A 72089-nucleotide genomic window follows, 5' to 3' on the forward strand; every position below is an offset into this window, starting at 1 on the left:
AACAAAGTTGCTATCTGCAATCTTTGTAAAGCACAAGTGATGCGAGGAGGCGTAAAACAACAGTCTTTCAACACTACAAATCTGATTACACATCTTAAGAGCCGTCATCCTGAGCAGCACCAAGACTTTTTAAAAAGTAAGGCGGAAAAAATGCCGGCAAAAACCCATCAGCAGCCTCTACTTCAGTCCTTTGACAAAGCTAGAAAATACAGCAGCGACCACCCAAAGGTAAAAGATCTTAACGACAAAATAATTGAATTTATTGCTCTTGATAACCAGCCGTTTAGCGTGGTGGAAGATGTTGGCTTCAGGAGGCTAATGATGCACCTAGAGCCGCGGTATGCTATGCCTAGCCGGCGCTATTTTTCTGACGTGGCCTTACCTGAACTCCAGAGTGTTGTCGCCAGTCAAATTGAAAAGCTCCTTGCCGGCGCGTGTCACATTAGCTTCACCACGGACATTTGGACATCAAGCGTGAGTCCTGTAAGCATGTTGAGCCTCACTGCCCAGTGGATAGATGAAGATTTCACCCTTAAAAAAGCTGTCCTACACTCACAGGAATGCTCCGGTTCTCACACAGCAGCTGCAATTGCGTCCGCATTTGAAAGTATGTTTGGGAAATGGAAAATAGAAAGAGAACGAGTGCATGTCGTGCTACGTGACAATGCCCGTAACATGGCTAAAGCTATGATGGAGTTTGGTGTGACAAGTCTACCATGCATGGCACACTCACTGCAACTGGCGGTGAATGACGGTGTCCTGTCTCAGCGCAGCGTGGCGGATGTTGTGGCAGTGGGAAGGAGAATAATTGGACATTTCAAACACTCCCAGCTGGCATACAGTCGACTGGCGGATGTACAGAAAGAGCTCGGAATGTCGGTAAAACGACTTCAACAAGATATCGCTACCAGATGGAATTCGACGTTTTATATGATGCGAAGCTTGGTCGAGCAGAAAAGGGCACTAGGTGCTTATGCCGCTGATTTCGAGCTTCCTGCAACTTTGACGGCAAATCAGTGGGGAATTATAGAAAATATGATCACACTTCTCGCCCCCTTTGAGCAGCTGACCAGAGATATAAGTTCTGCAGAGGCTTCTGCTGCTGATGTGATCCCCGCGGTTGTGGCACTGACACGACTGCTTGACTGACACGGACAGAGGAGTGCAGACTACCAAAACTACCCTGCTGGAAGCAGTCAATCATCGCTTCAACGGTGTGCATTGTGAGGCACTTTATTCTGTTGCAACCATGCTTGATGCACGCTACAAAGACCGGTACTTTGACGAGGAAAAAAAGAGGAGTGCTCGCGACCTGTTGCTCAAAGTTTTGGATGACATGACTGGCAGTGCAGATGCCAGCACAGAGGATCCCCCAGAGAAGAGGACCCGAACAGGATCACTGCTGGATATGTATGACGAAATTCTGGAGGAAAATGCCATGATTGAGGAGCAAGACAAGACCGCGTCAGCATCACAGGTGGGCGTAAAACATGCACAATTGTAGGTTATTATTTTAAAAAATATATATTTCACTTTTGAACCGAAAGCATCCTAATTAATGATGCGACTTTCGCTATTATTATTCTGCAATGTCATAACATAGATAATCGCCTATTTATTATCATAATTCGCTATGTTTACGGTAGTAATAATAAACGTGCAACTAATAAATCATTTGATTTCTGGAAAAAAACGTTAGAGCTCTGTTAATGCCTAAAGCATAAAGTAAATATATATATATATATATATATCCGTAAGTAATATTTTGGTATTCTGTTACTTCATAGGTCATCTCATACCTGGCCGAACCCACAATTCCCAGGAACCACAGTCCATTGGAGTACTGGAAGTGCAACCAGGCCCGTTTCCCTGCCCTCGCTCTTGCTGCACGCAAGTACCTGTGTGCACCTTGCACAAGCGTTGACAGTGAACGGCTATTTAGCGTTGCCTCTGATGTGATGGATGAAAAGAGAAATCGAATGGACGGTGAAAAGGCAGAGATGCTCATTTTTCTTAAGAAAAACCTACCTCTGGTATTAAAAAAATAGCTGAACAGAAGCCTACCGGTCAGCCGAAGTTGTCACCCTAGTTAGTTGGACTGAAAAGGTTTGCACCACTCAAGTTCAAGTAAAGGATAAGATGTCCTTGTATTTTTATTTTATTTTTTGTGGCTCACAAGATAATATGTGGAGCTTGGTTTTAAGTTTGATTATACTTTAAAGTGGGTCCTCAGGACTGAAGTCGAGGTCTGGACTACAGCTGCTTGTTTTGTGCACATGAAGTGTTTTCTGTAAGTTTCAGTACAATGTCATGTTAACCACTATGTTGGGGGAGCATTTGGTAGACCTGTTCCAGTAGGAAAAGAAATATTTGAAAATGTATTTGTATTTATTTTAATCTTAAGGACTGAAGTTTCAAAGTCTAAACTTAAAAATAAAATGTTGCACTGGCATATCATTTATTCTCCAAGTGAAATAATTGACCTGTTTTTCAGGTGTGAATGTCTGTCTACATTTGTAAAATAATACATTTATGGTAGAATCAGTACAGAAGAGATACATGGATTTCTCTTCAGTAAAATTAAAGTTTTAATATATCAGGCGAAAAATTTGTATATATATCGGTATCGGTATCGGCATCGGCCAAAATTATTTTGAAAATATCGGCATATCGAATATCGGCCAAAATCCAATATCGTGCATCCCTATTGTTTTCTGAATATGTAGTTGTTGTGGCGTTTGTATGTGTTTTCTGAATTTGGAGGTGTTTTCTGAATATGTAGTTGTTGTGGCGGCGTTTGCATGTGTTTTCTGAATTTGGAGGTGTTTTCTGAATATGTAGTTGTTGTGGCGGCGTTTGCATGTGTTTTCTGAATTTGGAGGTGTTTTCTGAAAATGTAGTTGTTGTGGCGTTTGTACATGTTGTGACCCTTCTCGGCCACCGTACATTTCTCTATTCAAATTTAACTAAGTATTCTGATTAATTTATTTATTTATTTATAAGAATCACAATTCATATATATATATATATGTGTGTGTGTGTGTGTGTTAGAATATTAAATTACATTTATGCATTTAGCAGACACTTTTATCCAAAGCGACTTACAGTGCATCAAATTCTACATATCATGTGTTCCCGGGGAATCGAGCCCCCAACCAATTGAGCTACAGGAACACAAGAGCAGGCTTAGATGTTTCACAAGTGGGTCATAATCTGTTGAGCTGGACTAACTTTTAGAAGCATTTTTTTATTATTACCCTCAAAATTCAATGATACGTACATCTTCATAACTGTGAAATAAATGACACTAAACCCTAGATTAGGTAGCTAATGATACCTTCAGCCTTAGAAAGAATCCTTCCTTGAAAGAGTTTTTTTGAAGCCACCAACAGGATTTTCTTTTTGTTTTCTCTCTAATCTTATCTTAGGTATTTTACTATTCCAAGGTAATTCTCTCTTTAAATGGTATATTACATATATTGGATACAGAATATTGTTTAATTTGGTATAAATTCATATTTCAGAATACATTTCTGTTTACTGTTTTAATTAAACAATTGAAGTGACCCACACAGAACGTGATTTTAGGCAGAGGGACCACCACCAACCCACCCAACATCATGGCTATATCGTTTTAATGAAGGATGCCTTTGTGTAGGTTTTGATTTTGAGGATTACAAAACAATATGTCACATGACTTAAACCCTAGGTGTTTTTGAGTTGTGTTAGTAATAGGAAGCAGATAGAGGGTGGCAGCATTGAGCAATCTTTCAGGACTGTAATGAAGACCAGTCTAAAAGCTTTCTTTCCTAGCAACAGATGATATTACAGTGGAAGCTGAAATTAACTGAAATGATTGGTTCTCTTCATAGGGATTTTTTTGAGATTTCTCAGACCTGTTCTGACTCAAAAAGTATTTGATTATGTCCTATACTATTTTCCTATTAAAAAGAAACAGATTGTTTACAGTAAATAGATACTGATAAAGTCATTACTTGCATTTCTATGGTGTTATTTTACAGTGTTCAGCACATTGCTTTAGCATAGGCCTATTTGCTTGCTCATAAAACAAAAGTTGTCTGTAGATTTGTGCAGAGGTGTAAAATACTTGAGTAATTTCAACTCAACTTCAACTCAACAGAACTGCTTGTGATTCCAGCAAATCCATAGTTTCATCACAATTTCACCATCAAGTTAGGCACATCAACCATAACTCCTTCAAAAACAGCTAGCCTTGGAGTTATGATTGATGATCAGCTGACTTTCTCAGACCACATTGCTAAAACTGTCCGATCCTGCAGATTTGCTTTATTCAGCATCAAGAAGATCAAGCCCTTTCTTTCGGAACATGCTGCACAACTCCTTGTTCAAGCTCTTGTTCTGTCCAGGCTGGACTATTGCAATGCCCTCTTGGCAGGTCTTCCAGCCAATTCTATCAAACCTTTACAATTAATTCAGAACGCGGCAGCAAGATTAACTTTTAATGAGTCAAAAAGAATACATGTCACACCTCTGTTTATCAATTTGCACTGGCTTCCAATAGCTGCTCGCATAAAATTCAGTTCATTGATGTTTTCCTACAAAACTACCACTGGCTCTGCACCCATTCACCTAAATTCGTTACTTCAGACTCATGTGCCTCTAGAAGCTTGCATTCTTCAAGTGAATGTCGCTTGATTGTAACATCCCAAAGAAGCACAAAGTCACTTTTACGGACTTTTAAATTAAATGTTCTTCCCTTCTGGTGGAATGAACTCCCCAACTCAATCAGAGCAGCTGAGTCCTTAGCCATCTTCAAAAATCTGCTTAAAACACATCTCTTCCATCTTTATTTGACCCTCTAACTTTAACACTCACTATTCTAATTCTATTCTTTAAAAAATCTAACTACCTTTCTAATCTTTTTGTATTCTATTTTCTTTTCATTTATTATGCAATTATATATGCATGTGTGTGTGTATGTGTATAGACCTTTAACTAGCTTGCTCTATTCTTTTTTTATTTTTATTTTTTATTCTTTTTTTAATTTGTATTTTTTATTCTATCTGTTTTCTTTTTATTTATTATATTAGTTAAAATCCCATGCTACGTGTACTGTGTTAACCTAACTGAGACTTGTTATAGCACTTCTATATCATTGCTCTTTTTGTTGTTTTTGATTGCTTCCACTGTCTTCATCTGTAAGTCTCTTTGGATAAAAGGGTCTGCTAAATGAATAAATGTAATGTAATTGTACTTAAGTATTATTTTCGGGGATTTGTACTTTACTCAAGTACAATTTAACCTGACTACTTGTACTTTTTTTTGATTACATTTCTGAAGAAAAAAAGTACTTTTTACTCCTTACAATTTTATTTCATCTTTAAAAGTATATTATATTTTTATTTTATCTTATGCACATTAAATATGGTAAACAGAAGCTCAAACGTGTGTGCCTGACGTGAAAACTAATGATCATTGTTTTCATGCATCAAACACACATTTCTACTTCAGTTATGACTTTCATCAGGTAAATGTGTGGCTTCAAAAGTTCACCACCAAATCTGAGGAAGCATATTGAGCAAAGTATTGTTTTCCCGCCCAAAAAAGTTTATTGATTAATTGTTCTGTTTTGATAGAGCCATTAGCTATGTAATATATTAGCTGAATGCACAAAATTGAGTGCAAATAAAATCAGTGATGAGAATGTAAATACAGTTAATATTTTTGTGGGATTTGTTTTTTTAATCAAATGTTACAAATCTCAAAAAAAAAAAGTATTTAAATAAAGATTCTATGCTAAATTAATTGTAATTCATGTTTAATTATGTTCTTACCAGGTGGTGGATAAGTTATATTTACAATATGTCATTATATGAATCATTTAGTAGGAATTAGGACTGTCAGTGAATATATATTTTTTTAATCTTAATAATTACATGCATAGATTAAATATTATTTAAGACAGTGATGTTGAATAGACAACACAAATAAAGTGGCCTTTAAAAACATTAACGTTTTATGTTTTAAGTCAATGACTCTCATTAATTCAATGCATTCTTGTATTCTGTCTGGAATATATTTCTATCCTCTCCATCACATCTTGCTCTTTAAAGGGATAGTTTACCCAATATTGAAAATTCTCTCACCATTTACTGAACCTCTGTCATCCCAGATGTTTAAAACTTTCTTTCTTCACATGAACACAAGCAAAGATTTTTAGTCCATATAATGCAAGGAGACAGGAGCACTTCAGAAACCACACAAAGTGACCATGACGCTCAAGATTAAAATATTGGTATTTGTATTTTTCTTACATATGCATTTACATATATCATTTCACTTAAGAAGACATTGATTCATTAACGGGTTGTATGAGTTACTGTCATATTCTCTTTGTTTTTTAAGTGTCATTTTTGGATGTCCCATACACTTGCATTACATAAAGAGATTTATTTTTTTATAAAACTCTTAGTTTGTGTTCATCTGACAAATGAAAGTCAGCTTTCTTTCTTTTTTGTGTTCTGCTGTTTCATTTTAATTGTTGTTGTTGAACTAAATATACATGTTTGACCTGTGCCAATGCATTTTTTTCGTTCTCTCCCTTTAATCATTCTTCTGTATGTCTGTCAGAAAAAAGTACATCTAATTTTTTAATAATTGAGTACAATTTAAAGTTGTACTTTTTTACTTTTGTTCAAGTATGTTTTTGACCAGATACTTGTACTTTTAATTGAGTAAAATGTTTGAGTACTTTTTACACCTCTGTACTTGTGTAGCACTTTTTCACATCCTTCAGTGTCCTGAAAGATCCTGTTTTGTAAGTGAAGAAATAAACTGAAGTTGTCATTTGGCTCAGTTTTATCTCAATTCATGAGATTTTGCTCTGTGGGCTAAAAAAAGTGATTTAAACATTGGCAGGATCTAGTTTAAACAGTGAATGTCTTTTTCTTTATTCCTTTAAACCTGTTTTTGATGAGTACTATGGTTGAATTTTAATAAAAAGGCAGACATCTATTCAAATGTTAAAACAATCAGGAAGAATATATTTTCAGTGTAAGAAATGAAAGCATTCATGAACAGGGTTGTAACAACAGATTTAGCTCTCCATATTTTCACGTTTGGATGGTTTCCCTAAGCAGTCAATAGTTTAAATTAAATAATCCAGCTTTTACAGCCTAATAAATCAACTATATCACAATTAGTAAAAAGTGTTTTTAATTGGTTTTGCTTCACTATATAATGATTCAGCGGGATTTGTAAACCACTCTTCTGCAATGGAGATAAATACTTTCACTACTCTTAAAACTCCCCAATCTATCTCTCAGTTAGTCAAGTCAAGTCAATACATCCCTATAAAAAAATAATCCCTTGCAGTAACTATGTTTTTATTTCTATTATTATTACCTGGTTTTACTACAAATCTTATGGTTAAACTAATGTTCCTGTAGTGGTAACCATGGTAAATGTGTGGTTACTGCAGTTATACTATAAATACTAGTTGTATCCTGTAATAAAACCATGATAATTTTTTATTAAAGGCAGCCAGTGACAGACTGTTCTACCCCAAATGTAAAACTTTAGTACATTGTTAGCACACTAATACAATCCACGTCAACTTTTAACAACCAATTTAAATCAATTTAATTAGACAAACTTGACTCATTATAATAAATATTACATGTACACTATATTGTTCAAAAGTTTGGGTTCAATAAGACTTATGCTAACAAAGTCTGCACTTATTTTATAAAAATAATAGTTTAAAATGGTAACTTGTAAAATATTATTGCAATTAAAAATAGGATATCTATTTTAATAATATAGAAAAAAAATACGTTAATTATTCCTGTCATGGTAAAGCTGACTTTTCAGAATCATTACTTCAGTCTTCAGTGTTACATGATCCTTCAGAAATCATTCTAATATACTGATTTACTGCTCAAGAAATTATTATTATTATCAGTCGAAAAAGGTTGTGCGGACGAATATATTTGTGGAAACTGTGATACATTTTTTCTTTTTTCTTAAAGTTAAAAGGGACTTAATTTATACGAAAAAATCATTTTAATGCATCCTTTCTGAATGACAGCAGCCCTATTCAAGCACTGTAAGCATAGAGTCAGCAGCAAACGCTCTCGGTGATTGATTGGTTCTGTCTTACAGTATTTGCTTATATATACCTTATATATTTATTTTACTGTCTATGATATATACAGCTGTATTGGACAAGCAGACGTAAAAGGTTCTGTCCTTCACAATTATTCCCCAACATAGTCTGTTTTCCACTTATTTAGTGCTTATTTAATGCACTAAATTTCTTGCTCATTTCAGTGAAGAAATCGAGTTATATAAAATATGTTAATAGTAAAACACATCTTAATACCAGGTGTAAACATGACCAGTGCAGAAAGACCTGAAAGACATCTTTCTTTTTTAATATAAATACAACATTTTCCAAAAAATTCACAGCACAGCACACTGAATGTATATTGAAAGGTTTGATCACAAATATGGCAGTATCGTCATACAGATACTCTCCTTAATGAACTAAATTTGGAACAGTACTGTAATTAGCACACTGTAAAAAGTGCTACACCCACACAGTAGGTTTTATATATTTTAAATAGTTGTAATCTAGTTTATTTTATTTGTTTTATACTAAAAAGTATAAATATACTTCCTCTTTACTTAAAATATATCACTTTTTACATAACAATATATTTTAAGTAAAACAATAGCAATTTATTTGGGTAGCTTTTTGTATGAGTTTGTTGTGTACAAGAAATGTTATAAAAGTGAGTTGAAATACACAATTTATTTGAGCAGCTGTCGATGTGGCATGTGTGTTCATCAAACTTAAATATTTGAAATAAAAAACACATAAAAATTAAGTTGGATTTATCCCTTTTTCACTGGCGGGGACTTTCCAAGGCAGATGCTTCCTCGGCACTTCAACTGTTTGAAAGCTGCAGCTGATCTAAATTTCACAGACTGATTAACACGGTAAGATGTGCAAGTTTTGGCAATTTATTGGTGATGTAAAGTCACGCAAAATCGTTCACTCAACTAGGAAGCTAAAGTAAGGTTTGCAAATTGTACTGTATAGCTAGCTATCCTGCACACATGGCAAGCTAAGTTGGCTACACAGTGCTAAGCAGTGAAGTCTTGTATGCAACGATCAGAAGACAACATCAGTTAAGCTGTGTTGTTAATATGAAATTAAACAAGTGCTTTAGTAATGCCTATTATGTCTTAAGACTACTTTGGCTTTAATTTTACCAATAATATCACTTTTAATCGTTAGTTAGCACTAACTTACCCTGTTAACTGCCATTCACATTTTTGAACATAGACTTGAAAGTGCATGATCCAAACCTATAATTCACGACTGAAAACATTTTGTAACATGATTTTGATGTACAATTTTCATGGTAGATAAATTTAAAATGGGTTTCAAAGGATGAATTTTGAGATTTTATGTTTTCAGGTGATATATAATGTTTTCTAAAGTGTGATGGAGAAAAAGGCAACAAAGAAGACTTTTTATATATATATATATATATATATATATATATATATATATATATATATATATATATATATATATTTCAAAGTGCTGTGTACTGTAAATAAAGGTGACTTGACTTATTCAATTTCATCTTAATAACACAGTCTCCGGTGGGGCATGCAGCTGTCGTGGGGTCCTCGTGTTATCAGCAGCAGAGTTGTAAGTGCATTTGATAGCACTGGCTCAAAACCATAAAACTATTTTTAACCTGTTACTTAAATATTTTACATTTACCACTGGTTTTTAAACTTATTCTAACATGCATATTTTTTCTGTCTTTAGGTAACCAAGCGTTTTTGTTACCTGGGGTCTTCAGATACAGGTAAGAAAAACTTCAGAATAGATACAGTTAAAGCTATAATTATTCCCAGGTAAGTAAAACATAGGTAAAATTGCAAACAATAGTGTTGGCTCCATACAATTACATTTCTGAATTAGGTTTTATGTACCAACCACCAATAGAAGGCAGATATGATCACCTTTCTGCCTCCTACTACTGCACTAATAGAAGCTTGATTCATACTGATAAATACAGCCTACATGGTCAGTTAAATCTCAATTTTGTGAGATGCTGGTGATAGTGTGAGATCTTTTACAGTACAGTGGTAGTGGTGTATATATAGTACAACTTTTTTCATCAATTGCATGGTTGAAATACAGAGGTTCTCTAATTTGTGATACTGTCATCAGGCAGTGAATTTTGATCAGATTTTACTTGTTGACAGGATCCGTCTGGCTATGTGGAGAAAAGGAGAGAAGTGGTACTGAGATGCCTGATTGAGTACATATGGGAGGGAAAGGAAGACCTCATCAGTGTCCACCATGTATGTACTGGGCTTAAAGCTACTTATCTAATTTCTGTCTGTGTGTTATTACTATTGTGATGATATGGGGTAATTACTTTGTTCTTGAAATATATTTAATACAGTAAAGTGATGACCAATAAGGTACAGGCAAGGAAAATTGCATTGTTTTATTGTAATGTATCCTTTGAACCAGAAAAGACAACACTCATGCTACAGTAGATCATGATAGTATAGTACCAACACTCTATGACATTGTCATGGTAGACTTCACTCTGGTCACATGCTCTAGTCAAAGTATCCATCTAGTATGCATCACCTTAAGCAACTAAAAAGTACAACTTTGACTTTGTGTCGTATCTGTCTTCTACCAGTCTGCTATATTCATCTCAATACCTGTTTGTCTGACCAAACTCTTGATTCTTTTTTGTCTCCTCAATAGAGTCATGATGAAACAGAGGTGCACGCTGAGCTTGGCAGTTCCCCACTGAAAATATACATGCGCCATCAGCCAAACACGATTGGGATTATCACAGTAGAAGGACAGCCCATGGTCAGAGGTGTGCCAAACCTGTAGAAAACCCCCTGTTTGGACTTGTCTATGCCCACAACCTCTAATATCACTCAAATCTGGTGTATACTTCTGAGATATATCACAGGCTCTTTGTGGGATTGGACCCTATGCATACTTTTGTATGTTTTGTAGGCACTGTTAAAAGTGACACTAGTTGACATTGAATAAATGTTATTGTCTTTAATCTGTCTTCCCATCTTTTTCTTCTTCAATTGAATGTGTAATTGTTATTGATAAAGTCTGTTTATGTAAAGTGATTTACTGTACTGCTTAGAATATGGACATTTAGATGTATTTTCTGAGGTAATAGCCAGGACTTAATTAAAATGTTTATTCACACTTGATTAGGTTAAATTTAGTATGAGCATAAAGTTCATAAAACCTAACTAAAATGAGTACAGGTTACTTGTAGCAACACATAAATACGTTACATATACCAAGAAAATTAGGTTTATCTAACTGACTAATATAGCACTTATTAGTTAACTCAACTTGATTTTGTTGTGTTTGAATTAAGTAATTTTACAGAGTTTATTATACTTGAAAAAGGCTGCAAGTTGACTCAACTTAAAACATCCAATGCAGCCACTTGCCTCACTTTTTATAAGTTTGATCTAGGTATTACTTTTTACAGTGCACCTTTAATCAGACACTTTCATCTGTGCTGGAGAAGGTTAGACACGAACAGGCTTGAGGCTTGCAGAGAAGACATTTCAAGCACCTTCTTCCTTAGCAACAAATTACATTACAACAGAAACTAAATCTTGATTGGTCAGAATTCTTGAGGAGATTTCGTGACCAGACAAGATCTGACCTCAGTAAATTTGCTTTCTTTTTGACGCTTTTGCAACTTTGCCAACTTTATAACAGTGTTATAATATAATAGTTAATTTATGTTTTAAAATGCAAAACAAAGCCCAAGGATTGCATTAAAGAAAGAAAGAAACCTCTGAAAGTATTAAAACCACCAAAATGATGATACATTGACATTCTAGAACTTATTTTAAATCTGTAAATTTGCGATATTTAGAAATTTTCTTTCCACTGATAAATGTTGTCTTTGTTTCTTGTAGATATTTGTATATAAAGAGTAAAACAATGGAACATTTTCACTAAATGTAATGACATTCTTTACTCTTTCTCTCTCACGCGCACACAAATGCATGTAAATACTTTTAAACATGTAAATACTAAATATAGATTTATGAAATACAGTTCCCAGAACTCTAAGCAGAATACAGTGTAAAGTAATAAAGAGACCTACTTCTGAACAACCAAACAAGTGTGAAATAGAACAGAATCTTGTCTAGATACAGTGATGTCAGAGCAGGGCTCAGATTCTGATTGGATGGTGTGACTGAGAGGCTTCTTCATGGTCAGGAGTCTGTCTCTCTACCTGTTATTCACTTCAGTAAGGATTGATTGATATGGTGTTTGGTGATCATCTCTGAATGAACAATGGAGATGTATGGTGTCCTGCTTCTGCTCGCTGTTATTGTCAGTATTGAGACTCAAGGTAAGTCAGGGAATTGTCTATTAAAATACATCTGCTACTTTATTAAGTTCAGGAAGGTAAACACATATGTTCATGAGGAAAAGTAAATTCCACAGAGCTTGTTTACAGATGTTTTCAGTTAATTACTTTTGTTGATCTTTATTTTTATTGGGATGTATAATATATTTGTATTTATACATAAACACATATCAATAACACTTTATTAGTGTTGAGACAATTAATATGGCTTTTAAAATTCTTTCCAAATACTGTCACTGCACTGATTTCATGTCAGTTGTAGTTCATCTTTTGTTATTCATCCATACTGTTCATCTGTTCTGGCTAATATCATAACATTTGATCTGTTTCAGTTGTGCACAGGGACGTTCAGTTTACTGGATGTTCTGATACAGAGAAAGAGTTTTTGATTGGATTTGATGGAGAGGAACTGTGGCATGCAGACTTCATTAGAAAAGAAGGAGTAGTGACACTGCCTGACTTTGCAGATCCCGTCAGCTTTCCTGGATTTTATGAGGCTGGTCTTTCTAATATAGAGGTCTGCAAACAAAACTTAGCCCAATACATTAAGCTTTCCAAACCCACAGTTGAGCAACTAGGTAAGACATATTGTGTATAATTATTATATTTTCTCATGATGAATATATTAGATGTATAATAATCTTAAATTTACTTGTTTGGAGATTATGCAAAGAAATCAGATGCAGAAATTGCAACCAGTATAATCAAGATTTTGGTTTTCTTATGGTCCAAGATAAAATCTACACATAGGTCCCAAGTGTAAAAGAGCATCTGTTTGTGTGTGTTCACAGCCCCCCCAGATGCTTCCATCTATTCAGAAGATGACGTGGTGCTGGGTGTTGAGAACGCCCTCATCTGTCTTGTGACTGGACTCTTCCCTCCACCTGTCAATGTATCCTGGACTAAAAACAATCAGATTGTGACAGAGGACGTGAGTCTAAGCCAGTACCGCAGGAAAAATGATGGCACCTTCAACATCTTCTCCTCGCTGAGGTTCACACCTGCAGAGGGAGACATTTACAGCTGTACTGTGTACCACAAAGCTCTGGAGAGACGTGGTATAACCAAAACATGGGGTGAGACACTGCTTCATGTATATTCAGTGGATGTAAGGTTTTTTATAAATCCTAATTGTTCCCAAATTCTTTGCTTTAGACCACCTGATTTATTACTAAAGACAACACAGAAACAATTTAGAGTAAACAGGACACTAGGTAGACATGACTCATTTAACACTGTTTAGACATTTATCATAAATACAGTCTCTGAATGACTTAATTGGCCTTATTTAGAAAAAAAATGTTAAAAGCAAAACTTAGAATAAGATACACAGAGGATATTTAATAAAACAAAATTGTATAATCATTATGTTGTTGTTGAAGAATAATTTTGTCACTTTACTGTTAAAATTAAATATATGCCCTTACATCCAGTGACGTATGCATCATGATGTGTTTGTATGTTTCCCACAGAGGTGGATGTTGCTGTACCCGGCATCGGTCCAGCTGTGTTCTGTGGAGTGGGTCTGTCTCTGGGGCTGCTGGGAGTCGCTGCTGGAACCTTCTTCCTCATTAAAGGAAATAACTGCAACTGACAGATCTGTTTTACATGTCAACAAATTCTTGTTTCATAATTCAGATTCTTTGTAGTTATAATTAACATTTCTCCACCAATGAAAATTCTGTAAATGAAACCTTCTGGTACTAAAAATAATAATTTTGTGTACCACTGTACATGACAAACCATGTTCAAGTTTGGCTGGCGTCCTAGTCTAATTATTGCTCTGGCACAACATGATTTTTTTCATTTTTTCAAATATTCATAAGTGATTAAAATTAAATTTTTCTTTTGAAATTTACAGCAAACACACAGTGCAATGCATTTTTTAGAAGTTCGCTAAAACAATCAATCCTTATCTAACTCATTATCACCATCGACAGTTTATGGTTCATCATAAATTAGGAGTCTATGTTTCAAGATAATCAAGTCAGTGAAATCACTAAATAATATTAAAATCTAGATATTTGTTCACAGACATCATTCAAACACTGTACAAACAATATTGTTTTACTGCACATTTATCTATCACATTTCTTTGTTCAAAACATAATCTCACATACTAAACATTATGTCTTAAATACTTACAATGAAAGTTCTTTTGCTAAATTATTTTTAATTACTAATATATATATATATAAGTTTTTTTTTTTTTTTTTTTTTGCCATTTTTGCAGAATTGTTTTTTTGTTTTTGTTTTTGTTTTGCAGAGGGGAACAAGATCAGGAGAGTATTTTGACATCAGTGCTGCTGTGCTACATAAATGATGCCCAAAAGGCTATGTCTATGATGATGATGATAGTTTTGAATAAACCAAAATGCAGATAATACCCAACAAAAACTTGGACACACACACAGACCTTAGAAGCTATATTAGACTTTCAATGCTTTCATATCAGGTGAATTATATATATATATATATATATATATATATATATATATATATATATATATATATATATATATATATATATATATATATATATATATAACCCTTAATGTAGCCTGTGCACATCATTAGATTTAAAGACAAACATCATCTGGAGCATAAAATGTCCTGATATTAAACTATTAGCAAGGACACTTGTCCCTTACATAGACACACCTGCACACAAACACACACATATGCACACACAATTTAAATGGTTTGTTTTTTCTGATATTTTATACTTTGGCAACTAATAAATCCTTCTGACACCCTAAAGTTTCTTTTGTGTTTCACTGTAAAACCCGACAAGTAAACTTAACTCAAACCATTTGAGTAAACAGATTGCCTTGATTTAAACAATGTAAGTTTTAAAATTTGCATTCAAGTAATTAAGAGATTAACTATAGTATAGTTAAGTACATTTGTTGTAACTCAAAAGCCCAGAAGAAATGCCATCAGGTGTTAACCTGTACCTAGGTGTAGGTTGTTATATTTTATATTGGTGATGATAATCATCAATTATTGAACTGCTTGGAGTCTAATCTCTGAAGAAGCAGGTGTTGTGTAATTTGATTGATTATAGCAAAAGTGATTCTAAGAGCCCGTGGTTCTGTAATAATCAGTTAATCTGAATGACTTTTCAAACAGTCACACAAAGACATCAATAATCAGAATATGAACCTCAACAATGGTGACCATAAAAAAAATGCTGCAGAGCATGCTGGGAGCCATGGATGAGTTCTGTACTACAATAGTACCCAGCATGCATTGCAGCATGTTTTTTTCGTCACCATTGTAGAGGTTCATATTCTGATTATTAATGTCTGTGTTTGACCAACTACTGACATAGAATAAAAATGTATGTGTACAAAATGTTTGGAAAGTCACTTTTTATATTAACTGATTATCACAGAACCACTGGCTCCTAGTGTCATTTTTACTAGAACCACTTCTACTAATTACACATCTATTTCATCAGAGATTAGACTCTGTACGGATCAATAATTGTGAATAATAATGAATAATTATCATCACCCATATAAAGTATAACAACCTACACCTAGGTACAGATTAACACCTGATGGCATTTCTTCTGGGCTTTTGAATATGAATATGTTTCAGAAACACACAATTATAACAGCCAGAGAAAAGACTAAGACAGAGGTCAAGGGTCAAGAGCCCAACTAAAGCAAACAGTGATCTCTAACATGGTTACTTCAAATGAAGCAATAAATCAACATCTAAACCTTAGTTCATTCTCAATAAGATCTTCTGTAGACGTCTGACAGAAATAAAGTCAGTCTGGTTATTAATAAGTGGAGCTGGTGATGCTGTTTGTGGGGTTGTTTAATCAGATCTTGAGAGATTTCATGTATTTTATTTCAGTAGATTTCATCTTAGGCTGTGTCTGAAGTCAGTTGTAGTAGTTCTTGTGTTTCTCTTTTCTTCAGTGATTCTGTTTGTTAACAGCAGCTGTTCATCACTAATTCTCAATCAGCACTTAGTTAATCACTTAATTACTTAAATGCAATGTATAGCTTCTTTTCTGAACTCAACTGAATTAAGTTCAGAGTACTCATAACTGTTAGTTTTTTCAACTTAAACGGTTTAAGGCAATCAGTTTCCTCAAACGGTTTGAGTTAACATAACTTAAGGATATCTGTTTACTCAAACCATTTGAGTTAAGTTTACTTGTCGGGTTTTAAAGTCAAGGCAATTGGTTTACTCAAACGATTTGAGTTAAGTTAACTTGTCGGGTTTTACAGTGTTGTTTTTGTCTTCTGACAGGCTGAGACACTATTCACTGTGGTACTATTTTGTGTTAATTTGGTTAGGTGATGTGAATATATTTTATAACATAACATCTGTAAATTACAGTAATTTTACATCATTAATTCATAAACTATAAAAATGATATGAAATGTTTCACACTGCATAACTGTTTGATAATAAATAGCCAGATGATCTTAAAAATAACTAAACTGAACGGCAATATTTTTTATGTGCTTTGATGATTTCACTAAATGTTCTCATTAAGTCAAAATTGTCTTAGGATTTAAAACAACGATTATGTGAAAGGATAAACACATAAATAAATGAATAATACATATCTGGCATGTTTTGAATTAATGACTAGCTGTGTTACAAGTATGATATGTTTCTAGTTTTCAAGATTTTCTATGAAGGTATAATAATATAAACTAAATAAAAAAACATTTTCAATTCTTTTATAATTATTATACAAAAGCTCATATAAAACCAAAGACTGGAAAATTTGAAGCCCTCTTTTAAAAATGTATTTGCCACACAACAGGACTATTTACAGTTTTTCTTGACCGATGTCATTCATTTGTCCCAACTATAGTCCTTATGCTCTTAAATCAATTACCAAAGTTGATGTAACAGCTTTCATTCTTTTTTACATTTTGCTGAACAAAATGAATCAATGTGAATGTGAAACTGCACACTATTTGTGACCTTGTATGTGAAAACCCAGCTAAAGCCATTTTTCTGTAATTTACTGTTTTCTATATAAAATCATCCTTCATAAAGTAAAGGACATTCTCTGAAAATGTAACATTGATATTTTTTATTACTGACTAAGATCATGTCAAAGATTGAAATCATAGTGAAATTAATGGTTGAAATCAAACTTTGATGCTTGCTATCTCATAATTAGATTTTGAAACTTTAGCCTCGATTTCACAGAAAAGGTCACATTTGTTTCTTTTATTTATTTTGTTCAGACTGGAGTCAGCTTCATTTATATAGATGTATTCATAATATTTCCCACTGCCATCCAACTCCAGAAGTGTGTGTGTATATATATATATATATATATATATATATATATATATATATATAACATAATATATATAACATAATCCCAGGGAACACATGTTATATATACAGTCATGCCCAAAAATATGGACACCCTTGGTAAATATGATCAAAGGAGGCTGTGAAAATTAATCTGTTTTGTTAATCGTTTTGATATTGTATTTATAAAATTCACAAAAATGTATCCTTTCATTGGATAATAAGAATTTAAAATGAGGGGAAATATCATTATGAAATTCATGTTTTTCTCAAATACTCGTTGGACACAATTATTGGCACCCCTAGAAATTCTTATGAGTAAAATATCTCTGAAGTATATTCCCATTCATATTCACAATTTTGAGCACTCCAGCATGATTATAAACATGAAATTATCCAGCAATTGCTTTCTGTTTCACAGAAATATACAAAGGAGGGAAAACAAAGCCCAAATGCCCTTAATCATCCATCACAATCAAAAAAACCAAAGAATATATTTCTGATGTGCAGCAAAAGATGATTGAGCTTCACAAATTGGTAAAGTGGCTTTAAGAAAAGAGCTTGAGCAGTGACAATTCTCATTTCCACCATCAAGACAATAATTAAGAATTTCCAATCAACAGAAAATGTTAGAAAACTGCCTGGAAGAGGACCTGTGTCTATATCGTCCTAATGCATGGTGAGGAGGTCAGTTTGAGTGGCTAAAGACTCTCCAAGGATCACAGCTGGAGAATTGCAGAAAATAGTTGAGTTTCTGGTTCAGAAAACATTTAAAAAAATTGTCAAACAGAACCTACAGTACATCACCACATGTTGTTTGGGAGGATTTCAAGAAAACAAACTAAAGCATATTCAGTTATCAGACACGACTGGAACTTCAAATGGGACTGGCTTCTATGATCAGATGAAACTAAAAATGAGCTTTTTAGCAGTAAACACTCAAGATGGGTTTGGTGAACACCCCATGTGTACAATTAAATATACTGCTCTATTTTTGATGTTGTGGGCCTATATTTCTGCTGGAGGTCCTGGACATCTTGTTTAGACACATGGCATCATGGATTCTATTAAATAACAACAGATAAAAAATCAGTAAGTGACTGTCTCTGTTAGAAATCTTATAATGGGCCATGTTTGGATCTTCCAACCGTACAATAATCCACAATCATCAAAAACAACACCGAAATGGATAGAATACAGAAAATGAGAGGAGTGAACTGAAGAGGAGAAGCTGGGAATCTGAAGGGTCTGGAGTGATTCTGGATGAAGGAATGGTCTCTGATCTCTTGTCAGGTGTTCTCTAACCTCATCAGGCATTATAGGAGACAGTTTTGAGCTGTTAAACTGGCAAATGGAGGTTTAAAAAATAATTCAGCAAAAGGGTGCCGTTAATTGTGGCCAATGTGTATTAGAGAAAAACATTTATTTCATAATGATATTTCCCCCATTTTAAATATTTATTATCCAGTGAAAGGATAGATTTTTGTGATTTTTTTTTTTTATAAAAGATCAAAAGGATTAACAATGCAGATTAATTTTCACAGCCTTCTTTGATCATAATTACCAAGGGTGTCCAAATTTTTGCATCATAAAGCAATTGTGTGGCTTATATTTTAACAAACTGGTCTCTTAACACTTTCGCCCTGTGAGAGTCCCTTACTGTGTACTTTACAGACCTGCTTCATCCGGATGGCATTTCTCCTAAAAATGTAATCAAATGTGGCCTGACTGATTTGCCCTGTACTGTATTATTTTTGTTGAATGTCTTTGGTGTTGTTCTGAAGTACAACATTCACAATAACATCGTTTTGTTCAATCAAAAATAACTTTGATAATCCACCTGTAAATTCTGAAAGTGAAAAATGTATTGACAATTACATTTAATTATTATCCATTCTAAGGCTGTCCCATGAAAACAAATGTGCACTTTGATCACAAATAAAGAAGTTCAATGCCTGGAGTGACTTACTGATTTTCCTTCTGAAATGTTTGGACGACTGATCTCTGGCCAGCTGCTCTCATAAAAAGAGTGTCTTTTGTTATTTCCATTAGCTACATTTACACTGGGCTTTGAGAGAGAGAGAGAGAAAACAACAACAACCTATGTTCAGCCAACTCAGTACCTCTCCAACATCTTCAACTTCATCTTAAACTTTTGCAACTCTCTACTGTAGGCCTACCCATCAGAATTTAAAAATAAAGGTAAAATAAATATGCTTTTGTTCCTTTTGTACACAGATAAAAACATAAATATAAATAAAAAAAATTGTATTTTAAGTTCATGCTCACAGTGAAAACAGGAAAATGAAAGCAGTTTTCCACATAGCAACACTTTACATATATGTGAGCAGAAGCTGATTGGGCAGAATATTTAGATGTCTGTCACAAGAACAAGACACTGAGAGAAAGTTCTTCATTCGGCATATTCATAACTGTAAATATGTCACTTCTAAAACTCTTGATTTTTCAGCCCATACTGATGCTGTCTGCATTTACTGGAACAGGCAAGTAAAATGAAACTGAGCGAATTTAATATTGTATTATTTGATATTCTGAATATACTGAATAACTGGATTTTTATTATTGATATTCGTGTTGTTGATATTGTCATGTTGTTAATTCAGTTCATTTGTTTTTAATAATATTTACATTGATATTCCAGAAAGCAATATGAGCAAAGATAACTAGCTAATAGTGGTGTCTCTGGCCGCTTTCACGCTTGGTTCGATTGCTCGATAGCTCGACTACTACTCGCCCTCCCCCGCTCCATCAGATCAGCCATCTACGGCGACAGCGCTTTAGCCCGTAGATATATATACCGTACATATCTACGGTTTAGCCCTGTTGCTAGTGAACAACTACGCGGGAGACCGTTACTCTCCTCACTTTTGTGCTTTGGATCTTCGTACTAAATCACAGAATTTAACCGCTATTGGTGATTCGGTAAAACTGTGTTATGTCAGGCATCTGAATTATAAAAACCTAAATCAGTTTTACAGAATCATCAACAGCGGCTCGGTTCCGTGATTTTGTCTGACCGCGTTCACATCAGAGTAGAACCGAACCGGAGTCCGTATGAAACCAGACCAGACCACGCGTTTCAGGCGGACTCTTCTCTCTGAAGATCTAACACTGTGTTTTTATGTTTCAGCTGATGGATATTATGAGTACATGATGAATGAATGCGTCTACAGCACCAGTGATTACAGTGATATGGTGTTTCTTGCTTCATCTTCCTTCAATCAAGTCGTGTATCTACAGTTCAACAGCTCTGTGGGGAAGTATGTGGGGTACACTGAGCTAGGAGTGAAATATGCAGAGAACTTCAACAAAGATCAGGCCTTCATACAGCAGAAGAAAGCTGCAGTGGACAGATTCTGCAGACATAATGCTCAGATCTGGGACACAGCTGTCCGTGATAAATCAGGTGAGTGCTACAGGACTCTTGTCTCAGTGCTGTTCAGTAATCATCTCGCGTGCATTTAATGTGTGGCTGCCTTCAGTATGACATATGCTTGATATTAATATTAATAATACTAATATATATATATATATATATATATATATATATATATATATATATATATATATATATATATATATATATATATATGCAAACTTAAAATATAAGGAAACCAGAGGCATTTCCTCAGAGGGGGTCAACTGGATGAGAAAATAATCCAAGGTACAAAAATAAAACAACGCACAAAAATAGGCGTACAAAATATATTTTTCTAAAGAAACCCTGTCCAACAGCGACACCAGCAGGTAAAGTTATATCAGGAGTCCGCGTCTCTCTCGCCTCCCCATAGAGTGCACAAGAAGCGAAACTCTGATGTGTTTTGGGGTCACAGCCACTAGGTGGCGCTTCAGAAGCGCGGCCGCCATTTTGCGATGAACATTTCGACTGAATGTGCTCGGTGCACAAGATGGCGCCAGTGAGCTTTTTTTTAATTTTTATTTATTTATTTTTTTATTGAAGATATAAAGATTTACAAACAAACATGGCTGCATAAAGTCAGTTTCTTCATAATAGGATACAGAAAATATATAGCCTGAGGGAGCAGCTCTTAATACAAACAGGAAAATATATAGTCTTAGTAACAAAAATAAAAAGATTTATAAAAATAAAAATAAAAAAAAAATAAAAATAAAAGGAGATTACAATACATACATGACATAAGGGGAGAATTCAGTCATTACTCATCTATCAACCTCAGTTGGGAAGTGTTTTAGGGTATCAAATATTTTTTGTGCTTTAGGACCTTTCAAGATTTTTAAAGATTTCACATATAGTTTAAATTCATTTAAAAAAAACAACAAATTTGGGAGATGATTTCACAATTCTACATTTGTGAATGAAGAATTTAGCTAGACATACGATTGTATTAATACAGAGCTCATCATTCTTGTTTTTCAAAATCAATCCAAACGTTATGTTATCACTAGAGAAAGAGGTTGGGAATGAAGACATCTGTTGCTTAACCCATTTATATATCTCACACCAAAATGTCTGAATCACATTACATGAGAAAAACACATGGTCCGTAGTTTCAACATCATTTTCACAGAATGTACATGTATTATCCTCTATACCAAAGCGAATATTCAGTAAATCTTTAGAGGGGTAAATATTATTCATTACTTTGAAGTGTTTCTTTCACTTTGGGAGGTATAGGGAGAGTTAAATACATTGTTCTTAGTTTAATGATTGAATCTTTATCAAATTTTTGTAGGATGTTATTTTTATTTTGGCTTTCAGGGTAAAGATAATCAATAAAACATTTTCTAACAAAGTGGTTAGTGCATTTTTTATCCAGAATATAGATCCCTTGAATTGATAGTGGGGCCAATTGTGGTTGTATCGTATAATGTGTCAAAATGCTTCTTGTTAGAAGGATAAAAGCTTGGGGTAGTGCTTTATTTAATGTAAAAAAATCAGATTTTGAGGGTTTGAAATTATGTTTGATGCAAAATTGTTCATAATTAAAAAATTGTCCGTTGGTATCCATTAAGTCGGCCATTGACCATATGTTTCTCCCATACCAATCCTCAAAGAACAGAGATCGGTTACGGTGCAAAATATACCTGTTGTTCCAGAGAACAGATGTATGGGGTGAAAAGTTATGTACGTATAACATTTTCCAATACAAGAGTATTTGTTTGTGAAACTCTGACAATGCTATAGGTAATTTATTAACATTAAAGTCCGCTCTAAGAAGAAATTCTAAACCTCCAATTTTCTTGAATAAGGTCTTTGGAATACAATACCAGAATGAGTTGCTGTGTTTGATCCAAGATTTTAACCAATTTATTTTTAAGGTTCCATTAAGGCAGTCAAAATCAATAACTTTTAGTCCTCCATCCTTTGTGTCTTTAACCATATTGCCTTTTTTCATATAATGTGGTCTGTTTCTCCAAATGAAGTTTAGGTTGATTTGGTTGATAGATTTAATCAATTTGTTTGAAATGGCATTAGAATAGGCTGGGTAAATACACCTTGATAAACATTCCATCTTAGTAAGGTAAATTCGACCTAGAATTGATAAGTCCCTCTGTAGCCATCTATTTAATCTTGATTTGCATTCTTTAATTTTATTTTCTACATTCAGAAGTTGGCTTTGTTTTTGGTCCTTGGAAAGGTAAATTCCCAGGTATTTGATTTCTGATTTAATAGGGATATTACAATTTTTTTTCAGTGAAGTGTTGTGTACAGCAAGCAATTCACATTTTTTTAAGTTTAATGTTAGACCTGAAGCTTTCGAGAAGGCGCCAGTGAGCTTTGGCGACGCGAGTGTGTGCAGACTTCCGGTTTTGTGACGCTCGTATTTACTGTAAGGGAAACTTGCATTGGCTAGCTGTAATTCATGTTTTTCAAATTTAACAGCAGATAGTGGTATATCAAAGACATGAAGAAACATAATTCCTACATTTTTGCTTACCTCTGTGTGGAAATGTATCAAGATACAACGCGGAGATTGCTTTATTCTTTCTTCTGTTGATCATGCGGTTCAGCGTCAGGTTAATCACTCCACAGGGATCTTTTTATTCAAACACAAACCACTCAAATATGCAATGCTTTACATTTTCAGAGAGCTGATTTTGTTCTGACTGTTATTTATAAGATACAAGGTTTCTGACTGTCAAACGAGACTCTCAGAGATTTCTGATAAAGCAGGTATGTTTTATTAAATTTATTTGATAACAATTTATAATTGTAACTAAAATTTAACATAATGTAGTTATGATCAGTGGTGGACGAAGTACACAAATCAAGTACTTGAGTAAAAGTACAGATACGTATAGTAAAATATTACTCCAGTAAAAGTAAAAGTACTCCTTTTTCAAATTTACTCAAGTGAAAGTACAAAAGTACTCGATTTTTTATGTACTTAAGTAAAAAAGTACTGAAAGATAGATGTTTGCAATTTTATATAGGCTAACGTTACTTAATTTAATTTTATATTAGCACATATTTTTTTTTATAATCCTACTGCTCAAAATACCTGGGATTTTTTCCAAAATAACCACTATATGGAGTCAAGATATATTTTTGTTGTGTATATGGACTACGTTGACGAGAGTAATGTTCACTGTGAAGCTTACACTGTGATGTACCTGAGAGAAAACGGAGATGACCATCTGATTTTCACCAGTAAGAAAAAAGTATTTTAAAGTTTGTTGTTTTACAGAACATCAGTTATATATGACATCCCTTATGACACAAAAATATATTGCAGTATATTGGAAAATATCATGTAATATATTAGGCATATATTCTTATATATATTTATTTTTTTTCCAATATATTGCAATATGAAAGCGGCAATCATTTGTATATTTTTCAATATATTATATATGTATCATCAATATATTATTAAATGTATTCAAATATATGATATATTAGAAAATAAAAAGGGAAAATAATATATTACAATATATCACAATATATTTTAAGAAATATATTGGTAAATATATTTTCCTTTCATAAGGGATGATAATAAGGCCTGAAGTTAGGAAGAACATTTTAAGGAAAATATAATTATATTTTCATAATGATTTTTTCCTTCTCAAATCTTGTCTGTGGTGTAAAAACACCCATGGCCAAACGGGGTGCATCTCACTTTGATAATTACTGTAGTTCTGAACATCACATCCTTTCTTTTGTCCCTAGATGTAATCTCTCTCTCTCTCTCTTTCTCTCTCTCTCTCAGACATGGGGACTTGTGACTTGGTGACTTGGACTCGAGTCGACTCGAGTCGCTATTTTTAGGACTTGAGACTTGACTCGGACTTGGAAGTTAAAGACTCGGGACTTGACTTGACTTGAGACACGATGACTTGAATGACTTGAGTGTTAATCACATCATGTTTTCAGTTTGAATATAAAATATATAAATTATTTTTTAAAATAAAGTTGATTACTTAGCTGGGGCGCAGGCTGAGAATAGCGTCGGACTGGATCAGGACACTATCATCAGTCATGCCCTCTCTACCTTACACACACCACGTCCACTTAAATCAGATGTCACATCACATCAACATGTCAGCCTGAGAGGTACCGAGGGTCATCGCTTTTGTCTTCAATAGTTCGCGACTAAAAACGCGAGGAAAACGCTAGTCGCGCCGCTTTCTCCTTCTTTCCAAAGCGCTCAGTCAGAAGTGCTCCTGGGGCGTCTGTCGTTGCACGCTCTCTCTCAATGGAGACGCAGAAATTTCAGCAAAGTATAAAAGGATTTGCAGCACTAAAAATCGCTCGCAGTAGCTCTGCTACTAAATTCATTTCAAAATGGCAATCCATATACAGCTATGAACAGCTGTTCCTTCTTCTTAGCTGAGCTTTCAACGCTGACACGGGAAAGGATTAAGCTGATTGGTTAGTTATTGTCACATGACCCGCGGTGCGCTTGCGGCATTATGAAAAGTTTAGATGTTTTTAACTCGATGCGGTGCCTTCCATTATGAGCGCGCATACCGCGCGCCTACATTGGAAATAGCGAACTTGTGCGCGCAAAAGACGTGATGTGAACGGCCCCTAATGATCCGCTAGCAGGCCGTCAAAAAAACGCATTCCAGGGGCGGCGCTAGGGCTGGGCTAAGGGGGCATAAGCCCCGAATATTTTGTTACCTTTTCTTTCTCATAGAGCAAAACAATTAATCAGAAAAACAAATGTAGCTGCCGCAATTACCCAATCATGACAAGTGCACATATATATATATATATATATATATATATATATATATATATATATATATATATATATATATATATATATATATATATATATATATACCCCATCACTATCCTTCTTGCTCAAATAGCCTTTGATGCCTTCAGTGTGAATCTACAATTTTCATAGTCATGAAAATAAAGAAAACTCTTTGAATGAGGTGTGTCCAAACTTTTGGTCTGTACTGTACATAACAAAAAAGTATGAAACAACTGAAAATAAGTCATATTTATATTCTATACTGAGAGAGAGAGAGAGAGAGAGAGAGAGAGAGAGAGAGAGAGTGTGTGTGTGTGTGTGTGAGAGAGAGAGAGAGAGAGAGAGAGAGAGAGAGAGGAGAAATTTGGATGTTGGATGTTTAGCTGTTATTTGTTTTATGGACTCAATGTTGAAAATGTAAAACATTTCATACACTGTTGGCAGAAGTGAAAAATAAATAATTTTAGGAAGTTACAATTTAGTTTGATTCCATGATGTATTTTACTGAACATGAGTATTTACAATGCAAATCCAAATTATTTTAATTTACTGACAGTTACTTATATCTTGTCTTTTAACTTTATTAAGATCAGATTCTGCAGGTAAAATAACAATATTAAGGTGACTTGACTTGGACTTGACTTGACATAGCTTGTGACTTGACTTGACTTGACTTGCCCAAGAAAAAAATACTTGGGACTTACTTGAGACTTGAAGGTTAAGACTTGAGACTTACTTGATACTTGCACATGTGTGACTTGGTCCCATCTCTGCTCTCTCTCTCTCTCTCTCTCTCTCTCTATATATATATATATATATAAGTTGTTGAATAAAAATATTTGGGCATTTTTTTATAAAAATTACCTCAAGTTAACACCAGCAAGCTTGTTAGCTGGACAGTTAGCATCAGCTAACAATATTTACTTATTTTCAGTACGGTTATGAATAAACATTCATGTCTGTATACTCGTCTAGTTAATCCAAACAATATAACGTTACTGTTGATAAACAATATAAAAACAGACGTCACATAGGACATGCTAGCATTTTAATAAAACTGTTAATATTACGGCAGCGGGGAATTTGAACATGCAGGAGTTATTTTATTTAATCTGTGTTAGTTTAATGTTTTTTTTGTTTGTTTGTTTGTTTGTTTGTTTGTTTGTTTTTACCTAAAACGCAGAGACACTGATTGATGTGTCTGCATCGTCTGCACTCGAGCATTTGAGTGGGCTTAAATATATCACTCTTTACAGCGGATTTAGTTCCCAAACAACTGTCAATTTTGACCTAAATATGATTTTCAGTTACAATAATTAATCCTAAATTTCGACATTATAACTTACTTTTAGCAACATCAGACGCACGCGCGCTCACAAGATCTCCCGGTTTGTTACTGACTCGCACTAAACGGTTCATTTGAATCAGTGAGTGGTCGACTCCAGAACAGCTGCAATCGGATCATTCTAATTCGTAAACGAATCGTTTGGTGTGATTCGCGATCCGATTTAAAAGTTTATTTTGAAAAGACTCAGTTCGTTCATGATGAATCAGACGGAGCACGTGATATAGTATAGGGAGTAACGATATGTTTTATGAAATGTAGTGAAGTAAAAAGTACGATTTTATGCTTTGGAATGTAGTGAAGTAAAAGTAAAAGTTACTCAAAATAAAACTACTCCAGTAAAGTACAGATACTTGAAAAATGTACTTAAGTACAGTAACGAAGTAAAGCTACTCCGTTACTGTCCACCACTGGTTATGATAGGTTTGCATTTAGAAGATCAATGTTTGCATTCATGTGTGTTTTTATCAATGTTTATGTTTTGTGAAAGATCTGCAGCATAAATAATTATCTGTCCATAAGCAGTGCATGTATATTTCTTTTGCATTAATTATCAGATAAAAGAAATATTAAAATTAGTCATTTATTAGTTGTATCATTTAACAGCCCGTTAAAAATGTATGATGCAAAGTTGTGTAAAATAATAAAATATTTTGTGAAAATAATGAATGAACAAACTAATGTATGTGCACAATTGAGACATTGATACTTCTGAAGATAAATCGCAGCCCACGTCTCACGAGGTTAATATTTCATTAAAAAAACATCAATGTAATACAAACATTTTCGAGAAATAAGTAATTTGTACATTTACATAAATGGTAAGATACAAATACATTATGTAGCTGTGTATACACACCATGAGTTCAGCTTTCATTTTGTGAACAGTAGGGAACATTAGTGTATTTAATTAATTCACCAGACCCAAACACACACAGTTTCAAATCCACTGGCTCAGTTAAAATTTATAGTATAGTAATAATAGCAGTGTATATCTTATTTGCATTTGAAGTGATAATATAAATCCTGTAACCATATTGAAGGTAATATTTGGATTTCTGACGTTTAGCACAACCGGAAATATCTTTGCACACACTCGCAAGACCGGAAATCTAAGATAGCGGAGACATGCAACTAGCCCTAGCCCAGAAATAGACAGAATAACAACGAAAGAGAGGTGGAAGTGGAACAAAAGAATGCAACCCACTGCAAAAACTATCAGTGTGACAGTAAAAATCTTGCCTTTGATCATTTTCCCAAAGAAACTAATTAAGCTATTAAGAAGGTAATTATTCACAAGTGTAAAATATTGTGAGTTTTGAAGTGGGACGTAGTGCTGTTTCATGCACCTGCTAACCTGAACTAGTAGTGAACTTAAATCCTTTAAGGAAATGCAGGTCCTAGCCATAGAAACCATAATAATTATATGGATATGACACTAATTAATAAACTTATGGAACTTTACACATTTACAGTTACTTTCTATATTAGTATTTACTATTACTCCACTAGGTCTGAAATATATATTGTACGTTTTAATCCCCTGGAGCACAAACATCTTCATCAGTTTGAGAACACGTGCTGCAGTGTTGTGAGTATTTGCAGCAGATGTGTTGTCAAACTGATGAATATGTTTTCTTAATTTGCTGGTGTTTTTTCTATTTGTGCATTTTCTTGAGTTGAAACACATTGAGCTCTCGGCCACCGTTCGAATCGGCCTGAATGAAGACCATGATGATGGAGTTAATTAAAAAGTAATTAAACAATTCAGCCTCTTAGATATGTCACGTCACAGTCACACTTGAAATGTCCTGAAAACATGATGACTGGGTTTTTTATTGAGCAATCAGCTTGGGGAAATTTAAGGTAAAAACCTTTGTGTCTTGGATTAGTGTGTACAGTGCAGCTTGATAACTGCTTAAAAGTTGACTATTAAAAATAAAAGCTGAACATTAGTTCACAAATAAAATATATTGTTTAATAAATGTAAAAATGCATAAAACACTAACTTGATCATGGATACTTGATCTTAATAAATATAACATTATATAGTGTAGAAATACTAAATAAAAAGAGACAAAATACAATTCCAAGTAATGATTATTTAAAGCTGAAAATGAAGTGTGACAGGGACATAGATTTACTATATACATTTTTGGGGGGGACTTTGCCTCCTTATTTTAAAACATCACACACTGCTGAAGGAAACATGTCTATGCTCTGTGTTAGTCTATAAATATTAATTCAAAGTTCATTTTATTAATTTGTTCATATAGTTCATTCAAGTGTTATAGCTTCTTTCATATTAGTATTTGTATTATATGCATTAGAATAGTGTAAGCTCATGTGAGAGGAATTAATTTGATGTTTTTCCTGGTTTAGTTACACCGAAGATTACTCTCAGGTCAGCGAGGGAGGCTGGTGGCAGCCGTCCAGCCATATTGATGTGCAGCGCATATGAGTTCTACCCTAAAAAAATCAAAGTGTCCTGGCTGAGAAACGGTGAAGAGATGACCTCAGACGTGACCTCCACTATGGAGATGGCTAATGGGAACTGGTTCTACCAAATCCACTCTGAGCTGGAGTACACCCCCAAATCTGGAGAGAAGATCTCCTGTATGGTGGAGCACGCCAGCTTCAGTAAACCCATGATCACAGACTGGGGTAAGATGAGACATTTACCCTACAGACTTACCTTTGTGAAGGACTTTGGCATGGTTATGGGATCAAATAGAAAATCTGGAAATTATTTTGATAACACTTTCACAGCTAAACAAATATTGTAAATATTGAGAATGTACATTTTCAATGAATCCCTAACAGAGTATGATATCTGTACCCCACAGACCCCTCTGTCCCTGAAGCTGAGAGGAATAAAATCGCCATCGGGGCGTCTGGTCTGGTGCTGGGAATCATCATCGCAGCTGCTGGACTCATTTACTACAAGAAGAAATCAGCAGGTCAGTTCAGATGAGAGCAAATCCGGCTGATACTTATCCTGGAGTGTCTGTTTACACTCAGTGCAAATAGACTTCCTTGTTGACAGAGGCTATTTACACTAGCTCCACCCACAAACGTGTGATAGGGATATTCAACACTATAAAAGATGGTCAACAGTCGTCAGCTCTAGTGGTGTAGATGGTAAAGCGCGTACCGTTTTCTTTTTGACGCGATCGACTCTTTCAAATACGCTTTTTACAAAACTTATTTTCTCCCTTTTAAAATCTTTTATCACATCAGAAAGGTATTTTTCAATAAAAATTAAGGAAATAATAAAAAAAATTAAAATAATGTATTGGTAGTGTTAGTGTAGGTGTAGGGAGGGCTTTATTGTCCCAATAAGGTGGCATCCATTTAATAATTTGAATTAAAATTATAATTTACACTCATAACTCAAAAAACAAATAATGTTTTATAATGTACTATAATAATGAGGTTCAGATAATTGCCACGATTTGCAATAAGTAGTATAAATAGAAGAAAATCCTTCTAATTTAACAGTGTAAATAGAATCCATTGCTATTTTCACTTAGTGCAAATAGCCACAGGCTACTTATCCATATACATCATGGCTGTACATTCATCTCACTTGTGAAAAATTGTTGTCTTTACTTTCTCAGGGAGGATCCTGGTACCAAACTGACTCCAGTAAGTCTGATGTTACCTGATGCTGACTGGAACAGGACCTGTTTGGATCACTGATGGAATCTCTAACACAACTTTCACATACAGCCTTCTTATACTGAAATTTTAGCTTGTGTTTCACTTTAATAACTGAAGCAATAATGAAAATGAAAAACAAACAGCATCAAACATACATGACTTGTATTTGAGCATCTCTATGTAATGTCAGCAATAAACTAATACATGTTTTTTTTAGAGAATATGTGTAGAAATGATTTAGCTTGAACTCTCTAGAGCTGATCAAGCAAAGTGATGTTATAAAGGTTTTCAATCCATGTTTCTATAGCAGTTATTGCTGAGTCAGGCTGCATTCGCAACACAGATTTTGACAATTCATTTATTTTTAAGTAAATATACATGACAAAAAACATGCTCAAGCTCTAGTTGTATAAAATGTTGAATGATTCAAGTTTCTTTTGCATAGATAAATGCCTATGATGTGTAAAAAAAAAATATTCATAGAACTTTAGCACCACTCCTACTGGCTGTTTTCTTTTCTTTTTTTTTATTGTGCATTTAATTTCAGTTGTGATTCTTCCTTTAAATTATCATACTAATACTACTTTGATGTTACTTTGATGCATTATCATATGTGGAAATTCTTGAACCTGTACATTTTAGCCCTGAATAAATATTTCTTTACAAACGATTATTGTTCAACTTTTCATTTAACCTCACAGTAACTCACATTTGTCTTCCAAATAAGCACTCAAAGTTCACCCTAATTATTTATATTTTTTTAAATGTGTGTGCAACTTTTTTTCAGGCCAGGCAGTATATAATGAAGACATGCCAGATCAAAATGAAAAATATTTTCAAATAATTGGGGTAGACCTACTTTCAACCTTTCTGCTGTTGTCTAAGAAAAGAGGAAATAACGAATAACTACTACCTTAAGGTATGTCTGTGTGCTTGACTGCTATGTAGATTGGGGCTATCCATGGGCTTGGTCTCAACATGCTTACCCTCAAAATAATGTTCATATTTTCTTGAAAGTCACAGATACAAGAAATAAAGTTTATGACATCCTGCCAATAAGCAATATTGGCGATGAGAACGGGTCAAGATCAGACAGCATTTTTTTATTAATGTTTTTCCACACTCAAGTGCTGTTTGTCAATCTCTATAAAGGCAATGAATTGTTTCCAGGCTTGAATAAATCTATATTTTGGTCTATTTTTTCAATTCAGTTCTTGATTATTTTTCCTATGAAACAACTACCTTCAATTTACCTAGAAACCAATGACATAAAAAAAAATGTTTTACTTTTATTGGCTAGTTGAAGTTTTTTATTTATTTATTTATATGCAATTGGCTGCTGCTGGTGGTTTAATAGATTATATTTTATGCAAACGCAATTGCACTTTTGGTTTGATATTTTGAGGTCCTGTTATGGTAATGAAGTATTTTAGTTTTTCATGAACATTTTTCCACTTTGCAGCCCTTAGTTTGTTTATCTTGTTGCCTTTAATAAATGCTTAGGTAAATGCCTTCTGATGCTGCTATTACTGGCTGTGAGTTTGCTGTTATGTTAACTCCTCTAATACAGCTTATTTGCAAAGTCTACATTATAATGTGACAAGATTACAATCCATAATCCACACTGAAATGTCACAAAAACAGTTAAGATCAGACTAAAACTATGAGCAGCCTTATTAATAATAAACTTATATAAAATAATAAACTGTAGCTATTTTGTAATTTTGAGATGAATGGTATTTGGTGCTATGAGTTATACCAATTTAATTTAATTTAATATATCCCTAATTCACATGAGGGATAACATTTTGCTATATTTTATTTTAATAATAAAAAAAGATGTTTAATGGTAGGTGTTTCATTTAAATTAAATTAAATCACTTAAAAAGAACTGGACGTTTTTTAGAACAAGAAAACAGAAAAGACTTCCAGCCTTCACTAACTATAATCTACCTAGAAACTGGTGACATATAAGTTTCCCCCCTCTCATTGGTTTGGTAAATCAGTGGCAGAGCAAATTTCTCCAAACTGTGGCTGAAGTTTCACATGAAAACATTATTAGTTTGTTCTTTAAAACAACAAACTGAAACAGAATTTAATATAATTTAATTATCTCACTAAATTACATACAGGCTGCATTTTATTTTATTTTTTATTTTACTGTGATTTGACAGTACTTTTAATAACACAATATAAAGAGTAATACACTTACCACTCAATATAGTTTTATACCCCCCATTTTAAAAACAACAATTTAAAAACAACAATTCCCAGGCCTAAAAACGTTTTTAAAAAGTTGTGGAATTTTATTTTACAAATCTCTGTTTAATAGAGTGCTGACCCAAGACATCAAATTTAAACGCTGCTGAGTTCTATAGAATGTCTATCGGACTAACCTGCATGTTGAAAAATGACGCCAAAGGTATACCCAGTGCGTCAAAAAAGTGACGCCATATCCCTTGACCATGCGTCAGACATTTGACAAGTAGGGAGTGAGACTGTGTTGCCGGAACAATACTGAAAGCTAAGATGGAGAAACAGATTATCATAGCTGTACAAGGATAGCCATTTTTTAAATGAATCTATTAGCAGAGCTACTGCAAGGGATTTTTAGTGCTGGAAATCCATTTATTCTTTGCTGAAACTTCTGCGTCTTCACGGAGAGCGGGTCATGGTTGCCTAGCAACAGCAGACGTCACTGGAGCGCAAGTGCAGCTACAGAGTGCTTTGGAAATAAGGAGAGCGGCGCGCCTAGCGTTTTCCACACGTTTTCAGTTGCGACATCATGCAAATGTGGTTTTGTTTTGAAGGAGACATTTTTTATTTTATTTTTTTGCTGGACTCGGTCGAGACCAACTAGAAGACTTGGCTAGTCCAAAGGCCAAGTCCGAGACAAGTACGAGTGCAAATGCAACGAGTCCGAGACAAGTCCGAGACGACAGAAAAATGTCTCAAGTCCGGACTCGAGTCCAAGACCGGACTCGAGTACTACAGCCCTATCTGTTAGTTCGACTTTAGATTTCTGCAAATCCACAATTTCTGCGTTGACAAAAAGGAGGGGTGATTTCAACTCTTCAGTGGTGTTTGAATTTGTTTTAATCAATTCTTCAAGGGAGTCAACTCTCTTGTTGAGAACAGTGATGATGTTCTCTTGTAGCTCATGTAACTAGAGATCAACTTTAGATTTCTTTGATTTAAGGATATTTCACTGAGTTCTGGGGAGAGGTGTACACGATCCACCAAAGTCAAGTTCTTTTGAAGAACCTCTCATCATGTTAGATACCATACGAGTGGTCTGAAATTTTCTGAGGACCTTTCTTTTGCTTTGTATTTATGCCACTCGTTTTAGCGTTGTAATGTTAGCAGTGTCTGGTCTACTGATTCCAATTCGTTTTCTCTTTTAAAGTTTTTAAGTTGAATTTCACTTAAAGAATTTAAGCATTTATACTGATAAGCACTTAAACAAACTAGATAATCAGTCTTGTTACGCTTTTTTTATAGGAGTAATGGCCAAAGCCTTTACAGAGAAACTTGTAATGCATGCATCGTCGACGCGATCTGGTCCCCTCCCCCATAACTCGAAAAATGAACTAATCAATTATATTTGCAGCTCAGACAGCATAGGTTTATTAGTTTATGGGGCTGTCACGTGATGAAGGAATGACTCAAACCCGAAGACTTGTCAGATAAGAGGTGAGGTGAGCTAATCATAATCGTCTTAATGGAAAATATTTATATTTATCAATGTTTTGAACAAAAAAAATTACTTGAAAAATAAAACAAATAATGGTAAATTAAATTGAAAAACAAATGATTAATTGAATGAAGTATTGCTTGAAAAACTTTTTTCATACCTCTCCTTTCCCTTGTCCTGATTCAGCAATCCCTCTTCTCCTTTAACTTCTCTTCTTCGCCCTATTTTTCTTTATGTGTTCCTCTATGTTGCTTTGCATCAACACTTGACAAAACCAATTCAAACAGTTTTTTTTTTTTTTTTTTTTTTTAAACGTGTATGTCCATGTAATGGAAAGCACTTCAACACCCGACTGGAATCAGCTATTTCTCAACATTTCAGTGACCTGTTACTTAAAAATGCTTAGCAGTTCTTTCAATATATTTTAAAATATTTATTAAAGGTTTTTGTTCTGCTTATTGTTGCTGCAGAAGAGTCTTTGTGCTATATTTAAGCTTTGGAACATTAGGTCTTCATTTTTGGCACAGTGCGTTTAAGCATTTTGTAAAGAAGACCTTAGGGAGCGTGATGGATTGTAGCATGGTATAAGGCTAGTTAGGTACGCAGGAGCTAAACCATTTAGGGCCTTATAGGTAAGTAATGATAATTTGTAACTGATACGGAACTTAATAGGTAGCCAGTGCAGAGACTGTAAAATTGGGGTAATATGATCATATTTTCTTGACCAGGTAAGGACTCTAGCCGCTGCATTTTGGACTACCTGTAGCTTGTTTATTGAAGAAGCAGGACAACCACCTAGCAGAGGTGGGTAGAGTACCCAAAAACTTTACTCAAGTAAAAGTAATTCTAGAAATATTTACTCAAGTAAAAGTAAAAGTACTAGTCTTGAATAGTTACTTGAGTAAGAGTAAAAGAGTATCGGATAAAAAATCTACTCAAGTAGTTAGTTACTAGTTACTTTGGGTCATATATACTGAGCCTATGTTTATTTAGATATATAGATAAAATGTATGTAATGTATGTATGTGTATAAATGTATATATTTCATCAGCCTTTACTCCAATTTATGTCATTTATTATAAAACCCTGTCTGTTTACTTAAGTAACAGATATAGGTGTCATGCCATAACATATTTTTAATACGACTGACTTTATATTAAATGTGAATTTAACATTGAAAGTTAATGTGATATAAATATTGCTACTAATCTTTCATTGTTCAGAAAGAGAGCAAATAACATTTACATTAAGATCATTTTCACTGACAGTCTAGATTTCAATCACTCTCAGAAACTCCCATTAAAATCACTGAAACTGTTAACACTGTGAAATCAATATCTTAATTATAGATTCGTACACACATCTGCACTTTGTTGTTTCTGACGAGAGAATTCGCCAGAAAGGGGTATTCTGACTGAGCGAGTGAAGGAAGCACCGGCATTTCAGCGATGACTCATCTGAACGCCTCTGATTGGCCATTAAATTCAAAAGCTCAACAGAACCGTGTGTGATTGGTTATAATGCGCAGCGCTGTAAAAACGCGTCTGTCTCTGGCTCAGCGCCAGCAAGCGATCACAGATCTGAATTTGGCAGCTGATGATATGACTTGCTGAACGTACTGGCACCGGTGTGATTGTATTAAAAATAATAAAATCTTAATTATGGCGTGCCGTCCGGTCCAAAAATTGTCGCGGGAATTCACCGTACAGTTGCCAGTAGCCACTGAGTTTACCACTGACAGGGCGGCGGTGCATCAGTATTACACACTCACCTCACGCAGCGAACCGACTCACTTTCCTCAGCGAAAGACTCACTTTCCTCAAGCAGCGAACGACTCATTTTCCTCAGCGAACGGATCACTTTCCTCACGCAGCGAACGACTCACGCAGCTAACCGACTCACTTTCCTCAGTGAACGACTCACGCAGCTAACCGACTCACTTTCCTCAGTGAACGACACACGCAGCGAACGACTCACTTTCCTCAGCTAATGACTCACTTTCCTCACGCAGCTAACCGACTCACTTTCCTCACGCAGCTAACCGACTCACTTTCCTCAGCGAACAACTCACTTTCCTCACGCAGCCGGCGACTCACTTTCCGCAGCCGGCGACTCACTTTCCTCACGCAGCCGGCGACTCACTTTCCGCAGCCGGCGACTCACTTTCCTCACCCAGCAGACAAATGACTCTCTCTTCATGTAGGGACCGAATATTATAATTAAAGTGACTTCTATATTACATCCCAAAGAATATTTAGATATAATATTTAAATATTCAAAAATGTACATTTCAATAAAATGAAATAATTACCTATTGCAAATTTGTGAATGCATGGTTAACTTTTTTTTTCTGTAGTCACTAGGCTATACTGAGATATTTTTAAAAAATCTATATTTTGTAAAAAATAATTAAAAATAAACCTGAACTATAATGTAAACATCTGTATTTTCATACAATTTCATAAATAAGTAGGCTAATAAATATATAATGTTTAAAAAAATATGATATAAACTATTATAATATATAGTGAGAGCTAAGCAATAAAAAAAATAAAAAGGCACAGGTTAGATCGAGGTGTAAAGCAAACAGCTAAAACCCCAGTACGTTTTTATAAACTGTGGACCCCAGGAAACGTTACTTAAAAAATAATTATTAAGCTTTTAATCTTTACTGTAATTTAAGTTATATTTATATGTATATTAATATTATATATTCAAATTTATTTATACAGTGGTCGAATTTTACAATTGTTTTAGGGGGGATAGTCTTTTTTTTTTCTTAACTTTTCTTAGTTAATTTTACATAATGATTACAAATTACAAAATCATAATTTTTTTTAAAAACGTTTTATTGAAAATTTTGCCTTATTAAATGAAACTGATTTTCCTCTGAAGCAGAGGAATTTCGACTGCAGATCACGGATGATTCGCGGGCAAGGCGGCAGCTGACTTTCGCCGATGTCAATCCATACGAGATGGACAAGAATTTAAACGATAATTAACCTGCCATCATTACTGGTAGGGCTGTTCATGGAACTGTGTTTTGTTAGGACATTCTGTGTTACTATGGATGAACCTGACAAGTTTCAAATATTTTTACGTCTTTAAGGTTATTAGTATTGTTTCTAAATGTGGCGTTCAGGTTTTAACGTCAAGGTTACTTTTTTGGTTCCAGATGGACATAAGAGTTTTTGAAGTGTTTAACATAAGAGTTTGTTTGTTTACACATGGGAGGGAGCGGTTGAGTCTCAGATCAGTGGAACGTATGATATCGTCACGGATCCGATACACAAACGAGTTACCAGCGGTCGGGGGAGGGTGGGAGGGGGGAGTTTCGTCCAGCCATATATTTATTTATTTATGTTGGTAACGAAATGTGCAATCAAAGAAGTCATGTTTAAAACAGTTCATTATTTGACCTTCAATATAGATCAAGTTTACAGTCTATTTGATAATGGTTAATATCTCCGTTTTATCCGTCAACATTAGAGGATTAAATAGTGCCATAAAGAGAACAAAGTTTCTGGATAGTTTGCGTAGACACTGTGTAGATGTGGCTTTAGTACAAGAATCTCATTTAAAATCAACTGACGTTCCTCGTATGCAAAATAAATATTATAAAGTTGTCGCCTCATGCAGTGATGGCACAAAAACAAAAGGATCTTTTATACTCATTAAACGGAGTTTGCCCCTTGTGATTAAAAAATGTAGTAACGATAAATCTGGTAGGTTGAGCTATTTCTGCACAAATATTCAAGGAAAGAAAATAGCTTTTGTCTCTGTCTATGCACCAGCAGTTTTTGATGTAAATTTTTTTCAGTGGTTAACAAATCAGTTGCTGATTTTAAGTGATTATGCACTCATTATTGGAGGAGAAATGAATGTACTTGCAGATTTGATGCTTGATAAATCCACCACTATATTTACTAAATCACAAGAGATAACATCATCAAATTTTAAGTCTTTTCTGGAAACCTTTAACCTCATAGATGTATGGCGTGTTCAGAATCCATCGATTAGAGATTATACTTTTTTTTCTGCGAGGCATCAGACATATTCTAGAATAGATTATATTCTATGTTCTCGTGAATTTAGGATGTGTTTTGAGGGCGTTACAATCCTACCTGCAGTAATATCTGACCACAATCCACTTTTGACAAAATTTAGTTATTGCTCACATGATAGATCTCCAAGATGGCAATTTAATACAACTCTTCTACAAGACTCTGGGTTTTTAATGGATTTTCGAAACAAGTTAAAATAATTTTTGAATATAAATCTTAATAGTGTGGATAATCACATGATGGTATGGATGGCTACAAAAGGTTTTATCAGAGATTTTGTTATCTCCTTTTCATCTCATTTAAATAAAGTAAGAAAAGCACAAATTGAAGAATTAGAACAAATCTGCCTCTCCAAAGAAACAGAGTTGAAGAAGAAATTCTCAAAATCAGTTGAAAGTGCATTAAAGAGTTCCAGGTCCAAGTTAAACGATTTGCTTCGAAGAAAGGCTGAATTTATTATGCATAGAGTTAGACAAAACTATTATTTTAATGGGCCAAGACCCAGCAAGTTATTGGCCTTACAACTCAGACAAAGTGAAGCTTGAGCTATAATTGATACCATTGATTCGCCTACAAAAGCTTTAGTAACCAATCCTAGAGAGATAAATAAAACTTTTGTAGAACATTTTAAAGATCTGTATCAACCTAAGGACAGTGCAGATATGGTTGAATGTTATAAATTTCTACAAGACCTTGATCTACCACAATTAACGCAAAGTGAAGTTCAGCAAATGAGCCAACCTATAACACTTGTGGAGCTGTATGCAGCGTTGAAAACGGCAAAAAAGGGGAAATCACCTGGGCCAGATGGGATCCCTCCAGAAATAATTTTACATTTTTGGGATATATTAGGACCAATTATGCATGCAGCAATAAACATGGCAATCCAAAATGGCCATTTTGAAAAACAAATGAATACAGCTCTAATCTCTTTAATTCCAAAAAAAGGCAAAGATCATACTAAATGTTTTAATTTTAGACCAATCTCTTTAATAAACTCAGATTTAAAAATATATGCTAGGGTATTAGCTATACGCCTTGAAAAATATATTGGTAAATTAGTTCATAGTGATCAATCTGGCTTTATTCCACATCGTTCAGCTGCAGATAATATACGTCGGTTGCTACATATAATTAATGAAAGTAAAGATAAAAAGTCCCCTTATGCAGTTTTATCCTTAGATGCGGATAAAGCTTTTGATAGATTAAATTGGGATTACTTATGGGAGGTGCTAGGTAAATTTGGTTTTGACAAGAAATGTATTAATATGGTACAAATAATTTATAACAATCCATCAGCAAGCATAGCAACAAATGGCCTACACTCCCAACCATTTGATATCTTAAGAGGAACAAGGCAAGGATGCCCCCTCTCACCAATGTTATTTGCATTATCCCTGGAGCCTTTAGCTCAAAAAATAAGACAAGACCAAATTTGTTCCATCTGAATTAAGGGTACCCAGCATGCCATATCTCTCTATGCAGATGACATTTTATTGTATTTTTCAGATTTCGGCACAATCCAAAACATACTGGAAATATTTAACTGTTTTGGGAAATTTTCTGGATATAGGATCAATTGGTCCAAATCATCTCTTTTACCATTAAACAAAAAAGTTCAGAGTATGCAGATAAAAACAGATATCCCAATTACAAATCAGATAACTTACCTAGGGATTCTTATTCAGTCTGATTTAAAAGAAATTGTACATATAAATTACGACAAAGTTTTTCAAAAGCTTAAAACAGATATTGACAGATGGAGAACACTTCCTGCATCACTGCAATCCACAGTCTCAACTGTGAAGATGAATATTTTACCTAGGGTTAACTTTCTTAGTGCCATGATTCCATTGCCACCTTCATCAAAATGGTGGAAAAAACTGGACTCTTTAATTCGCACTTTTCTTTGGAATGGCAAACAACCAAAGTTAAAATTGGCTACATTACAACGTACTAAAATGGAGGGAGGTCTCTCTTTGCCTAATTTTGAGTTATATCATAAAGCCTTCCAACTACGTGCAGTCAAGACATGGTTTAACACTATGATTCCCACACCCTGTAGAGAAATAGAAGAAGCAATTGTCAAACCAATTAGACTTGAAGATGTACTTTTTTCTGGACTCTCTTTAAAGTACTGCAAACAATCATTTGGCCCCATCATAACGAACACAATTAACACTTTTAAAACAGTGGAGAAATTATTAAGCTATGATAACAAATGGCATCTGCGGACTCCTTTGTGGTGCAATAGGAATATTAAATGTGGTTCTGAACCATTCACATCAGAACAGTGGTCGAAGCAAGGAATAAGGACTCTTGCTGACATATGGGATGATAATGGTATGCTTAGTTTTCAAAATATAGCTGTATCATTTAACGTACCTGCATCATCCTTCTTTTTATTCTTGCAATTGCGTTCGGCACTCAGAGCATACAGAGTCCCTTGGGGCTTAGCTCTCGAAACACATCCTGTTCACAGTTGGTTCTTTAAATTTTCTCAACAAAATGTAGTGTCAGCTATCTATTCTCGCCGCCTTGAAGTTAAGGTAAAACAACTGCCATTGCATACAATTTGAGTAAGGGAGTTGTCTGTTGACCAGATTGATTGGGAGACTGTATGGGGGAATATATTCGGTGCATCAAAAAATCCAAACCACCAATTAATTCATTACAAATTCTGTCATAGATTGTACTGGACACCAAAGAAACGTTTTCTCGTTAAACTATCCCTAAGTCCCCATTGCAACTTCTGTACCTACCAACAAGTGGGAACATTTATGCATATGGTGTGGGAATGTGAGAAAGTTTATGAGTTCTGGGAAAGGATCTCTTCAATATTGTCTGAAATGATAGGAAAAGATATACCAGTGCAACCAGTAGTGCTTCTTTTAAATGATGATTCCAGTTTAGGTTTCACTGAACTACAAAGAAAGATCTGGTTGGCAGGACTAACATCGGCCAAAAAGATAATTGCACAAAGATGGCTCCCTCCTCATACTTTATCCGTGCGACACTGGCTACTTCAGTTTCATGAAATAGTAATGTTAGAACTCTCAACAGCCAGAATAAATAAGGCTAGAGCCTCAACCATTGAGGCATGGAAAGTAGTTGCAAAGGATTAAAGTTTAGTAGAAATTAACGTGGGGTATATTTTGAATGTTTAACATGATTTATGTAGTACTTTGTTTAGCCTAAGGTTATCATATTGTAGATTGCCTCTATATTTTGTATGTATTTATTTATTTATTTCATATTTTATTTGTAAAAAAGTTTTTTTAATTTTGGAGTATCTATTATTTATATTGCATTTTATTTTATTTATTTATTTTATTTATTTATTTATTTTCTCTTCTTTAAATTTTGTAGGCAATTTGTTTTTGATTGCATTTTTTTTTTTATTGTTAAGGTGGCCTGGACTTGGGGACCTCTGGGGGGCTGGGTGGGGTGGGTGATTGGAGGGGTTTAGAGGGTCATTTTTGTATGGTATATTTTGGAGAAGAAATTGTATACAATTGTATATGACCCTTTCTTTGAAAAAGAAATAAAAAATTGATCCCAAAAAAAAAAAAATATATATTTTTTTTAAACATTATATATTTATTAGCCTACTTATTTATGAAATTGTATGAAAATACAGATATTTAGATTAGGTTTATTTTTTATTATTTTTTACAAAATATAGATTTTTAAAAATATATCAGTATAGCCTAGTGAAAAAAAGTTAACCATGCATTCACAAATTTGCAATAGGCAATTATTTCATTTTACTGAAATGTAGCCTACACATTTTTGAATATTTAAATATTATATCTAAATATTCTTTGGGATGTAATATAGAAGTCACTTTAATTATAATATTCGGTCCCTACATGAAGAGAGAGTCATTTGTCTGCTGCGTGAGGAAAGTGGGTCTCCGGCTGCATGAGGAAAGTGAGTCATTAGCTGAGGAAAGTGAGTCGTTAGCTGCGTGAGTCGTTCACTGAGGAAAGTGAGTCGGTTAGCTGCGTGGGTCGTTCGCTGCGTGAGGAAAGTGATCCGTTCGCTGAGGAAAATGAGTCGTTCGCTGCTTGAGGAAAGTGATCCGTTCGCTGAGGAAAATGAGTCGTTCGCTGCTTGAGGAAAGTGAGTCGTTCGCTGAGGAAAGTGAGTCGGTTCGCTGCGTGAGGTGAGTGTGTAATACTGATGCACCGCCGCCCTGTCAGTGTCAAACTCTGTGGCTACTGGCAACTGTACGGTGAATTCCCGCGACAAATCAGTAGCCTTATTTTTGGACCGGACGGCACGCCATACTTAATCGGCTATTTTTTGTCTTTTGGAAGCTGCATTCAACTTGACTCCCCTCTGTTATAAGCCACACACGTACAACAAACTAATGTCACAGTCGTATCGTGTACTGTAATCGAATGTAGCCCAAGTTATTACCTGTTAAACAGTAGACAGCACACGCGTTCATCTAATAAGGATCTCCATCGCAAGCAAATAATAGCCTTTGCAGATTTGCTTTCAATTCAGTGCAGTTCCATAGCCACGTTTTCAACGCTGCTGATTTTAAACGTTACAACTCTGAGTGAACCGCTTCAGACGCTCAGTGCGCGCGGCAGGGAATTGAATGACTCATTCAAACTGATTCATGAACCAATTCACTCGTTTGCCAATTGGTTTGATCAAGCCTTTGAACAGAATTGACTCAAAAGAATGAATCATTCGCGAATGGGCATCGCTCATTGTCCAGAAAAAAGTAGACGGCGCGTTTGGAATAAACTGAAGCATTTAACATTTATTGCATTAAGATAAAGTAACGAGAGGAGCGAGAAGATTTGAAAGAGAAGAGCGAGAGGAGCGAGAAGAGCGAGAAGATTTGAAATAGGCCTATAATTTGCCAGTTAACTAGGATCTAGTTGTGGTTTCTTAATAAGAGGCTTAATAACCGCCAGCTTGAATGGTTTTGGGACGTGACCTAAAGATGATGAGTTAATGATATTGAGAAGCGGTTCTTCGGCTACAGGTAACAACTCTTTCAGTAATTTAGTGTGTACAGGATCTAATAAAAATGTTGTTGGTTTAGATACAGTGATACGTTTATTTAGCTCTTCTTGTCCTATATTTGTAAAGCACTGCAGTTTATGTTTGGGTGCGATGGATGAAACTGAAGTGTTAGACGCTGTAGAATCTACATTCGCTATTGTATTTCTAATGTTATCTATTTTATCAGTTTAGAAATTCATAAAGTCATTACTATTAAACGTTGATGGAATATTTGAATCAGGTGGCGTCTGGTAATTTGTTAATATGTGCTAAATAAAAACCTTGGATTGTTTTGGTTATTTTCTTTGAGTTTGTGTATATGCTCTGCCCTAGCAGTTTTTAGAGCCTGTCTATAGCTGGACATACTGTTTTTCCATGCAATTCTAAAAACTTCCAAGTTAGTTTCTCTCCATTTGCGTTCAAGACTACGAGTTACTTTCTTGAGTGAGTGAGTATTACTGTTATACCATGGCACAGTACGTTTTTCTCTAACCTTTTTCAATTTGATGGGGGCAACAGCTTCTAATGTATTAGAGAAAATAGTGCCCATGTTGTCAGTCATTTCGTCTAATTCATGTGTATTTTTGGGTACAAATAGCAGTTGAGATAGATCAGGCAGGTTATTTGCGAATCTGTCTTTTGTGGCTGGAACAACAGTTCTGCCCAGATGGTAACGCTGAGACATATAGTTAATATCAGTGATATGCATCATGCACGATACAAGGAAATGGTATGTAACATCATCACATTGAGGTACAATATCTATAGCAGTAAGATTCCATGCGACATAATTAAATCTAGTGTATGATTAAAACGATAAGTGGGCCCTGGTGACATTTTGCTTGACTCCAAAAGAGTTTATTAGGTCAGTAAATGCAAGTCCTAATGCATCATTTGTATTATCAACGTGAATCTTAAAATCTCCCATGATTAGCGCCTTATCAACTGTAACTAGAAGGTCAATTCTTTTAAGAATTCTGTATACGGCCCTGGTGGTCTATACACAGTAGCCTGAGCAAGAGATACATTAGATTTCTTTTGCATGTCTGACAGTGTAACATTAAGCAGAAGTATTTCAAAAGAGTTAAACCTGTATCCTGTTTTCTGGGTAACATTGAGAATATCACTATATATTGTTGCAACACCTGCACCACGACCAGTCTGACGGGGCTCATGCTTATAACAGTAGTTTGGTGGAGTCGACTCATTTAGACCAAAATAATCATTTGGTTTTAGCCAGGTTTCAGTCAAGCAGAGTACATCAAAACTATTATCTGTGATCATTTCATTTACAATAACTGCTTTGGGTGTGAGTGATCTAATATTTATGAGTCCAAACTTTAAAGATTGCTTTTGTTCATTTACTTTAAATTTTTCTGGTTTAATCATGATAAGATATTTTCTAGATCCTACATTAAGTTTATATTTTGACCTCACCATTCGGGGAACAGACACAGTCTTAATAGATTGTACAGCGCAAGTACTTTTTTTATTTAAGCGGGTGGAACAAAAGTCATCATAATAGTTATTTGAGAATTGTCTTACTAGTCACATGGAGCGAAGTGTCCTGGAGATGTTGTCAGAGAGCAGCTCCGCTCCGCCTCTGCTGGGGTGCAGGCCATCAGCGCGAAACAGCCTAGGACGCTCCCAGAAAAGATTCCAGTTATTAACAAATAGCAGTTTCTGTTCTTTACACCATGACAACAACCATTCATTTAAAGCAAAAAGTCTACTGAACTTTTCGTGTCCTCGTCGATACGTGGGCAGTGGTCCTGACACGATGATCGTCGCCGCGGGCGTCGTGCTACGAGCCATCTCGATCAGACTCCTGTAGTCCCTCTTCAGCGTCTCCGTCTGCCGCAGCGTGGTGTCTTTAACCCCGGCGTGAAGCACGACCGCTCTGGGGCTCTCGTCGGCCTTCAGGATCGCGGGTATCTGCGCAGAAACATCGAGAACACGAGCACCAGGCAAACAATGAGTGTGCACTTTACCTTCGGCTAACGTAGCACGGACGTGTCGGACGATGGAGTCTCCGATGATCACAGCGTTGCGTCCTGTCTCGCGGAGGGGAGCGAAGAGGTTCTGGATGGAGATCTCGAAGGCATATATATTTGCCTGCATATTATATTTGTTGTATAATACAATAGAGGATATATTCAACCGTTATATAAACGGAAACGATGGTGTATAAAATTGATTTTAAGATAAAAATAGTCGATAAAAAGAATATAGTGACGGAGCTCAAACGCAGTACGGGCACCAACAACAAACAGGAAGACTTTACAGTCTCCTATTTTTCTTTATGTGTTCCTCTATGTTTCTTTGCATCAACACTTGACAAAACCAATTCAAACTTTTTTTCTTTTTTTTTTTAAACGTGTATGTCCATGTAATGGAAAGCACATCAACACCCGACTGGAATCAGCTATTTCTCAGCATTTCAAGGATCTGTTACTTAAAAATGCTTAGCAGTTCTTTCAATATATTTTAAAATATTTATTCAAGGTTTTTGTTAAATGTGTCTACAGCTTCAAGTTCCTGGGAACCACCATCTCGGAGGACCTGTCCTGGACCACAAACACCTCCAGCCTGGTCAAGAAGGCTCACCGCTCTTCTTCCTCAGGACACTGAAGAAGAACCAGCTGTCTTCAGCCATCCTGGTGAGCTTTTACCAGTGTCCGATCGAGAGCATCCTGGCCAGTTGCATCACAGTCTGGTATGGGAACTGCTCAGTGGCTGACCGCAAAGCACTGCAGAGGGTGGTGAAAACTGCCCAACGCATCACAGGGACACCACTTCCTGCTATTGAGGACATCCAGAGGAAACGCTGTCTACGTCGAGCTCGCAGCATTCTTAAGGACTCCTCTCACCCTGACCACGGACTGTTTAACCTCCTGCCCTCCGGGAGGCGCTTCAGGAGCCTCCGGACAAGGACCACAAGATTCAGAAACAGCTTTTTCCCTACAGCTGTCTCCTTGCTGAACTCTGCCCTCTGACACCCCCCCCACACCACACACACAGACTCCTCACCCCTCTTCAACACTACATCTGACTGATTTATTTATTTACAACAAGCAAAAAAAACGGTAAACTTGTTATTACTTACACTACTGTCTGTTCATCCAGAAACACTGAATAATCCATTGCACACTGAAATATTTTATATGCACTTTACTGTCCATTGCAACAGTGTAAATTTTGTTCATATGTTCATAGTCTTGTCTATAGTGTACATTCACTTTTACATAATCCATCTGTATAGTATGTTCATAGTTCACCTATCTGTATATCATGCTAATAGTAAAAAAAAAGAAATTTCTATAAATTATGTCCATAATACTTATCTATTCTGTATAGTTATTGTACATATTGTTGACCTTGTATAATCTGTACTTACTGCTTATTGCACTTCTGGTTAGATGCTAACTGCATTTCGTTGCCTTGTACCTACATGTGCAGTGACAGTTGAATCTAATCTAATCTAATCTAATGAGTTCCAGACAAGACAAGAGCCGAGCAGAGGTGCTCAATCAATCAATTACTTGATGTTCATTATGCGTCACTTAAGATCATTGGAAACCCTTGGACGTGCAATCAAACCTGCAAGGAAAGGGTACAATGCTGCAATACACATGGTCGATCACCATGCAGGATTACAGCTACTTGCAGGCCCATATCTGAAAACTGGCCTTAAGGCAGCACACGACAGACAAAAGGATAACCCAACTGCTAGCACTCATTCAAAGCACCACATGTCACAAAAGGGCAGTACCAAGGATGATACATCCCAGGCAAACAAACACTTCCCCCTTTTATGCACACAGGCAATAATTGGCTCATGAATCTTACCCAACTGACCAATCATGATCAAGCGTGAACACTAATAGGTGTTTGGGTAATGCCGGCCAATTTTTTTTTTTCGTGATTTGTAATTTGTATGAAATGAGGAAAATTTTCAATCTGTTTAGGACAATTACAAAGTGTTCAGATCAGATCACTGAGTGTACTGTATTATTGTTTTGAAAGCAATTACCTGAGTATGGAGTAATGTGGCAAATAAACTGAGAACAACTGTAATGTCAACACTAAAATAACTGTGGAAGCATAACAATCTCTACCAACTTTTATAAATCTCAAACTTTAAAGGCAAAATAATACACTCTATTCAAAACTAAATAATCTTTAATCTGTTTGAAACTTGCCAAATTGCTCACAAGGCCATCAAATACACTGTTACATTTGAACAGTCATTAAGTGTAACTGAAGGTTAAAGCAACATGACGTGTGGCCAAGTATGGTGACCCATAATCTGAATTTGTGCACTTCACCCATCCAAGTGCACACACACACACACACACACACACACACACACCCACACACACACCAGATTAACCAGAGTAAAATGAAGTCACATTTATCCTGAATCACATCTGACACACATAAGAGAATCTCTTCTATGTTATATGACTGTAGTCCTGGTCAGGTGGTGATTAAAGCCCTTGCATGCTTTAGGAACTTCAGCTAAGACTCACAAGCCACCGGGAAAGTTTGTCCTGCTCATATTGATTTCTGTAATATACCGTCCAGCTTTCCACAGAAAATGACATGGTCAACTACAGTGCAGATCTCATCAGTGACAAATGTTCTCCTTAGCCTTCCTACACCTCCCCTTCTTCCTCCACCACCTTCTTGTACTTCCAGTCATTCTGCTGTATAATTTCTACACGTTTTTGTAAGCAAAACAAATCATTCATCTGTAGTTCTGAATGGTGCGTGAACAATTTTATTTATTTTCATTACATTCCCAATGTATTAGGGCATATTTGTTGCAGTATGTTAATTTTCTTGTATAACATCTGGTTGGAGTTTTTTCCTTTTTGATGAATATTTCATGACTACCAAATACTATAGAAAACAGAGGGGGGAAAAGTTAAAAGATATGTGGCTTTTTTAACATTTTGCTACAATTTTACTATTGGTGCTGCTGTAACACAGTGTTTAGAGCAGTTAATTATAATGAAGACAAACCAAACCAAAAGAAGAGTTACTTTCATATGATTATGGAACTTTGGTTTCAGCATTGGCATGTTCACTATTGTTTTTGTATTGAAAAAATTTGTCTTTGTATGAATGCCATGGATATTTGGGGACTTTACATACTGGTTTAACTTCCTCAGGTTTGGTCTCACCAGGCCACACCAAGATAATTTCACTGCTGTAGCATTATATTAAAAGGTTATAATAAGTGTTATGTAAACTTTTATGTGTGTGTTGAATAGTTGAAAATAATAAAAGCATGTTATCAGCAAATTAAGAGATTTTCATTAACACAGTGACTTTGTATTATTCTGGGCACTTTCCCAAACTGGCTTACCCTAACTGTTACCTAGCTAGACCTGGTTTAACCACATGCTTATTAAAGCTGTGTTCCCATCTGATGAAATACAGTTTTTAATTAAAATGTATACTCCATGACTGCATTTAAATGACCTTACAGCTTTAAATTAAGGATTTGATTGAATAGATTTAAACTGTCGTTTTTTCCATTTCATTTCTCCATTTCTCCATTCTTTTGCCCTGTTCCTTAATGATCAACTCTAATTTACATAGAGACCAATGACATAACAAAAGAATTCTGCTGTTATTGGCTACAAGCTCTTACTTCTCCAAACCGGCTTGTGTTTTTGTCATGTATGTTCCTGGTTTCTGCTAGTGGTTTAATGGATTGGAGAATTATCTTGCAACCTTAAATACAGATTTGGTTTTAGATTTAGAGGGCCAGTAGAGTATTTAAATTTTTAATGATCTTTCCATTTTGCAGGCCTGAAATGTTTTTTTCTTCCCTGTTACCTTTAATAAATACCTAAATATTGTAATATTTAATTCACCCATCCTTCATCCTCTTTGCAAAGTCTCCATTATGTTGTGATCACAAAACAATCCACGCTGAAATGTGATGCACAAACTGTTAAAATCAGACTAAATCTTTTAAGGGCCTATAGCTGCTCTTTACTAAATGTGGCATGCCTGCTTGTTGCCATGAGTTATATTTGGGTCAGTAGTCTGTTTACACTTAAGATTTAATTAGACAGCCTCACCTTTTTGATTTTTCATAATTCATGCTTTTTTTATCTGCTTTAATTTTGGTAAAACCACTCTGACAGACAAATCTGGCATGGATTGTTACATAGTAAGGGATTTGAAGCTGTACAAATCTTCACTATTTATATATATATATATCATTAATATTTTTGTGTAAAACTTTCAGACACACTTATCTTTTTCATGAGGGCCCTTTCAAAGAGTCTTGTCTTTAAAAAAGGCTTCCAGTCTTTACTAACGTAAATCTACCTAGATACTGGTGACATCTAAATTCTCTCTCACTGATAGATCAGTAGCAGAGGAAACTTCCTCAAACTGTTTTGTGGATGATGTTTCACATGAACAATGCTACCAATGAAACCGAAAACTGTAGAACAGTTTGTTAGTTTCCCCTTAAAAATGTATTTATTCATTTTTTAATTTTATTTTATGGAACTGTGGTTTGACAGTACTTTTAATGACTCCAGATAAGACACAATGTCTGTTTTTTCAGTAAAATGTAGATTTGAAGAAAATTCAAGTTCATAGGGTTTAACAGAGTATCAATTTTATGAAGTATCTTATTAGGGCCAAGTATAGTCTTCATTACTTTTTCTTATTTGTGAAGAAACTTTACATGTGTGGTATGACAATAAGTAAAAAGTGCTTTTGTTTTTAATGTGACACATTGTTTAGACTTAACTGAATAATGTTTAGATTTCAATTTGCCTAGAGACTCAATATGTAATCAAATATCTCTCTCGTAATTGGATGGTTTTGGATAGTGGTTTAGAAATAACGTGCAATAACAGGTTTATGGTTCAGGTTTTGTTTGCCAGATGCCAAGCTTCTGAAACTAAACATACAGGGAGATGATAATTTCAGCATTCTGTGGGAAATGTCAGTGTGTTTACTTTCTAATGAGTGAGACGGACCAGATACACAAGACCACAGACAGAATATCAAATAAATTATATTAAAATTTCCCATGTAAATTATAAGCCTGAATAAAAAGCCTTTTTTTCTTTCTTTTTCTTATTTTTTTTTTAAAGCATGAAGACCATTAAACATTGTGAAATTAAGGTGTAATGCTTATCAATGTTATGCTGGGCTGTGTGACTCAATATTATGAATAACAGAATAAAGTATATCTTCATCAAAATGACAGTAGTTTTCACATGTTCTTTCCTATAATGAAAGGACTTCTGTATGAGGAAGTATCACAAACCTAAATAATTGTTTTAGGTTTGGCTTCATGACAATGGAGCTCTGTGGACTTTCCAGAAGTGGTTTAGCATGATTGTACTGATAACACAATGAAACAGGCTCTTTTGCATGAATGCTGCAGCATCAAGTAAACTCAATTTGCCAATTTAACAAATAATTTCCCTATATTTTCAAAATACAAGTTTTGATGAGCAATTGTGCCATAAAACAGGACATTTTTGTAAATTTTAGTCAGACATTTTACAAGGTTATGCAAATCTTTCACATCAAACCTTTAATTAAAATCTCATTTATCTATAAAAACAGAATGACATCAATACAAACTGCTAGACTGCAATTTGCAATCAAATCTCTGGGTCGCAGGAACGTTCTAGCATACAGTATCTCAGCATGTCAGACAAATGGCAGGGAAATCTCCTGAATGGATGGCAGTAGGCTACATCACAGGGTTTAGACTGCCATCTTGTAGTTGTTAATATTTCAGATACTCACGATCACACTCCTTCTATTTTTAAATATTGTGATGTTTACTGTTTGGAAAATCCTGTCACCTAGAGGTTATAAATAAAAATTACAAGCTCTTGACTCAAATATATTAAAAAATATATTTTATGGAATATTGCATTAATAATATATATTTCTTTTTTTATATATATTTACAAATGGTTTATCCATGCTTATCATCATTATTATTATTATTATTTTAAATTCAAATTCATTCAATCTTTAATCTAAATAACTTTCCTACACTCTTGCACATATCTTTTCTGAGAGCAACCTGTCACTCACATGAGATCACAGCAACTGCAAACCACAGCCAGAGCCATAAAGAGAGTTGCATCAAAAGCAGAGGACAGGTCTAACATTAGGTCTACAGGTCTAACTCAGTACAGTGCTTGAACACAATGATACTGGCCTTACAACTGTCTCTGTCATGTCATGATGTTCATCAAAAAAAGGAGTCGGATGCAGATACTGAGACCACATCAAAATCTCTCTCAAGTCCAGGATCAGCTGTATTAGCTTCTGTTAAATGTTGCTCCTCATTGTTATTTTCATAGAAACCAACAGTGCTTGAATCTGGCCTGTACCTTCAGCCAGCTGATCCACCCTGCGCTCCAAAGCAGAGGTGGTCTTCACCTTTTTTTTTTCTTAGGAGGTGAAACAACCACCACTGCCACCCTTTTAACTCCACGTTCTGAAAAGTTTGCATCCAATGGGAGTAATGAAAAATCTGATTGAGCATTCCAATGAGCAAGGAGAAATTCAGCAGTACAATATACCTTTAACAAAATTACTGAATGACCTGCTGCACCAATGCTGCTTGTCAACGTGTCTTAATAATAACAACTGAAAAATAATCAATGGTTGTTCATTTAAGGCAACACACAGTCACTTAACACTGCTTACCTTCCAAATGTTTTATAGTATATTGAGAAGCAATTAAAACTCAATGAGCTCACCAACGAGCATCAAAAGTTATAATAATAATAATAATAATAATAATAATAATAATAATAATACCATGTGTAACAAAATAATACCACTTGCGATGTGTAACTTGACTGTTTACAATCAGGAAAAAAAAGTGCTTCTGATTTTAATATTTAGATGTAACTGAATAATGTTTAGATTTCAGTTTCCCATTAAACTGATTATGAAAGATGTCTCTCTTGCTATTGGATGGTTTTGGAATATGGTTCAAGAAAGAGATGTCACAACTAGTCAATGGCTGTGGTTTTGTTTGTGAAAATGCCAAGCCTCTGAAACTGAACAATATTGTGAGTTTATTGTCAGCATTCTGTGAGAAATGTCAGTGTTTTTACTTTCTGATGAGTGAGATGAACACAAGACCACAGATGGAGTATCAAATATATAACCTATATTATATAGTTATGTAAAAAAAAATGAAATGAAATTAAACGCAGCCATATAAATCATATGCCTTATGAAAAAATATATATTTATTTACTTATTTAAGCTTAATGTATATTCTGATAAATATGTCAGTATAACTTTCACATGATTAATACAGTTTCTTTTACCCATGTGACTATTTTACAAGGAAATCTGCTCTATTTATAGATATCATTTATATTTGTGTGTAATCTATATGAGATACAATTATACTTCATCTTTTATAAAGGCCCTTTGAAAGAAAACAGTCTTTAAAAAAGACAACTTCAATCAACCTAGAAACTGGTGACATATAAATCTTTCCGTCCTCCCATTGGTAGATGACTGACAGAGGAAACTTTCTCATTCTGGTTTGTGGCTGAAGTTTCATGTGACTAATGCTACCAAATGAAACTGAAACTGAAAGATTATTTTTATTTTACAGAACCATGATTTCTTATTACTTTTAATAATTCCACATAAACAGTTATATCCCTACAAGTAAATAAGGTCCAAATGTCCCTTTTTTTCAGGATAAATGTGACTGATGGTAGTTGTTCACAAATATTTGCAGACCTTTAAAGTTTAGGTTTTTAGGGTTGGTCCAAGTATCATCTCAAATGATCCAAGTAAAGTTACCTTATTTTAAAAGTAAAATATTTTCTTTGCTATTTAAACTTTACATTTGCTATGAATAATTTAACTGTTTACAATCAGGGAAAAAGTGCTTCTGTTTTTAAAATGACAATACAATGTTTAGATTTCAGTTTACCTAGAGACTGAATACATAACAAAGATGTCTCTCTTGTAACTGGATGATTTTAGAAAGTTCAGGAAAGACATGTCACAACTGGTCAATGGCTGTGGTTTTGTTTGTGAAATGCCAAGCCTCTGAAACTGAACCATAGAGTTTACTGTCAGCATTCTGTGAGAAAAAGTGTATTTACTTTCACAAGACCACAGATGGAGTATCATATACATATAACTAATGTATAAGTTAAGAATTTATATATATATATATATATATATATATATATATATATATATATATATATATATATATATATATATATATATATATATATATAACAGTTATGAATTACAAACAATTATGACAAGGCTTAAACAAATTTTTTTTTATGAATAGCAAAATTAGGTATATCATGACAAAAATGACAATAACTTTCACATGATTAATACACTTTCTTATAATCATGTGACTATTTTATGAGGAAGTATCACAAACCTAAATTATTGGTGCAGGTTTGGCTGTGTTTATGGCAGTCATGGATCTCTGGGGACTTTCCAAAACTAGTTTAATATGATTCTAGAGATCAAACAAGTTCTTTTGCAGGAACCCTCAAGCATCAGTTTGACAATAGGCCTAAAGATTTGCCAAATCCGTTTTGTTTTTTTGTTTTTTGTTTTTACATAGAAAACCTTTAAATCAGATACAATATATTTGTCAAAAAAACCTACAGTCGTGGCCAAAAGTTTTGAGAATTACATAAATATTGGAAATTGGAAAAGTTGCTGCTTAAGTTTTTATAATAGCAATTAGCATATACTCCAGAATCTTATGAAGAGTGATCAGATGAATTGCATAGTCCTTCTTTGCCATGAAAATGAACTTAATCCCAAAAAAACCTTTCCACTGCATTTCATTGCTGTCATTAAAGGACCTGCTGAGATCATTTCAGTAATCGTCTTGTTAACTCAGGTGAGAATGTTGACGAGCACAAGGCTGGAGATCATTATGTCAGGCTGATTGGGTTAGAATGGCAGACTTGACGGATGGAGCACCATAGGGCATAAGTGATAACTAAGTGGCTCGGGGACCAGAATGTTGAAATTTTGGGTCCATGGCCTGGAAACTCCCCAGATCTTAATCCCATTGAGAACTTGTGGTCAATCCTCAATCCTCAAGAGGCAGGTGGACAAACAAAAACCCACTAATTCTGACGAACTCCAAGAAGTTATTATGAAAGAATGGGTTGCTATCAGTAAGGATTTGGCCCAGAAGTTGATTGAGAGCATGCCCAGTCGAATTGCAGAGGTCCTGAAAAAGAAGGGCCAACACTGCAAATACTGACTCTTTGCATAAATGTCATGTAATTGTCGATAAAAGCCTTTGAAACGTATGAAGTGCTTGTAATTATATTTCAGTACATCACAGAAACAACTGAAACAAAGATCTAAAAGCAGTTTAGCAGCAAACTTTTTGAAAACCAATATTTATGTAATTCTCAAAACTTTTGGCCACGACTGTACTATACTGCCATCTTCCATTCATTCATTTATTTTCCTAACCACTTGTCCTCTAAAAGGTCACAGAGATGCTGGAGCCTGTTCCAACCTTTCAGTCCAAAAGCAGGAAAATCCCTCCGATGGCCATCACAGGGTTTAGACTGCCATCCTGTGGTTATTGATATTTCAGAAACTCAAGATTACTTTCAGTTTATTTTTCAATTACCTGATATTTACTGTTGATGTAATACTGCCTCCCAGAGGTTGTAAATACAAATTACAGGCTACGGTCTCAAACAAAGACTCAAGATTAAAAAATGCTTTATATTGCACTGGTAAATTAAAAACAAATTCAACACACATTTAAAAAGGGTGATTTTGACTTTTCAACGAGGGGTCTTTGGTTTGAAAACCACATGTTCACCCTGAACACAAATCTAACATTTGTGAACTTTTATTTATTTAATCCACAATACACAACTCTGTATACCTGTACAGGTCCTTCTCAAAAAATGTGCATATTGTGATAAAGTTCATTATTTTCCATAATGTAATGATAAAAATTAAACTTTCATATATTTTAGATTCATTGCACACCAACTGAAATATTTCAGGTCTTTTATTGTTTTAATACTGATGATTTTGGCATACAGCTCATGAAAACCCCAAATTCCTATCTCAAAAAAAATTGCATATCATGAAAAGGTTCTCTAAACAAGCTATTAACCTAATCATCTGAATCAACTAATTAACTATAAACACCTGCAAAAAATTCCTGAGGCTTTTAAAAACTCCCAGCCTGGTTCATTACTCAAAACCGCAATCATGGGTAAGACTGCCGACCTGACTGCTGTCCAGAAGGCCGTCATTGACACCCTCAAGCGAGAGGGTAAGACACAGAAATAAATTTCTGAACGAATAGGCTGTTCCCAGAGTGCTGTATCAAGGCACCTCAGTGGGAAGTCTGTGTGAAGGAAAAAGTGTGGCAAAAAACGCTGCACAACGAGAAGAGGTGACCGGATCCTGAGGAAGATTGTGGAGAAGGACCGATTCCAGACCTTTGGGGGACCTGCGGAAGCAGTGGACTGAGTCTGGAATAGAAAAACATCCAGAGGCACCGTGCACAGGTGTGTGCAGGAAATGGGCTACAGAGAAGCAGCACTGGACTGTTGCTCAGTGGTCCAAAGTACTTTTTTCGGATGAAAGCAAATTTTGCATGTCATTCGGAAATCAAGGTGCCAGAGTCTGGAGGAAGACTGGGGAGAAGGAAATGCCAAAATGCCTGAAGTCCAGTGTCAAGTACCCACAGTCAGTGATGGTCTGGGGTGCCATGTCAGCTGCTGATGTTGGTCCACTGTGTTTTATCAAGGGCAGGGTCAATGCAGCTAGTTATCAGGAGATTTTGGAGCACTTCATGCTTCCATCTGCTGAAAAGCTTTATGGAGATGAAGATTTCGTTTTTCAGCATGACCTGGCACCTGCTCACAGTGCCAAAACCACTGGTAAATGGTTTACTGACCATGGTATTACTGTGCTCAATTGGCCTGCCAACTCTCCTGACCTGAACCCCATAGAGAATCTGTGGGATATTGTGAAGAGAAAGTTGAGAGACGCAAGACCCAACACTCTGGATGAGCTTAAGGCCGCTATCGAAGCATCCTGGGCCTCCATAACACCTCAGCAGTGCCACAGGCTGATTGCCTCCATGCCACGCCGCATTGAAGCAGTCACTTCTGCAAAAGGATTCCCGACCAAGTATTGAGTGCATAACTGAACATCATTATTTGAAGGTTGACTTTTTTTGTATTAAAAACACTTTTCTTTTATTGGTCGGATGAAATATGCTAATTTTTTGAGATAGGAATTTTGGGTTTTCATGAGCTGTATGCCAAAATCATCAGAATTAAAACAATAAAAGACCTGAAATATTTCAGTTGGTGTGCAATGAATCTAAAATATATGAAAGTTTAATTTTTATCATTACATTATGGAAAATAATGAACTTTATCACAATATGCAAATTTTTTGAGAAGGACCTGTATATGTATATATCTCTCTGTGACAAGAGTCCACCCATATACAGAAATGGATTGCAGTTTAAATAAATAAATTGATTAAATAAATTAAATAACTAATATAGATAAATATAAATGTTGATGTATAGTTGTGGATTTGAGATCTGTAGAAATGTTTTGGGACCTGGTATGGATTAAATCCAATGATCAAGGATTTTTCATAATATATTTATATAAGAATTAGAAACAAAGCAAATAATTCTTGCAATATTTTTGAGATGATAATATGCTGATTTAGACCATTTTGCTGTGCTTAGTTCGACATTAAAAGCATATGAAGGCAGTCTTTAAAGATGTTATATTCATATCAAATCACATGTGTGTTTTAATGTGTGCATCTCTTTCTGACAGAGACAGATCTAGATTAGTTGTAGGAGAGATCAGTATATCAAAGAAAATACAGAAGTGCTATGTTTTCTTAATAACAGTGCATGAAATGTTTAGACTTGTACTGATGAGTAAATCTAGAGTGTCTACATGATTGTGTGAGGCCTGTCTGTGCACATTGTGAGTCAAGTCAAAAGTGTTTTTTTTTTCTTTCACAAACTGCAAGTCACAATAGACAAAGACAACAAAAACATCCATTAACTTGAATCTTAAGAAAAATAAGAACTAAAACAAAGTAGAAAACAAAATGCTCAAATGTCCAAATTTCAACATACTGGTAGACATTTTCATCAGAAGTACAGAAGTTTCCATTTATGAAAACCAAACAGCATAATATTGGCAATCCCAGGGTCCAAATAATTTACTAACGGTTCCCATACATTTTAGAAAGGTCCGTGTGGTAATGGCTTCATTAACTCTTTATGTCACCCCTTTACAGAGGGGGCTTTATCAGAGGTCCACTGCAGAATAATGTTTTTCTGTGCTTAAAATGTCATGACATTAAAGAGCCTTCTGTTAGCCAGAGAAGATACCTTACTATCAGGCAATCCTAGTAACAAGTCTAGATCCAAACTCAAAATCTTTTCTTAGCATTTCTTAAAGTATTTTACACCAGTAATCCTGTATCAAACGGCATGACCATAAACAGTGAGTCAGAGTACAAATTTCGGTTTTACATTTAAGACAAAATGGGGAAAAGGAACTGTTTAAAGTATGTCTGCAATTAGGAGATATATGTAGCCTGTGCAGTATCTTCAGCTTAACTGCTCTTGCACGGTTACAGACTGATATTTTTAGCACACTCCCAGACTTCCTCTCAAACATCCTCATCAATCGGAATCGATAGTTTCTTTTCCCACTTCTTTCTAATATTCTGTGAGTCAGTGCCATTCATAAAGCATATAGTGTCATACGAAAGGCTAATCAATGTTTTCCCAGTTGTTTGAAAAAGCAGTCTTTCAACTGGAGATTTGTCAAAGCTGTCTTTCAAAGTTGTACTCTTTTGGATGAAATGCCTAATTTGTAAAAATCTGAAAAATTCAGATTTTGATAACTCATATTTATCCATTATTTGTTGAAATGACATTAAATTATTATCAATAAACAAATCTTGTATCTTAACAATGCCCTTTTCTCACCAGAGTTTAAAGCCAGCATCCATCATTCCTGGTTGGAAGTCTGGATTATGTAAAATTTAAGAAAATACAGAGGTAAATTTAGACCTACACTCTTAAAAATCAAGGTGCTTCAAATGTTTCTTCAAGCTGGCGCGCAGATGGCACTGGGGGGGGGGGGGGAACTCCTGTTTCCACAAACTAATTTAAATTCAGATTAGTAGTCCAGTACCCGAGGGTGCCCCTTAGCCGGTTTCAGGACAATCTGATGTTGCATTACATAAAAAAAGCCCTCCAAAATCTCAATTTCACCTGTTCTGCCTGTGATTTTGAATAGCTCTAAAAACGAAACTCCCTGTTTCCACAGACTAATTTCAATTCAGATTTGTAGTCCAGTACCCCAGGGTGTTGCACATCCAGTTTCTGGATGATCCGATGTTGCATTACATAATAAAAGCCCTCCAAAATCTCAATTTCACCTGTTCTGCCTGTGATTTTGAATAGCTCTAAAAACGAAACTCCCTGTTTCCACAGACTAATTTCAATTCATATTAATAGTTCAGTACCCCAGGGTGTCCCTCAGCCAGTTCAGGATGATCTGATGTTGCATTACATAATAAAAGCCCTCCAAAATCTCAATTTCACCTGTTCTGCCTGTGATTTTGAATAGCTCTGAAAACGAAACTCCCTGTTTCCACAGACTAATTTCAATTCAGATTAATAGTCCAGTACCCCAGGGTGTCCCTCAGCCAGTTTCTGGATGATCTGATGTTGCATTACATAATAAAAGCCCTCCAAAATCTCAATTTCACCTGTTCTGCCTGTGATTTTGAATAGCTCTAAAAACGAAACTCCCTGTTTCCACAGACTAATTTAAATTCAGATTAGTAGTCCAGTACCCCAGGGTGTCCCTCAGCCAGTTTCAGGATGATCTGATGTTGCATTACATAATAAAATCCCTCCAAAATCTCAATTTCACCTGTTCTGCCTGTTATTTTGAATAGCTCTGAAAACAAAACTCCCTGTTTCCACAGACTAATTTCAATTCAGATTAGTAGTCCAGTACCCCAGGGTATTCCTCAGCCAGTTTCAGGATGATTTGATGTTGCATTACATAATAAAAGCCCTCCAAAGTCTCAATTTCACCTGTTCTGCCTGTTATTTTGAATGGCTCAAAAAACGAAACTCCCTTTTTCCACAGACTAATTTCAATTCAGATTAGTAGTCCAGTACCCCAGGGTGTTCCTCAGCCAGTTTCAGGACGATCTGTTGTTGCATTACATAATAAAAGCCCTCCAAAATCTCATATTTCACCTGTTCTGCCTGTGATTTTAAATACCCCTAAAAAGGGAACTCCCTGTTTCTACAGACCACTTTTAATTCAGATTGATAGTACACTACCCCAGAGTGTCACTGCTGCAATGTCACGATTGGCTGATGTTGAATTGCTAAGTAAAAGGCCTCCAAATATTCATTTGTAAGTTAGTTTTTTTTTATACATTCAGATAACTGTCAAATGGAAGCTGCTTTTCCACAGACCACGTTCAATTCATACTTGCACTTTTACTTGATTACATTTCGGGAGGAAAAAAACTGTACTTTTTACTCCTTACAATTTAATTTTATCTTAAAAAGTACATTACATTTTTTTTATCTTATGCACAATAACTATGTTATACTGAAGTTCAAATGTGCGTGCTTGACGTGAGAACCAGTGATCACTGTTTCCACGCATCAAGCACACACATTTCTACTTCAGTTGTGACTTTCATCAGGTAAATGTCTGGCTTAAAAAGTTTACTGAGCATACTGAGGTAGCAAAGTTGCTATTAAAGTTACTCACCCTCATGTCATCCCAGATGTTTGTGACTTTCTTTCTTCATATGAACACAAGAAAAGATTTTTAGTCTGTATAATGCAAGGGGACAGGACCACTTCAGAAACCACACAAAGTGAACACGACGGTCACGTTTAAACTATTGGTATTTGTATTTTTTGGTATTAATGAAAAAAAAAAAAATATACACTCTAAAAAACGCTGGGTTGTTTTTTCAACCCAACTGCTGGGTTGAGGCCGTTGGATAGGACTTTGGGATGTTTTAACCCAACTTTGGGTTGAAAATAACTCTTTTTTTTAACCCAGCGGGGTGGGTTGAGGACGCGGACGTGAAGGAGAGCACGCACGTCACGTCAAAATCGTACGTCTCCAGTGCGAGCAGCCGCCATTTTCTCAGCGTGAAAGAAGCGAGAAGCGAGTGAAAGACTATGGTAAGTAACGTTAAATATTCAAAATGTAAAGTTATCTTTTATTGTTTACCCGGTTGTATGAAAGGCGGAAGGTTTTATGAAAGGCGGAAACAAAGGAGCTTAACGTTATATAAGTTATATATATAAAAAAAAACGGACGCAGACTTTCAGACTTGTCCAGCTCCTGTCTTCATTGTCCTCGCGCTGAGAGTTAAAGACACAGAAGCTGTTTGTGTGAGGAGTCACAGACCTGTGTGAGGATGAGGAGGAGGTGTTCTTCTGAAGAGAGGGACAGACGGTTTAAGGAGAGTAAACTTCAGAATAACATCAAGTTATCTTTATTTTTACTAAGACTAAAATAATGTGTGTGTTTTTTTTTAGATGTTGAAATCCAGAGACAAGATAACTTCATTCTTTTGAGACTGATGTAAGTTAAATTATTATTACTTTTTTTTTTTTAGAAAATTAATGTTTCTTTTGTGTCCTGCCTGTTAACTTCACATTTTGATGCAAAAACAGTATGATTTTATATATATATATATATATATATGTATGTATGTATATGTTAATATTTTATTGAAGCCATTGATGTCCCTCTTTGCAGAACTCAAACTAACTGGAGTTAAGGACACACAAGTGCTTGTGTGAGGAGGTGGTTTTCTCAGCTTCTTCTGAAGAGAGGGAAAGATCGTTTAAGGCAAGTAAACTTCATAATTTCATGTTATCAGTTGTTGTTGTGTTTTACTAAGAGTAAAATAATGTTTGTTTTTTGTTTTTGTAGATGTTAAAAGCAAGAGACATGGGAGAGCATCATTCCTTTGAGATTTTATGTAAGTTATTTTTAGAAAATACATTTTTCTGTTGTCTCCTGCCGGTTTACTTCACATTTTGATGCAACAACAGTATGATTACATGCTCATTTCATTAAGACCATTGATGTCTGTGTTTTTTATTGCAGAAATCAAACCAACTTTGGAGTTGTCTTGTCTGATTTGGAGAGTCATTATTCTTGGTCTTCGCTCTTAGAGGTAAAGTTCACACAAAAAATCATTTACTTGCCCTCAAGTCATTCCAAACCTATAAGACTTTTGTCTGTCTTTACAACATAAATAAATATATTTTTAGTTTTCTCATAATATTTGTTAATCCATTTATAGTTTAGATAATCAGTATTTTCAAGCTTCATAAATATAGAGTTATTGTAGAAGTAAATTCTGATATTTATATATGAATACATCTTAAATTATATGATAGCAAACATGTATGTTCAAAATAAAATACTGGTCTCCCAGACCAGCAATGGAGGACACAAAAAGAGAATATTAAATATATTCATACGTTTTCCAAAAAATTAGCAGATTTTGTATGAGTCTGGAAAAACATGAGGAGAGTAAATTATAAACATTTTAATTATTTGGTGAACTAACAGTTTGAAGAGCAGCCCTCCATCTACATGAATATTGTGAGGTATGTGAATGTCATGTCTGTTTTAATGTTTCAGTAAAGAAGCTGCCCTCACAGTAGTGGTGCCATTATAGCCTCCTGGAGCGCTGTGGTGGACTGAGACATTAAACAACCGCACAAAGTGTTAAAACTTTAAAACCGATTATTTACCTATCCTTACGGATGTGAATACACCTCTACCTGAAAATGGATAGTTTAATTAAATGTTTAATTTTTTCAAATGTGTTTCTCTTAGGCCACTGATGAAGAGCAGGCAGTGACTGGATGAATGCTGGTCAGAGAGGAGAATCTTCTTTCCCCTAAACTGATGCAGCGGTGGTTTTAAAGGAGGACGCTGCCCTGGATGATGTAGAAGATGTCAGATGCTGTGCTGATGGGGTTTCTTCATGATAACATCAGTTATGCTAAAGAGATCATGAAAATTGACCGTGATGCATGATCTGTATTCATGGACTATGAAACAAACTGTAAGTGTATAATTTGTTAAAAAAAAAAAAAGTTAAATGCTTTTTCTGTGTTGTTTAGTAGAAGAGTTTACACTCTGTCATTCATACACCTGCTCACATTCTTTCACTCACACACACACACACACGCGCGCGTCTGTTAAATGTTATAATATCAAAGTTAATGTTGTGATTTATTTGTGTACTGTCATGCCAGAATAGTTAAATTTAAATATGTAAATTTATTGTATGTGTTTTTGTATATTTTTATACAATATATACAATTGAACAAAGTCCAATTTGATCTTAAGTTATATTCATCAAATGTTCAATGCTTTGTTTATGAACTCCGTAGCTGTTAATGCCATCCTTTTCTGCATTTCTTCTAACATTGTTACTTTTTGACTTTTCTCTTGTTTTTAATAAATATTTTCCTTTTGATAATTATTATTTGTGTGTAAAAGTGATATTTAAAATGAACAACATTTGTAGGTTTAATGCCTAGCTCAATTTGGGTTAATTTGAACGTAGAAATGCATTGTTTCCCCACATGGCTGCACTCTGCGAGTTTATTTTCTGCCAGCAGGAGGCGCTAAGAGCGGGAGAGGTAGGTTTCTCCGGTAACGGCTGCAGAGCGGTACTGAGCTCACAAACGCTGCCTTATCAAGCACATGCGAAATGATATCGAACATTTTCTAAATACAGTAGTTTTCCTTCTGAAATACAGTGATAAAAAAACACCCGCTCTGTTTTTTTAAACCCTGCAATATAGTCATTTTAAACCATAAAAAAGGCAACCCAGCAGGCTGGGTTAAATATGATAACCCACCTGGTTGGGTTAAAACAACCCAGCGCTGGGTTCGTCCCTTTTTGACCCAGCGCTGGGTTGTCAAAATAACCCAAATTGGGTTGTTTTCAACCCAGCAGTTTTTAGAGTGTATATATATATATATATATATATATATATATATATATATATATAATATAAAATATTATATATATATATATATATATATATATATATATATATATATATATATGAGTTACTGTCTGTCATGTTCATTTTTGGACGTCCCATTCACTTGCATTAAACTACACTCTAAAAACTGCTGGGTTGAAAACAACCCAATTTGGGTTATTTTGACAACCCAGCGCTGGGTCAAAAAGGGACGAACCCAGCGCTGGGTTATTTTAACCCAACCAGTTGGGTTATCATATTTAACCCAGCCTGCTGGGTTGCCTTTTTTATGGTTTAAAATGACTATATTGCAGGGTTTCTAAAACTAGAGCGGGTGTTTTTTATCACTGTATTTCAGAAGGAAAACTACTGTATTTAGAACATGTTCGATATCATTTCGCATGTACTTGATAAGGCAGCGTTTGTGAGCTCAGTACCGCTCTGCAGCCGTTACCGGAGAAACCTACCTCTCCCGTTTGGCGCCTCCTGCTGGCAGAAAATAAACTCGCAGAGTGCAGCCATGTGGGGAAACAATGCATTTCTACGTTAAAATTAACCCAAATTGAGCTAGGCATTAAACCTACAAATGTTGTTCATTTTAAATATCACTTTTACACACAAATAATAATTATCAAAAGGAAAATATTTATTAAAAACAAGAGAAAAGTCAAAAAGTAACATGTTAGAAGAAATGCAGAAAAGGATGGCATTAACAGCTACAGAGTTCATAAAGCATTGAACATTTGATGAATATAACTTAAGATCAAATTGGACTTTGTTCAGTTGTATAAAAATATACGAAAACACATACAATAAATTTACAATTAGTTAGGTTTTTTTCCAACTATTCTGGCATGACAGTACACAAATAAATCACAACATTAACTTTGATATTATAACATTTAACAGACGCATGTGTGTGTGTGTGAATGTGAGCAGGTGTATGAATGACAGAGTGTAAACTCTTCTACTAAACAACACAGAAAAAGCATTTAACTTTTTTTTTTTTTTTAACAAATTATACACTTACAGTTTGTTTCATAGTCCATGAATACAGATCATGAATCACGGTCAATTTTCATAATCTCTTTAGCATAACTGATGTAATCATGACGAAACCCCATCAGCACAGCATCTGACATCTTCTACATCATCCAGGGCAGCGTCCTTCTTTAAAACCACCACTGCATCAGTTTTGGGGAAAGAAGATTCTCCTCTCTGACCAGCATTCATCCAGTCACCGCCTGCTCTTCATCAGTGGCCTAAGAGAAACACATTAGAAAAAATTAAACATTTAATTAAACCATCCATTTTCAGGTAGAGGTGTATTCACATCCGTAAGGATAGGTAAATAATCGGTTTTAAAGTTTCAACACTTTGTGCGGTTGTTTAATGTCTCAGTCCACCACAGCGCTCCAGGAGGCTATAATGGCAGCACTAGTGTGAGGACATGCGATATTGTTTGAATAAATATTGCTTTCAGAAAGCTTCTTTACTGAAACATTAAAACAGACATGACATTCACATACCTCACAAATGTTCATGTACATGGAGGGCTGCTCTTCAAACCGTTAGTTCACCAAATAATTAAAATGTTCATAATTTACTCTCCCCAAGTTTTTCCAGACTCATACAAACTCTGCTCATTTTTTGGAAAACGTATGAATATATTTAATATTCTCTTTTTGTGTCCTCCATTGCTGGTCTGGGAGACCAGTATTTTATTTTGAACATACATGTTTGCTATCATATAATTTAAGATGTATTCATATATAAATATCAGAATTTACTTCTACAATAACTCTATATTTATGAAGCTTGAAAATACTGATTATCTAAACTATAAATGGATTAACAAATATTATGAGAAAACTAAAAATATATTAATTTATGTTGTAAAGACAGACAAAAGTCTTATAGGTTTGGAATGACTTGAGGGCAAGTAAATGATTTTTTGTGTGAACTTTACCTCTAAGAGCGAAGACCAAGAATAATGACTCTCCAAATCAGACTGTCAGGAACACAACTGGACACAGATGCAGGTTACGGTGCAGGACCAATTTATTCAAAAACCTCAAAAGAAAAAACTTCCTCCAATGAACAAAAACAGGCCGGGAAATTAGGAAAAATGTCCAACAGAAAAAGAGACTTCAAATGTCCTTGCAAAAACACCCGGCAGGGGGCGCTCAACGGCGCGGCCGCGATGATAGCGGAGAGGGGAGGAAGCCACGAGCGAGCCAGCGACCGTGCAAAAACTCTTCTGGGAAATGCCGGTGCCCGGTCTAGGAAATGAGGGAGGGGGGAAAAAGAAAAACAAAACAAACCAATAGCAGCAAACAGAGGCACGACAGAACACGGCTTGACAGGATCAGACAAAGTGGATACACGGGGATTGTTGCCGAACAACGATCTGGCACCGATAGGCGCGACAGACGGGAATAAATAGAGCAAGAGATGAACAGACATTGAATTCAGGTGAGCGAGGTCAAACCATTAGAAACGGAAACTGTGATAATGAGGGGGAGGGAGGAACGCCAAAGATAGGTGCAAGACGAGCAATCAAAACCAAAACAAAACACCATGTGCGCACGAAATGCAGACATATACAGAAACACACACACACACACAAGAACGGGGTGATCAGACAGTGGACATGACAGTACCCCCCCTCCGACGGACGCCACCAGGCGCCGCAGGAAGGGGCTCACCTCGTCGCCGGTAGAAGTCCTCGACAAGTGTCCGATCCAAGATGTCCCGGGCCGGAACCCAGCTCCTCTCCTCTGGGCCATAGCCCTCCCAGTCCACAAGATATTGAAAGCCCCGACCCCTACGTCGGACATCTAGCAACCTCCGCACCGTATAGACCGGGGAGCCATCCACTAGACGGGGGGGAGGGGGGGTTGGGGCAGATGGAACAAGAGGGGAATAGAACACAGGTTTAACCCTGGAAACATTGAAAACAGGGTGCACCCGACCAAGCGTGGTAGGGAGCTTGAGCTGCACCGCCGCCGGACTCAGGACCTTCGTGATCCGGTATGGGCCAATGAACCTGGGTGCCAACTTGCGTGAGGCTACCCTGAGAGGCAGGTCCTTGGTAGAGAGCCATACCCTTTGACCACACACATAGCGGGGAGCAGGAGTTCGGTGACGGTCGGCCGCTGCTTTAGTCCGCCTATTAGCCTGGGCCAAGGCCGCCTTGGCCCTCTTCCAGGTGCGGCGACACCGTCGGACAAAGGCCAAAGCAGACGGGACCGCAGCCTCGGGTTCCTGTGTGGGAAACAAGGGAGGTTGATAACCGACAGAACACTGGAATGGGGACATACCTGTGGCAGAAACAGGAAGGGAGTTATGGGCGTATTCTACCCAGGACAGCTGTTGACACCAGGAGCCGGGATTGTGGGATGCCAGGCAGCGAAGAGAACGTTCCAAATCCTGGTTTGCCCGCTCGGACTGCCCGTTGGTCTGGGGATGGAATCCTGAAGACAGACTCGTAGAGGCCCCGATCTGCCGACAGAATTCCCTCCAAAACCGAGAGACAAACTGGGGACCCCTATCAGAGACCACGTTGACCGGAAGACCATGAATCCGGAATACATGATCAACCATCACCTGAGCAGTCTCTTTGGCTGAGGGGAGCTTGGGAAGGGGAATGAAATGGGCCGCCTTAGAGAAACGGTCCACCACCGTAAGAATGACGGTGTTACCCTTGGATTCCGGAAGGCCAGTGACAAAATCAAGGGCCAAATGTGACCAGGGGCGGGAAGGGATGGGCAATGGGTGGAGCAGACCAACGGGAGGCGCGTTGGAAGTCTTGTTCTGAGCGCACACCGAGCAGGCAGCCACGAACTGCCTGACATCCTTGGCCATGGATGGCCACCAGAATCGCTGACGGATGGCAGCCAGCGACCTCCGGACTCCTGGATGACAGACTAGCCTGGATGAGTGACCCCACTGGATGACTTCAGAGCGCAACTTGGTGGGAACAAACAGATTACCCGCTGGGCACCCCTTCGGCACAGGCCCCTTAAGTAGGGCCTCCTCTACTCGTCTCTCGATGTCCCAAGAGAGGGATGCCACCACCACCCCTTTGGGCAAGATAGTGTCTGCTGACTCCCCTCCCCCAGGAGCCTCGAAGAGACGAGAAAGAGCATCGGGCTTAACATTCTTTGACCCGGGCCTGTAAGACAGTGAGAAATTGAACCGGCCAAAGAAGAGGGCCCAGCGAGCCTGTCGAGAGGTCAGCCTCCTGGCCGAACGGACATACTCGAGGTTCTTGTGATCCGTCCAGACCAGGAAGGGCTGAGCCGCGCCCTCCAACCAGTGACGCCACTCCCCCAAAGCCAGCCTGACCGCCAACAACTCCCGATTACCTATGTCGTAATTCCGTTCTGGGGGACTCAGGCGGTGGGAGAAGAAGGCGCAGGGATGCACCTTTCCATCCTCGTGCGACCGCTGAGATAGGACCGCGCCCACTCCGACATCGGAGGCATCCACCTCAACAATGAATTGCCGTTCAGGGTCTGGAATAGACAAGACAGGAGCAGAGATAAAACGGGACTTTAATCTATCAAAGGCCTCCTGTGCCCCGGTATTCCACTTGAACAGTACCTTGGGAGAGGTGAGTGCCGTTAAAGGTGCAGCAATCTGACCAAAGTTCCGGATGAACCGCCGATAGAAGTTGGCAAACCCCAGGAACCGCTGCAGAGCTTTACGAGAGTCAGGAGCTGGCCACTCGGCAACGGCCCTTACCTTACAGGGGTCGGCTTTGATCTCCCCCGCAGAAACAACGAACCCCAGGAACGGAACCGACTGGGCATGGAAGACGCACTTCTCCGCCTTAACATAGAGCTGGTTCTCCAGCAGCCGTTGTAACACCTGGCGAACATGCTGAGTGTGTACCTGCAGAGATGGGGAGAATATCAAGATATCATCAAGATACACGAAGACAAAGTGATTCACCATGTCTCTCAACACGTCATTAACCAGGGCCTGGAAGACAGCTGGGGCATTGGTCAGACCGAATGGTAGGACCCGGTACTCAAAGTGTCCCGTAGGTGTGTTGAAAGCTGTCTTCCACTCATCCCCCTCACGTATGCGAATAAGGTGATAGGCATTCCGAAGGTCTAGCTTGGTGAAGACCTTGGCTCCCTGCAATAACTCAAAGGCAGATGACATTAGAGGCAAGGGGTACCTGTTTTTAATAGTGATGTCATTCAGGCCTCGATAATCTATACAAGGACGCAAGGAGCCGTCCTTCTTCTTGACAAAGAAGAACCCAGCACCTGCAGGAGATGAAGAGGGTCGGATGAGACCGGCTTTGAGGGATTCATTAATATATTTGTCCATGGCCTCTCTTTCAGGGCCTGAAAGGGAAAACAAGTGACCCTTGGGCGGAGAAGTGCCTGGGAGGAGCTCAATGGCACAGTCATAAGGGCGATGTGGAGGTAAGGAGGTGGCCCGGGACTTACTAAACACCTGGCACAGGTCGTGGTACTCCACCGGGACCCCCTTCAAATCAGCAGCCTCCACCTGCAAGACAGGACACACAGACACAGGAAAAGAGGCAGCACCCAGACAAGACGCAAGACAAAACTTACTCCAAGACAGGACAGAGTTGTTGGACCAATCCACGTGAGGGCCATGTTGCACCAACCACGGGTGCCCCAGAACTATGGGAGCACTCGGGGATTCAAGAAGGTACAGCGTGGTCACCTCCCGGTGATTGCCCGAGACTATAAGATTAACAGGGGGAGTGGCATGTGAGACAGTGGTTATTAAAGTGCCATTCAATGAACGGGCAGGAATAGGTTTGGGAAGAGGAATGGAAGGAATTCCCCAACGGGTGGCTAGAGAGAGGTCCATAAAGTTGCCCTCAGCTCCCGAGTCAACCAGTGCTGTACAGGAGTTAAGGACACCACCAAACTGAATAGAGACAGGAAGGAGAGTGCGAGAGGAGGGGGGATGTAATAAAGGGGTAGCGCTCACCAGGATCCCCCTCTTTACTGGTGAGCCTTGACTTTTAGTGGACAGCCCACTGCGAAGTGACCTGATTTGCCGCAATACAGACATAGTCCTAGGGCGAGGCGTTGCTGCTTTGGTTGAGGAGTGAGCCGAAGGCGCCCCACCTGCATAGGCTCAGGCTCAGTGGTTTCTGTGGGGGAGACAGATGACGACTCCTCAGTCCTCCAGGGTGCACGAACTGCGAGGCGCTGACGACGGCGGTGAAGGCGACCCTCGATGCGCAACGCCATGTTAACCAGATCGTCAAAGTCGCGTGGCAGGTCCTGAGTGGCCAGCTCATCCTGGATGTCATCCTCTAGCCCAGCACGGAACATAGCTCGACAGGCCCCCTCATTCCAGTCGCAGGTCGCTGCAAGAGTCTTAAAATGAATGGCATAGTCCGTCACTGAGCGACCCGCCTGACGGAGCCGTGCTAGCTGGTCTGCCGCTTCCTGACCTCTTGCAGAGCGGTCGAACAGTCTCTCCATCTCCTGGCGGAAATCTTTAAAAGAAGCACAACAGGGAGCTTTGGTCTCCCAGACGGAGGTTCCCCAGTCTCTGGCCTTGCCGGTCAGAAGAGTCAAAACAAAAGCCACTTTGGACATCTCAAGTGCGTATGTGCGTGGCTGCAAGGCAAACACCACAGAACACTGGGACAAGAAGGCCCGGCAGGAATTGGGGTCCCCATCATAGGGTGGTGGGTTATTGCATCGGGGCTCAGGCTCATGGTGAGAAAGATGGTGAACTGCACCACCCTGAGGAGCCTCTCGTTGCAGCTCTTGGATCCGGTTGGTCAACTCAGCCACTTGGTTGGCTAAGAACTCCATCTCCCTTGTGGTATTCGTGAGTCTGGCTTCGTGTTGGCCCAAAAGAACACCCTGCTGGGTGACTGCGGTTCTGACAGAGTCTGTACCTGCTGTGTCCATCTTGGCCAGATCGTTCTGTCAGGAACACAACTGGACACAGATGCAGGTTACGGTGCAGGACCAATTTATTCAAAAACCTCAAAAGAAAAAACTTCCTCCAATGAACAAAAACAGGCCGGGAAATTAGGAAAAATGTCCAACAGAAAAAGAGACTTCAAATGTCCTTGCAAAAACACCCGGCAGGGGGCGCTCAACGGCGCGGCCGCGATGATAGCGGAGAGGGGAGGAAGCCACGAGCGAGCCAGCGACCGTGCAAAAACTCTTCTGGGAAATGCCGGTGCCCGGTCTAGGAAATGAGGGAGGGGGGAAAAAGAAAAACAAAACAAACCAATAGCAGCAAACAGAGGCACGACAGAACACGGCTTGACAGGATCAGACAAAGTGGATACACGGGGATTGTTGCCGAACAACGATCTGGCACCGATAGGCGCGACAGACGGGAATAAATAGAGCAAGAGATGAACAGACATTGAATTCAGGTGAGCGAGGTCAAACCATTAGAAACGGAAACTGTGATAATGAGGGGGAGGGAGGAACGCCAAAGATAGGTGCAAGACGAGCAATCAAAACCAAAACAAAACACCATGTGCGCACGAAATGCAGACATATACAGAAACACACACACACACACAAGAACGGGGTGATCAGACAGTGGACATGACACAGACAACTCCAAAGTTGGTTTGATTTCTGCAATAAAAAACACAGACATCAATGGTCTTAATGAAATGAGCACGTAATCACACTGTTGTTGCATCAAAATGTGAAGTAAACTGGCAGGAGACAACAGAAACATTTATTTTCTAAAAATAACTAACCCTAAATCTCAAAGGAATGATGCTCTCCCATGTCTCTTGCTTTTAACATCTACAAAAACAGAAAACAAACATTATTTTACTCTTAGTAAAACACAACAACAACTGATAACATGAAATTATGAAGTTTACTTGCCTTAAACGATCTTTCCCTCTCTTCAGAAGAAGCTGAGAAAACCACCTCCTCCTCACACAAGCAGACTTGTGTGTCCTTAACTCCAGTTAGTTTGAGTTCTGCAAAGAGGGACATCAATGGTTTCAATAAAATATTAACATATACATATACACACACATACATACATACATACATACATACATACACACATATATATACACATATATAAATCACACTGTTTTTGCATCAAAATGTGAAGTTAACAGACAGGACACAACAGAAACATTAATTTTCTAAAAAAAAAAAACAAGTAATAACTTACAT

At 36.4% G+C, this 72089-nt stretch overlaps 2 protein-coding genes and 1 long non-coding RNA gene across 3 annotated transcripts; all 3 read left to right on the forward strand.

Annotated features, from left to right (window-relative positions):
- Positions 1-8663: 8663 nt before the first annotated feature.
- Positions 8664-11111, forward strand: LOC113070663 (uncharacterized). Its single transcript, XR_003279976.1, has 5 exons — positions 8664-8985; positions 9655-9709; positions 9833-9872; positions 10276-10374; positions 10796-11111. It is a non-coding gene; the product is annotated as an uncharacterized LOC113070663 (long non-coding RNA).
- Positions 11112-12286: 1175 nt separating this feature from the next.
- Positions 12287-14218, forward strand: LOC113070742 (H-2 class II histocompatibility antigen, A-U alpha chain). The gene is made up of 4 exons (XM_026244163.1): positions 12287-12443; positions 12794-13039; positions 13253-13537; positions 13934-14218. The coding sequence occupies exons 1-4, from the start codon at positions 12386-12388 to the stop codon at positions 14053-14055; spliced, it is 711 nt and encodes a 236-aa protein (XP_026099948.1). The 5' UTR covers positions 12287-12385; the 3' UTR covers positions 14056-14218.
- Positions 14219-20205: 5987 nt separating this feature from the next.
- LOC113070741 (H-2 class II histocompatibility antigen, E-S beta chain) lies at positions 20206-31653 on the forward strand. The gene is made up of 5 exons (XM_026244162.1): positions 20206-20269; positions 20917-21192; positions 29703-29984; positions 30167-30280; positions 30941-31653. Exons 1-5 carry the CDS (start codon positions 20206-20208, stop codon positions 30961-30963), a joined length of 759 nt encoding a protein of 252 aa, XP_026099947.1. The 3' UTR covers positions 30964-31653.
- Positions 31654-72089: the final 40436 nt, after the last annotated feature.

The sequence above is a fragment of the Carassius auratus genome, unplaced genomic scaffold (genome assembly GCF_003368295.1).
Source record: "Carassius auratus strain Wakin unplaced genomic scaffold, ASM336829v1 scaf_tig00005214, whole genome shotgun sequence".
NCBI classification, from domain to species: Eukaryota; Metazoa; Chordata; class Actinopteri; order Cypriniformes; family Cyprinidae; genus Carassius; species Carassius auratus.

Coding starts and splice junctions, on each gene's coding strand:
- LOC113070742 (XM_026244163.1), top strand. CDS start 12,386: ATGGAGATGTATGGTGTCCTGCTTCTGCTCGCTGTTATTGTCAGTATT. Junction 12,444..12,793: donor TGTCAGTATTGAGACTCAAG/GTAAGTCAGGGA, acceptor GATCTGTTTCAG/TTGTGCACAGGGACGTTCAG. Junction 13,040..13,252: donor ACCCACAGTTGAGCAACTAG/GTAAGACATATT, acceptor GTGTGTTCACAG/CCCCCCCAGATGCTTCCATC.
- LOC113070741 (XM_026244162.1), top strand. CDS start 20,206: ATGTCACTTCTAAAACTCTTGATTTTTCAGCCCATACTGATGCTGTCT. Junction 21,193..29,702: donor AGCTGTCCGTGATAAATCAG/GTGAGTGCTACA, acceptor TTCCTGGTTTAG/TTACACCGAAGATTACTCTC. Junction 30,281..30,940: donor CTACAAGAAGAAATCAGCAG/GTCAGTTCAGAT, acceptor TTACTTTCTCAG/GGAGGATCCTGGTACCAAAC.